The sequence below is a fragment of the Setaria viridis genome, chromosome 9 (assembly GCF_005286985.2).
Source record: "Setaria viridis chromosome 9, Setaria_viridis_v4.0, whole genome shotgun sequence".
NCBI classification, from domain to species: domain Eukaryota; kingdom Viridiplantae; phylum Streptophyta; class Magnoliopsida; order Poales; family Poaceae; genus Setaria; species Setaria viridis.
In genome coordinates, this window is record NC_048271.2 from 13,097,493 (window position 1) to 13,158,354 (window position 60,862).

The 60,862-nt window shown below is 48.0% G+C and overlaps 4 protein-coding genes across 4 annotated transcripts; 3 read left to right on the top strand and 1 right to left on the bottom strand.

Moving 5' to 3' along the window:
- The first annotated feature begins 1,167 nt into the window (after positions 1 to 1,167).
- Positions 1,168 to 2,795, top strand: LOC117836308 (lecithin-cholesterol acyltransferase-like 1). Its single transcript, XM_034715713.2, has 2 exons — positions 1,168 to 1,656; positions 1,838 to 2,795. Exons 1-2 carry the CDS (start codon positions 1,187 to 1,189, stop codon positions 2,718 to 2,720), a joined length of 1,353 nt encoding a protein of 450 aa, XP_034571604.1. The 5' UTR covers positions 1,168 to 1,186; the 3' UTR covers positions 2,721 to 2,795.
- Positions 2,796 to 32,630: 29,835 nt separating this feature from the next.
- Positions 32,631 to 38,883, top strand: LOC117836572 (geraniol 8-hydroxylase). The gene is made up of 2 exons (XM_034716028.2): positions 32,631 to 33,599; positions 38,162 to 38,883. Exons 1-2 carry the CDS (start codon positions 32,652 to 32,654, stop codon positions 38,765 to 38,767), a joined length of 1,554 nt encoding a protein of 517 aa, XP_034571919.1. The 5' UTR covers positions 32,631 to 32,651; the 3' UTR covers positions 38,768 to 38,883.
- A 3,638-nt stretch (positions 38,884 to 42,521) lies between these two features.
- LOC117836266 (geraniol 8-hydroxylase) lies at positions 42,522 to 46,374 on the top strand. The gene is made up of 2 exons (XM_034715653.2): positions 42,522 to 43,485; positions 45,613 to 46,374. Exons 1-2 carry the CDS (start codon positions 42,589 to 42,591, stop codon positions 46,216 to 46,218), a joined length of 1,503 nt encoding a protein of 500 aa, XP_034571544.1. The 5' UTR covers positions 42,522 to 42,588; the 3' UTR covers positions 46,219 to 46,374.
- Positions 46,375 to 48,415: 2,041 nt separating this feature from the next.
- LOC117836401 (uncharacterized) lies at positions 48,416 to 50,040 on the bottom strand. The gene has a single exon (XM_034715814.2). It carries the CDS (start codon positions 49,753 to 49,755, stop codon positions 48,556 to 48,558), a length of 1,200 nt encoding a protein of 399 aa, XP_034571705.1. The 5' UTR covers positions 49,756 to 50,040; the 3' UTR covers positions 48,416 to 48,555.
- Between the last annotated feature and the right edge of the window lie 10,822 nt (positions 50,041 to 60,862).

Sequence of the window (60,862 nt, forward strand, 5' to 3'; positions counted from 1 at the left end):
GTACGTAGCATGGCCATGCATTTTCGGATCCGATCACTCGAGGGGCCCAGAGATATCACTCTCAATCAGAGAGGGGCAAATCCCATCTTGATTGACCATGTCTCATAGCATGCTTCTTGACAAACCCGAAAGCTACCTTTATAACTACCCTGTTACGGCGTAGCGTTTGATAGCCCCTAAGTAGGTCGATCCACATCTAGAATACATGCGACAATCTCAGGTCTAAGGACAAAGCGTATATGTTGTTTAAAGAGAGAACTACTTCTCATGTTGGGTCAGTCCTAACACATGTCTCCACATGTGTCCACATTATTAGTTCAACATCTCCATGTCCATGACTTGTGAAACATAGTCATCAACTAATACATGTGCTAGTCTAATATTCATGTGTGTCCTCACATGAACTCCGACCAGGGACAACTTTAGAATAACCATACAAGTAAAGAGTTTCACATACAATTCACATAATTGCAAATCAATTCAAGTAGCCTTTAATGGATATTCAAAGAACACAATATACAAATCATGGATACAAATGGAATATCATCATCTCTATGATTGCCTCTAGGGCATACCTCCAACATGGAGGTGCAGCGGAATCTAAGGGGTGGCGGCGCAGTAGTACGAGGTGCGTGGCTTCACCTCTCTCTCTAGGCGAGGGCGGCCGGTGACGCGAGGGGGCTAGCGGAGCGCGTCGCGAGGGCAGCTAGCCGGGCGAGGGCCGGGACCAGGCTCGGTCAACGAGGAGGAAGGGTAGCTGATGGTGATGAGGAGGAATGGCGGCTTTCTCTCTTTGGTGCGGGGCTCAGGTGTTGTGCATCCGGGGGCTCTAGCACTCGGGTAGACGGCAGTGGGGTGCGGCCGGGGCTCTATTCGGCGGATTTCTTTTTTTTTAATTTTTTAATACATGTTTAGTACTTGTTATTTGATCCAGTACTAAAGAATCTCTTAGTACCGATATAGCAGTACCGGTTGCACAACGGGACCGGTTGGATTTCCGAGGGGGGGGGGGGGGTGGTGTTTGTCCGAGACCGGGAGCAGGCGGCGTCTGAAAAGCCCCTTCACGCGTTACAGAAGTGAAAGCGACTACTAAGCGGCAACAAAGCTAGTGGAGCCTTCACTTAGCTTTCCACAGGGATTAAATACTAACTCAAACGTACGCAAGTACGCTATATACACATACATAATGGGACGCACTATTTTCTCCTTTCTCCAATCTCCATCGTTACCCAACAGCAGAGCTTGTTTCTCAATGGACGGCCAAGCCCAACTGCTCCTTGTCCTCCTGGTCGCCTCGGCCACCTGGCCCTTCTCCGTCGGCTCACTGGCGCGTGTAGCTGACGACCTCCACCCAGTCGTCCTGCTGCCCGGATACGGCTGCAGCCATCTCGACGCGCGGCTCACCGACGAGTTCGAGCCCGCCTCCGCGGCGCCGAGCTGCGGCGGCGCGCTGAAGGGGAAGACGGGATGGTTCCGGCTGTGGAACAACCGCACGGCGCTGCAGGAGGATCCCGCGCTGGTGCCGTGCTACGCGGAGCTGCTGCGGCTGGTGTACGACCCCGTCGCCGGCGATTACCGCAACGTGCCCGGCGTTGAGACCCGCGTCGTGTCCTTCGGCACCACGCGCGGCTTCGGCTCCGACGATCCTGGTTCAAAGTAAGATATCCTTGCTATCCAAAGACTGCACTAATGACTTCACTTCTCCAAGAATGAAATAAAATTCAGGTGGGGGATTCTCTCCCCCTCCCGTTGACCTTAAAAAAAAATCCAAGAATGATATGTGCTCAAACCCATGAATTTATTTCTACTTTATTCTGAGCTGTCGCGCTTTTCACAGGACCGGCTGCATGGGGAAACTTGTTGAGACATTGGAAGGAGTCGGGTACAGGGAAGGCAAGAACCTCTTCGGCGCGCCCTACGACTTCCGATACGCGCCGGCGCCGCCCGGCCAGGCGTCCAGCGAGTTCTCCTGCTTCCTCTCAAGCCTTAGGGTGCTCGTGGAGAAAGCAAGCAAGAGGAACGGGAACATGCCGGTCATCCTCGTGACGCACAGCCTCGGAGGCCTCAACGCCAACGCCTTCCTCAGCCGGAGCCCCCTGGCGTGGCGCAGGAGGTACGTCAAGCACTTCGTCATGGTCTCCACCGGCGCCGGAGGCAGCGTGTTCGGGCTGCGGTTCAGCAGCTCGTCGTCGTCGTCACCGACAGACCCGCTGTCGTTCGCCAACACCACCAGGAGCTTCGCGACCGCGTTCTCCGTCCTGCCGTCGCCCAAGGTGTTCGGCCACGCGCCGGTGGTGGTCACGCGAGCCAAGAACTATTCCGCCTACAACATACCGGAGTATCTCAGGGCCAACGGTTTCTCTGACGGCGAGGTGGCGCGCTACGTGACGAGGGTGCTGCCGGTGTCGCTGAATTTCAGCGCGCCGGCGGTGCCCATGACCTGCATCAACGGAATCGGCGTGCCGACGCCGGAGAAGCTGGTGTACTGGGACGGCGACTTCGGCGCCAAGCCTGACCAAGTGGTTTACGGCGACGGCGATGGGGCCATCAACATAGCGAGCATGCTGGCGTTGGACGCGCTGATCGGGGCTGATCCGGAGCAGGATTACTTCAAGTCCCTTCTGATTCACAACACGAGTCACGTCGGCGTCATCTCGGATAGTTTTGCTCTCGAGCGTCTGGTCAATGAGGTTCTTGAAGCAAATCGTGCCATTGTTTAGAATCTGATTTGTGTAGCTCTGGCTTTGAGACCCTATATGATTTCTAGCTTAAAGAATAAAATAAAATGTTTTAAACATGCGTGTTTCATCCAAAATAATAGGAAAGTTACTCAACAAAATATCTTCGATGATGTTCGTGAAGCAAATCGTGCCATTTTTTAGCCTGCTGCTTGACTTTCTACATAAAACCAGCTGTACTGCCTTGTACGTTGTGGATGAAATTGTGGGTCCAGATTGCTCCTCCCTCCTCTCACGTTTCTTTTTTTAATAAAAGAAATAGTCCCGACCTCTACAACCGCATACAACCAAGTTCTTACGTCATCTAAAAAAGAAATAAGTACACATAGAGCATGAAAAATTTTAAAAACTTAGTCTATTATTGACTCTCCGTCTATTCTTGCAAATTTCATTCTTGCAAATTTCTACATGAGCATGAGCATTGATTTGCAACTCCCTGGGATTATCAAGATTACTTCAATGCTTTGAGTAGCCCACTACATGGCTAAGATACCACTTGCCCCGATCTAGAGCGAGCTAGCGCAATGTTCCTCGCTAGTGCGCATAGCGTCCTGGAGTGGACCAAGAAGCAGCTTGCGTTATCAAAGATCCGGTGATTCCTTTAATTCTTTCCATATGCTACGCATGATGTCAATGGCGACTCTCCATTAAAGGAACACCATTGTTCCTTATTTTTTGAATTATTTTAAACACATAAATGGTCTAAACACATACATGGTCATGCCTTAGACATTTTTACTGTACAAATTCTAGGATAACCGTAGAAAAATAATTGAAAGGATTATTCAGGGGAAAACACTACTACTGCAGACACTATAGTAAATGCCTAAAACTCATCAAGAAATGGCAAAAACTCATCAAACCCTATGCACAACCATTTTTTTGTTAGTCAAACATAGGACCTTTTACCTGACTAACCATGTTGAGCACACGAAGGTGCTTTTGTGACTTACAAAAAGGAACAACAGCTTCCATCGCCTCATGGACCACTTAACTCCATTACTCTGATTGTGGACACTTTAGTAGTGTCGACTCTGATGATTGTGTACATTTTAGTAGCATCAACATTATTCAAAGGTACAGATTCTAGGATGATGGAATAAAAATAAGTAAGGATTATTCAGGAGAAAACACTACTGCCGAGAGGAAGTTGCCACTACTAAAAAACTGACCTCTCATACCTAACCTTAGTACCGGTTGCGTTTGAAACCGGTATTAATGTTAGCATTAGTACCAGTTCCAAAGGATACTATCTGAGCGCGCCACGAGGACCCCTTTAGTACCGGTTGGGAGCAACAGCTGATACTAAAGGGTGAGCATTAGTACCGGTTGCGTTTGAAACCTGTATTAATGTTAGCATTAGTATCGGTTCCAAAGGATACTGTCTGAGCGCACCATGAGGACCCCTTTAGTACCGGTTGGGGGCAACAACTGGTACTAAAGGGTGAGCATTAGTACCGGTCGGTGACCGGTACTAATGCTCCACGCACCCTCTAGTACCGGTTCCTTGCATCAATCGGTACTAAAGGGGGCACCCTTCAGTACCGGTTGCTTCCATCAACCGGTACTAGTGTGGCACCTCCCCCTCTAGTACCGGGTCGAGGCACCAACCGGTACTAGAGGGAACCCCTTTAGTACCGGTTGGTGACCCTAACTGGTAGTAATTTTCTTCCTATAAATACCCTCCTCCTTCCTCCAGCCCGAGCCGGATCCTCCAGCTCAAGCTTCACCCTGTCCATGGCGCCATAGGGGAGGTTTCGCCGGATTTGTGACCATATCTTGAGGATTTCACTCATTCAAGTGTTCAAGGTGCTACATAAAATGTGTTGACGCAAAATCCTGATGGTGGTGGACCCTACATCACCACATGAGGACCTGGGAGATCTGCTTAACTCTAGTGCAGAATCCAAATCGGCGCGCATGGTGTGTGCGGGTGTGCCAGTCAGTTTGACCATTCAACTGACAAGGTGGAGATAATTCTCTCGAAGTTCGATGGAGTCGGTCCGATCAGGCCGATATGATCCTTGATGTGATAACCATCGGCTAGAGAGCCGATAGGAGACAGAGCACCATCGAGTTATTGCTCCACCATAGCCAGAGCCACAAGCCGATGAGATCTAAACTAACGTCATCACCAATATTTCTAGGTGAAACCACAGCAATGCGTCTGGTAGTTGCAGCCTAGAAACACTCAGCAGGATGTCAGTTTAAACCCCGCCAGCCGATGAATCTAATCACAACGGAACTCAATTCCGACGGCAGTCGAGGGGTAATCAAGATCAAGATGCAACGAGCTATTAAAAATAGATCTATCGTCTAGTCCGACAGAATTAATAACAATTAATATGCCGTAAATGGCAAGACGATAGAACAGATAAATATCAGCCGATGCAAGCTTAATCAAGGCAGGATAACTGGTGAATACCGTAGATCGAGACAGAAGCGATGCACCGTAAGTCAAAGATTCAAGATATTCGATAATTGGTAGATGAAACTAGACGAAACCATAGCGATGCGCCCGGTGGTTAAAGCCTAGAACACCAAGTGACGGAACTTGCAGCTCGCCGGAGATCAAGGACGATGCAGCCCAGCTTGCTAGAAGGAACTCGTAGAGAAGCTACATTACTCTGCTCGTAGGGCAATGGCGTGAAGCCGAAAGGTAAAGGCAAATATGTTGTATTATTAATTCTGTGATGATTCTTTACAATGACCACGTCCCTTATATTTATAGGGCAGACGTTACATAATTGGCATCTAACCACGCACGAGGCAATTCACATACACAATCTTTTCTAATAAAAAACTCTATCTCTAATTAACCTAACTCTATCTCTAAAATATTTTATTCTATGAAACAATCCCCCGTACATGCAAAGATCGGCTGCATGCATAATTATTCTAGTAGCCTCCAAGTATGGCATGCAAAGTGCACCAGAATCCATGTTGTATATTCTAATCATTTTTATCCATACGTGCTAAGCCTTGCCTCTCCTTGCCGATCAATCCAATGAATCCAATTTGGACTCCGTGCCCATGTGCATGCATGCTAGCTTCTTATTGTTGTACGTGACTCCAATTATCTCGTACTCCGAATTTATAGGATTGGTCAAAATCCGGTGTCAACACAGGCCCCCCAGTTTCGGAGTATGAATGCTTCATGTTCCGAAACTAATTATAGAAGTCCGATACTTGTCTTCAGAGCTAATGACGTCTGATTTCAATATCCAAAGCCACATCGACTCCTTTTGAAATATAAAGAACACCATCGGCATTGCCGGCAGTAGAAACAACAGATCAGTGTGTTAACACCAAAACTTGGTGCAGTAACCAGCAAGCTTTTGTTGTCAACACAGGCCCCCAGTTTCGAAGTATGAATATTTCATGCTTCAAAATTAATATTCGATATATTTTATAAGCAGTCGATACTATTTTGCTTGATCCAATCAGCCAAATTTTTTTATTGGCCAAGCAATCGGCTCATCAGCCGATGCTTATCGCCAAGCAATCAATCGGCCAAAGCAATCAGCCGATACTTTTTGCCCAGCAGTCAATCGGCCAATGCATTTTTTTAATTAGCCAATACAACTTTCAATCGGCCTATCCAATTTTCAATCGACCGATGCATTTTTTTTAATCAGCTGAATCGGTCGATCCAATTTTCCAATCGGCCGATGCTTTTTTTAGCCGATACTCTTTGTAGTCGGCGGCCGATACTTTTATATCAGCCGATTCTTTTTTCTGGAGCCATCACGTAATCAGCATGTAAATTACTATTTCCGTCGGTTGTCAGGCGAGACTTCTCCATCGGCTATCCAAGTCAACCTTTTTTTTTAAGCCGATTCACTCCATGGCTGTCATGAGAATACTTTGGCCACTAGTCTACACGTCGATAGTCCAGGCAATGAAGGATTATTTTGAGCCTTGATGAGGTATGTACCTTGCAAAAACTTCATCTTCACTGCCTAATCATTCATCATGCTAGGATCTTTGACTATTTCATTGGCTTCATGTAAGCTCGACATCTTATTTTGCTTTGTTGAGAGGAAGTCACCTCCATCAGCTCTTTATAAGCTGGAAGCGATTAGCATTTACTGATACCTCCATATCCTTTAATTAAATAATATGACCCAGCCGATTTGATCGCAAGCCATCGACTACCCTATTGGCTGAATAAACTAGTTCCATCATCGGACACCAAGTATTATCTTGTAACTGTCTATCGGCCGGCCGATGCACCACCAACCGGCCGATGCTGATGTATAGTTTTTGACCCCCTATCAGCTCAGCTCCAAATAATAATCAATTTGTGTAAAGCCTGTAGTGCGAGCTAGTGCTCTCAATAGCATCTCAACCGATGACGGAAGTTCCCAGCCGATTGGCTTACATAATTCTTTTTTTATGTAGCCGATGACGGAAGTACCCGGCCGATTGAAATTAATCATTAGTTCTTTGTACCATCGGCTGAGACCAGCGGCTGGCTGCTCCCTTTTTTTCTTCTTTTATTTATTCCTTCGATATTCCATCGACCGACTACTCCCTTTTTTAAAATTCATTTATTCCTTTGCCCATCGGCCGACTGCTTCTCTTCTTTTTTTTCATTTGTTCCTTTGTCCATCGGCTGCTGTTTTATGTGCATCGGCTGAAAAGAGGCAATGTAAATAAAGAAGCCAGCCGATTTTTTTAATCAGTCGATATTTTCTGTAATCAGCCGATACAACTCCCTTTTTTTATTCCAATTGGCCGATGCATTTTTCATCAGCCAATGCTTCCTCGTGTCCCGCTGGGCGTGCCAAAATGTGTTGATGCAAAATTCTGATAGTGGTGGACCCTGCATCAGCACATGAGGACCTGGGAGATCTGCTTAACTCCAGTGCAGAATCCAAATCGGCGCGCGTGATGTGCACGGGTGTGCCAGTCAGTTTGACCATTCAACTGACAAGGAGATGATAGTCGTTGTGAAGTCCGAGGCAACCGGCCGATCAGGCCGATATAATCCTGGCACAGTAGCGATAATGGTGCAACAAAAGAAATCATAATAAATATATTAGCTGTGAAGCCGATTCCAGTACCTTGTGAGTGATTCACCAGCCCGATTTAATATAATTTACAATAACCATCAGCCAGACGGCCGATAGGAAACAGGATGATGTTGAGTTATTGTCCCACCATAGCTAGAGCCACAAGCCGATGAGATCTAAACTAACGTCACCGCTAATATGTCTAGGTGAAACCACAACGATGCGCCCGGTAGTTGCAGTCTAGAAATATTTAGCAGGACGTTAATCTGAACCCCGCTAGCTGATGAATCCAATCACAACGGAACTTACTCCCAACAACACTCGAAGGATGACCAAGATCAAGATGCAATGAGCTATTAAAAATAGATCTATCGTCTATTCCGACAGAATTAATAACAATTAATATGCCGTAAATGGCAAGACGATAGAACAGATAAATATCAGCCGATGCAAGCTTAATCAAGGCAAGATAACTGGTGAATACCGTAGATCGAGATAGAAGCGATGCGCCGTAAGTCAAAGATTCAAGATATTCGATAATTGGTAGATGAAACTAGACGAAACCATAGCGATGCGCCCGGTGGTTAAAGTCTAGAACACCAAGTGACGGAACTTGCAGCTTGCCGGAGATCAAAGTCGATGCAGCCCAGCTTGCTAGAAGGAACTTGTCGAGAAGCTACATTACTCCTGCTCCTAGGGCAATGGCGTGAAGGCGAAAGGTAGATGCGTAAATATATTTGTTTATTGATCGTGTGATGATTCTTTACAATGACCACGTTCCTTTATATTTATAGGGCGGACGTTACATAATTGGCATCTAATCAAGCACGAGGCAAGTCACGTACACAATCTTTTCTAATAAAAAACTCTATCTCTAACTAACCTAACTCTATCTCTAAAATATTTTATTCTATGAAACAACCCCCGTACATGCAAAGATCGGCCGCATGCATAATTATTCTGGTAGCCTCCCACGTATGGCATGTGTAACGCCCGCAAAAATCACTAACTAAAATCACCCGTTAAAAACCGTCTCTAAAAATCTTTTCCCGCTGAGCTCCCGGAAATCGGAACCCCGGCGATTTCGCCGTCCCGGTACCCATACCGACCCCCACCTATCTTTTATCTATGCCCGCGAATCCCGCCGCGTGCCGGTGTCAGACGCCGAGCGCGTGCTCCGACCGCGTGCCGCGAGTGCCGCCGGTCTCCCCCTTTTTCTTTCTTTTTTTTTTTTTTCCCCTTTCTCCTTTTTCTTTTTCTTTTTTTTTCCTCCTTCTCCTTTCTTCTTCCTTCCTCCTTCTCTCTCCTTCTCCTTCTTCCTCCTGGTGCCGCACGCCCGGCCCCAACGCCTTCACTCCACCGCACCCCACCTCCACTGGCGCCATTCCGCCTGGCCCTCCCGGGGCTCGCGCCGCCCGACGCCTCCCCTCGGGCCGCGCGCCGCCGACCGGCCCCGCCGGCCACTCCGCCCGGTCCGGCCCCGCCGGCCACTCCGCCCCGCACGACCGCCGGACCCGGCCCCCGTCCCTTGCCGTGCCGCCGCCGCAACGCCACCTCCCAGCGACCACGCCACCGGATCGGCCTGCCCGGCCCCTACCTCCGTGCTCCGGCCCCGCCCGACGCCACCGCACTGTGCCGCCGGCGCCCCTTGGTCCGGACCCCCACCCGCCGCCGGCTATAAAAGGACCACCCACCGCCGGGCTCCAAGCGCCACACCCCCACTGCCCAGCTCGCCACCGCCGCCCGTGCACCGCCGCCCGAGCCGCCGCCCGTGCACCGCCGCCCGCCGCCGCCACCCGTGCGCCGCCCGTGCCAAGCAGCCGCCATCTCACCCACCGCCGGCCGCATCCCCTCCATTTTCCCCAAGGTGAGGGGCAAAACGGGCCCTCCCTCCTCTTCCTCCACCGCCCGCCGCCCCGGCTCGCCGCCGGCGACGCCCGCCCGGCCGGCCGCCGGCCCTCTCTCTCTCCCTCTCTCTTCCTCTGTTTTCTGGAAGAAGAAGGAGTTAAAACTCCAAGAATTCCGATCTAACCCCAAGTTTCCCCGAATTACACATAAGCCCCTCCACTTCCGAAAGAAATTACAAATAGGCCCCTGGCTTATTCAAAATCAGTCCTAAACCGCCGTTTAAGCCCCTAATCCTTGTTTAACCCGTCATTTCATGCGCCAAACTTCCTCCAATTAATCCCAAAATTCACCACGTCATCCTCCAGAATACTTTCGCCGATCCATATCCAAATTTCCCAAAAATAATCCCTCTACCTATTTTCCGTCCGCATTTCCTGTTCAGAGCTCCCGGTTAAAAACCGTTTTCTCTTTTATTTATTTGTGTGTCTGTTTGTGTGTGCCGTAGATCGCGGATTGCCCGAGGAGGAGCCCGAGGAAGAGTTTGACCGCGAGCCCGAGCCCGAGGACCAGTACCGCGAGCCGGAACTCCCGGAAGGCTTTGAAGACGGCAAGTCCAATCTCACCCTTTTGATGCATACTTAATACCTAGTTTTTCAAACACCACCTATTGGCCTGTTTTACAAAATGCATATTATTTTATCGCAAGACATGGTTGGATAGCCACCCCTTGATTGTTATGAACATTCCTTGTTGTCCTATGCTTATCTCTAAATATGACTCGCTCTGTTTAGTTGATAACCGCCGCTAGAACGCTTAGGAATCTGTTACTCAAATGCAGACATTATTACAATGGTGTATTCGGGAAAATTAAGGTGTGTGTGTGTCCGAGTAAGAATGATGGCTTTTTGGTTCGGGAAAAGAAATGTGTGGACGGGATGGATGGGTGTTCCTTGTGTGGGATGCCCGGTTGTTGTGCTCGTACCTTGGTGGTTGGGCAATGTTGGGAGATATCCATCCGGTCGTAATTAAGGACCGAGTTAATGTGTCATCTTGCCTAATTCCACTATCGTGCAACCACTCGACCGTTGTATGGGCAACGGCTTAGCATAAATCCCACTAGCTGGATGGTTAGTCCTCAGGAGTGCTGGTGAGCAACGGGAACCCACGGAAAAGGATTAAGATCTTGGTGACTTGAGTCCCGGTTACGGTCTCCTGAATGAGCCGTGGACCCCTTGGGTGTTCCGTGAGAACTAGCCAGTCTTAGCTAAGGTGGGTAATGGCTTTGTTAGGATCCGTACCGTCACTAAGGTGATTGTGCTACGGTACCCTACTTGTGGGAAAAGTGTACACCCTCTGCAGAGTGGAAACCTATCCGGGTAGCCGTGTCCACGGAACTGGACGAATTACGGCTTGGTCACATAACTAGTGTTTGGGCAAGAATGTCATGAGTTTGTGAGTGCGTGTGTGTGTGGGTGTGGATTTTCGGAAGAGTCCGGCAGCTGTGCCGTGCGCTATGACGGACGGGGAGTCCGATAGCGATAAAAGCTTGGATCCTTTGTGTAGGATCAATCCCACTCAGTATTTCGGGTATTAAAGGGAACTTTACAAAAACCTTTCCGAAATGATCCCCTGCATGTGTTAAAGATTAGCTTTTCCGCAAAATAAACCTTAGCCTACCCTTGATCATACTTGTGCATATACTTGCTTGTATCCCCTCCGTGGATGGGGTTGGACTTGTTGAGTACGTTAGTACTCACCCTTGCTTCATTGATACAGAAGAAGACCCTGAGTTCGTCGCAGAAGACCTCGAGTAGAGGTTGTGTCCGCACCCGACGCTGCCTGTGGTGTTGTCCTGCCCAAGATGCTGCTGCTGCCGTGTAGTCCCGAGTGCTGTCTTTTGGCAGTCGCTTGGTTAGCCGCCGTTATCTATTTACTGTTTATCGCTGCGTGGCTTTCACGCCCACTCCCTCGGGAGTTGTACGGTAACTGAATTATCTGTCGAATAAATGTGTTATCAGCCTCCTGGGACTGATATTTGTATCACATTTAGTCTCTACTTATGTGGGGACGCTTCAGGTGGTATCAGAGCCGTCGTTGGCTGTAGGACGCAACCTTAGGACCGGATTAGCCCTTTTTGACCAAAACAAAAGAATTGCAAAATTTCTTCCTACCTTTGCTCTATTGTAAAACTAATTTGTGCCCCGGATCTTTTCCAGATGGCCGAGGAAGGATGGGTCAACAGCCACTGCCTGGAGGAGCCTGGTTTTCCCAGATTGCTGTTCGCCTGCATGGACCGCCTCGGGATTTACGAGCGTCCGGAGTACACCAGCAGGGAGTACGAGGACCGCGGGACCCCTCGGTGTGAGATGATTATCTACATCGGGCGGAGTAGCCGCTATCCGGATATCCAGCCATGGAACGTGACCGCCACCGGCTTCCGACACAAGGATACCTATCAAGTGGCAGCCCGGAAGGCCCTCCGTTTCCTGTGCCAGATCTATGAGAGGCACATTGGCCGCACTCCGATGAGGTTCTACCCGCCTGTCAAGAAGAACCGCCCGGTTTGGCTGGCCCGGGTTCGGACCTTGGAAGGACGTGGACAGCGCGAGGATGACCCCACTGTGCTACACATGGCTGCCTACCTTCTCACCTTGGATGAGCTCTACGACGAGCAAGCTGCTAAGTTGAAGCAGCAACTCCGTAGGGCCGAGGACGCAGAAATTATGGTGAGGAGACTTCAGGTAAAGTTAGCCACTGCTGAAGCTCGAGCCGCGGCCGCTCAAAGCAACGAGGCCATTGCCGTTGAGGCTCTCAAGGAGGCTGAGGATCGGCACACCAAGGAACTGAAGGATGCCCACCTTACCATTCGTGCCAGAAGGAGGATGGTGGCCATCGAGGATGACGAGGCCCCGATCCTCGAAGGGATTCCCATTGCCCCAGGACCCAGTAAGCGGAAAAGCCCGGACGCCACCCCGGCACCACCACCTTCAGAAAGGAACTCCGAGGTGTCGGATGGAGTGGTTCCCGAGACCCCTCCCACGGGCGGGACTCTGAAGGATGAGGTGCTGGCCCTTCTCCTTCCAATGGAAGACCACTCATCCCAGGGAGAAGACTCGCCCTGCGAGTAGTGCGCCCAGCCAGTATTGCCCAAGGGATGAAGCCGTCATGGTCCGCAGTTTAGAGTTGTACCCTCCAGTTGTGTCATTGTAACCGGTCGTGTAGTGCGTGTTTTGGCCTTACCCCAGCAGTGTTGTACCCCCCCCCCGTGGCAAAATAAATAAAATCGTTTGTGTTTGTTGCTTGTTAGTCTGTGTGTTTGTCGACAGGAGGTGGATTCTGTCTCTTCGAAAATGCGAAATAACCACTTTAAAGATCACAAAAATCCAAATCATACTCTCATAAAAGTCTCACTCAATCTGCAGATGCCGCTCAAGCGTGCCACCAGGACTTCCCCAAGCCAGGCCCATGCTACCCCCAGTGCAGAGAGGCAGCCTGAAAGGCAGGAGCCGCCTCCGGCCGTACTCCCTGAGGAGCAGGAAGTAAGCCAGCCAGAAGGAAGGGGAGAAAGCCAAGTGGGAACCCAGCAGCCACCGCCCCCACCGGTCATCGATCTGGTTCAAGTAATGAACAACCAGACCCTTCTACTGGAAGCACTAGCCAACGCCATTACTCGCCAGAGGCCCCGCGGGCAGAACATGAATGAGAAGTTGACGGACTTCCTCCGGACCAAGCCACCCACTTTTGGCGGGTCTGTCAACCCTCTGGACGCAGATGATTGGCTGCGTGTCATCCAGAGGAAGCTGGAGCCATTTGGGTGTGAGAGCAGGGACAAAGTCCTCTTGGCTGCCCACCAGCTCACTGGAACTGCCCTAGCTTGGTGGGAGAACTACTGCTCTGCCGCCCAGGATGCCTCCACTATCACCTGGGATGAGTTCGTGACGGAATTCCGTCGCTACCACATTCCCGCCGCCACCATGAAGCGCAAGGCGGATGAGTTCCGTGAACTCCGCCAGGGCAACCGCTCGGTGGAGGAGTACACCTTCCAGTTCATGGAGCTGGCCCGTTATGCTCCGGAGGAGGTGGACAAGGATGAGAAGAAGCAGGACATGTTCAAGAAAGGCTTGAACGCGGAATTGAGGACCCTGCTCACCCCTCAGATCTACCCCGACTTCAACACCCTGATGAACATGGCCATCTTGACTGAGAGGGCCAAGGCAGAAGAGCGGAGGGACAACAAGCGTCGGTTCCTGGAAAGCAAGGCGCACCAGCAGGACCGATTCCAGAAGCCGAGGAGCTTCGGTCACCCCTTGCCCAGGTCCCAAGCTCCCATGCATTATCGGACCCAGTCCCAAGCATCTGGTCCGCATCAGACTGCCGCCCCATTCCGGAGCCAGAACTCCATCAAGGCCCCACAGAGCAGCGCCAGCCAGGTCACCGGTAATGGAAGGGCATGCTTCAACTGCAGAGAGCCAGGGCATTTCATCGCTAACTGCCCCTATGCCAACAGGCCAGCAGCATCAGCCTTATCCAACTCAGTAGCTGGGCCCAGGACCGCATTGTCAGGAGCCAACCGTGTGCCAGTCCGCAGCAGTGGCAACCCCAGCAACAACAACAGCCAGCAGATGAGGCCGCCTCAGCAAGTCATTTGGTCGAGCCCGCGTCAACCACATCGGCGCGCAGGAGGCTCGCGATGCTCAGGGCGTGGTACTCGGTGAGTTCCTAGTCAGCTCAGTCTTGGCAACAGTACTTTTTGATTCTGGAGCATCACATTCCTTCATATCCTCAAGTTTTGTGGAGAAACATCATATACCTACAGTACTACTAAAGTTACCCCTATTAACCCGGACTCCTGGGGCCGACATTCAGTGTCGACTAGGCTGTTCCCGGGTAAGGATCAATTTAAGTGGGGTAGAGTTTCTAGCGGATCTAGTAGTACTTAAGTCTAAGGGGATAGATGTGATCCTTGGAATGGATTGGTTAAGCCTACATGACGGTCATATAGGGTGTGCTGATAAGGTAGTACACTTGACCAATCAAGATGGTGTGCAAGTTACCTGTCACACTAAGGGAAGTGGTCCAGACCCCATGGTGTTCAGCATGGAGACCAAGGCCGTAGAAGAAGTCCCGGTAGTGAGTGAATACCCGGACGTCTTTCCCGAGGAACTACCTGGAATGCCCCCTGATAGAGACATAGAGTTCGTAATTGACCTTGTCCCCGGAACCTCCCCTATAGCCAAGAGACCCTATAGAATGGCAGCCCCAGAGTTAGCCGAACTGAAGAAACAGTTGGAAGAGTTACAACAGAGTGGTTTTATCAGGCCCAGCTCATCCCCGTGGGGAGCCCCCGTGCTTTTTGTCAAGAAGAAAGATGGGAGTATGAGGATGTGCGTGGATTACCGCGCATTAAATGAGGTCACCATTAAGAACAAGTACCCCCTCCCTAGAATAGATGACTTGTTTGACCAACTAAAGGGAGCCAAGTATTTCTCCAAGATAGATCTGAGATCGGGGTATCATCAGCTCAAGATCAAGGAGAGCGACATCCCGAAGACCGCCTTTGTCACCCGCTATGGTCAATTTGAGTTTACAGTGATGTCCTTTGGATTGACCAATGCACCTGCTTACTTCATGAACCTCATGAACAAGGTGTTTATGGATGAATTAGATAAGTTTGTCGTAGTCTTTATCGACGACATACTTATCTATTCCAAGAGTGTTCAAGAACATGAACACCACTTACGAGTGGTCTTGGAAAAATTGAGAGCCCACCGACTCTATGCTAAATTCAGCAAGTGCGAATTTTGGCTTGAGAAAGTGGCATTCCTAGGTCATATCTTGACCGCGGAAGGAGTAGCAGTTGATCCTGAGAAGGTGGAAGCCGTCTCCAACTGGCAGCAGCCCACTAATGTTAGTGAAATCAGGAGTTTCCTGGGTTTAGCTGGATATTATCGGAGGTTTATTGAGGGATTCTCCAAGATAGCCCGGCCCATGACAGAGTTGCTCAGAAAGGACAAGAAGTTCACCTGGACCGAGTCATGTGAGCGGAGTTTCCAGGAGCTGAAGAGAAGATTGACAACAGCCCCAGTGCTGACCTTGCCAGATATCCAGCGAGACTTCGTCATCTACTGCGATGCTTCTCGACAAGGATTAGGCTGTGTCCTCATGCAGAATGGGAAGGTTGTGGCATATGCTTCCCGACAGCTTAAGCCCCATGAGCAGAACTACCCAACCCATGACCTAGAATTTGCAGCCGTAGTGCATGCCCTCAAGATCTGGAGACATTATCTGATTGGGAATAAGTGTGAAATCTACACCGACCATAAAAGCCTAAAGTACATCTTTACCCAACCCGACCTGAACCTAAGGCAGAGGAGGTGGCTAGAGCTGGTAAAGGACTACAACCTGGAAATCCATTACCACCCCGGCAAAGCTAATGTGGTAGCTGATGCCCTAAGCAGAAAGTCCTATGGACAGCCCGGACCCGAGAATGCCCGACTACGAGAGGAAATGGCCCAGTTGAATGTGCATATCATCCCCCAGAATACTAGCCGTAGGCTAAGTGTCCAGCCCACGTTAGAGGATGGAATCCGAGAAGCCCAGAGTTTAGACCAAGATCTAGTAAAAATCCGCAAGCAGACCGGAGAAAATAAGGCCCCGGATTTCAGGGTGGATGACAAGGGAACCTTGTGGTATAAGAACAGAATTTGTGTCCCTAAGGACGGGGAATTCCGGCAGACCATCCTGGATGAGGCCCATAACTCAGCATACTCCATTCACCCCGGATCCACCAAGATGTATATGGACTTAAAACAGAAATACTGGTGGAACGGGATGAAGGCAGACATAGCCCAGTTTGTCGCCCGGTGTGATATCTGCCAAAGAGTCAAGGCCGAGCACCAGAAGCCGGCCGGCTTGCTACAACCCTTGCCTATCCCGGTTTGGAAGTGGGACGAGATTGGCATGGATTTTGTAGTAGGCTTGCCCAGAACCCAGAAAGGGAATGACTCCATATGGGTAATAGTGGACCGACTCACCAAGGTCGCTCATTATCTGCCCGTACGGACCACCTACGGTGGAGAAAAACTGGCTCGACTCTACGTCGACAACATAGTGAAGCTGCATGGTGTGCCCAGCCGGATCGTCTCAGATAGAGGAACTCAGTTCACCTCTAGGTTTTGGAGGAGTTTGCATAAAGCCATGGGCACCAAACTGGATTTTAGTTCCGCTTATCACCCCCAGACCGATGGTCAAACCGAACGGGTAAATCAGATCATGGAGGATATGTTAAGAGCGTGTGTCCTCACCTATGGAAAAGATTGGGAACAGAGTCTACCCTATGCAGAATTCTCATACAACAATAGTTACCAAGCCAGTCTAGGCATGTCACCATTTGAGGCCCTTTATGGTAGAAAGTGTCGGACCCCTTTGATGTGGTCAGAAGTCGGAGAGCGTTCCCTGGTCGGACCAGCTTTTATCAAAGAAGCAGAAGACCGTGTAGCAGAAATCCGAGAGAAGCTAAAGGCTGCACAGTCCAGACAGAAGAGCTACTCTGACAAGAGAAGACGGGAATTGTGCTTCAATGAGGGAGATTTTGTCTACCTTAAGGTGTCCCCGATTCGGGGTACGCGAAGGTTTCAGGTGCAAGGAAAGCTAGCCCCTCGGTATATTGGACCATACCAGGTGTTAAAGAGAGTGGGAGCCGTAGCATACCGTATCCAACTGCCCGAAGAAATGTCGGATATACACCCGGTATTCCATGTCTCCCAGCTAAGAAAATGCTTGAGAGTACCGGAGGAGCAAGTACCGGTGGAAACAATAGACCTACAAAAGGACCTTCGGTATCAAGAAGTACCTGTCAAGATTTTGGACACTGTCACCAGAAGGACAAGGAATACAGCAGTCCGGATCTGCAGAGTACAGTGGAGCAGGCATGGCGAAGAAGAGGCCACGTGGGAACGCGAGGACGCGTTAAAGAAGGAATTTCCCCATCTCTTCAGGACTCAGTCGAATCTCGAGGACGAGATTCAATTTAAGTGGGGTAGGTTTGTAACGCCCGCAAAAATCACTAACTAAAATCACCCGTTAAAAACCGTCTCTAAAAATCTTTTCCCGCTGAGCTCCCGGAAATCGGAACCCCGGCGATTTCGCCGTCCCGGTACCCATACCGACCCCCACCTATCTTTTATCTATGCCCGCGAATCCCGCCGCGTGCCGGTGTCAGACGCCGAGCGCGTGCTCCGACCGCGTGCCGCGAGTGCCGCCGGTCTCCCCCTTTTTCTTTCTTTTTTTTTTTCCCCTTTCTCCTTTTTCTTTTTCTTTTTTTTTCCTCCTTCTCCTTTCTTCTTCCTTCCTCCTTCTCTCTCCTTCTCCTTCTTCCTCCTGGTGCCGCACGCCCGGCCCCAACGCCTTCACTCCACCGCACCCCACCTCCACTGGCGCCATTCCGCCTGGCCCTCCCGGGGCTCGCGCCGCCCGACGCCTCCCCTCGGGCCGCGCGCCGCCGACCGGCCCCGCCGGCCACTCCGCCCGGTCCGGCCCCGCCGGCCACTCCGCCCCGCACGACCGCCGGACCCGGCCCCCGTCCCTTGCCGTGCCGCCGCCGCAACGCCACCTCCCAGCGACCACGCCACCGGATCGGCCTGCCCGGCCCCTACCTCCGTGCTCCGGCCCCGCCCGACGCCACCGCACTGTGCCGCCGGCGCCCCTTGGTCCGGACCCCCACCCGCCGCCGGCTATAAAAGGACCACCCACCGCCGGGCTCCAAGCGCCACACCCCCACTGCCCAGCTCGCCACCGCCGCCCGTGCACCGCCGCCCGAGCCGCCGCCCGTGCACCGCCGCCCGCCGCCGCCACCCGTGCGCCGCCCGTGCCAAGCAGCCGCCATCTCACCCACCGCCGGCCGCATCCCCTCCATTTTCCCCAAGGTGAGGGGCAAAACGGGCCCTCCCTCCTCTTCCTCCACCGCCCGCCGCCCCGGCTCGCCGCCGGCGACGCCCGCCCGGCCGGCCGCCGGCCCTCTCTCTCTCCCTCTCTCTTCCTCTGTTTTCTGGAAGAAGAAGGAGTTAAAACTCCAAGAATTCCGATCTAACCCCAAGTTTCCCCGAATTACACATAAGCCCCTCCACTTCCGAAAGAAATTACAAATAGGCCCCTGGCTTATTCAAAATCAGTCCTAAACCGCCGTTTAAGCCCCTAATCCTTGTTTAACCCGTCATTTCATGCGCCAAACTTCCTCCAATTAATCCCAAAATTCACCACGTCATCCTCCAGAATACTTTCGCCGATCCATATCCAAATTTCCCAAAAATAATCCCTCTACCTATTTTCCGTCCGCATTTCCTGTTCAGAGCTCCCGGTTAAAAACCGTTTTCTCTTTTATTTATTTGTGTGTCTGTTTGTGTGTGCCGTAGATCGCGGATTGCCCGAGGAGGAGCCCGAGGAAGAGTTTGACCGCGAGCCCGAGCCCGAGGACCAGTACCGCGAGCCGGAACTCCCGGAAGGCTTTGAAGACGGCAAGTCCAATCTCACCCTTTTGATGCATACTTAATACCTAGTTTTTCAAACACCACCTATTGGCCTGTTTTACAAAATGCATATTATTTTATCGCAAGACATGGTTGGATAGCCACCCCTTGATTGTTATGAACATTCCTTGTTGTCCTATGCTTATCTCTAAATATGACTCGCTCTGTTTAGTTGATAACCGCCGCTAGAACGCTTAGGAATCTGTTACTCAAATGCAGACATTATTACAATGGTGTATTCGGGAAAATTAAGGTGTGTGTGTGTCCGAGTAAGAATGATGGCTTTTTGGTTCGGGAAAAGAAATGTGTGGACGGGATGGATGGGTGTTCCTTGTGTGGGATGCCCGGTTGTTGTGCTCGTACCTTGGTGGTTGGGCAATGTTGGGAGATATCCATCCGGTCGTAATTAAGGACCGAGTTAATGTGTCATCTTGCCTAATTCCACTATCGTGCAACCACTCGACCGTTGTATGGGCAACGGCTTAGCATAAATCCCACTAGCTGGATGGTTAGTCCTCAGGAGTGCTGGTGAGCAACGGGAACCCACGGAAAAGGATTAAGATCTTGGTGACTTGAGTCCCGGTTACGGTCTCCTGAATGAGCCGTGGACCCCTTGGGTGTTCCGTGAGAACTAGCCAGTCTTAGCTAAGGTGGGTAATGGCTTTGTTAGGATCCGTACCGTCACTAAGGTGATTGTGCTACGGTACCCTACTTGTGGGAAAAGTGTACACCCTCTGCAGAGTGGAAACCTATCCGGGTAGCCGTGTCCACGGAACTGGACGAATTACGGCTTGGTCACATAACTAGTGTTTGGGCAAGAATGTCATGAGTTTGTGAGTGCGTGTGTGTGTGGGTGTGGATTTTCGGAAGAGTCCGGCAGCTGTGCCGTGCGCTATGACGGACGGGGAGTCCGATAGCGATAAAAGCTTGGATCCTTTGTGTAGGATCAATCCCACTCAGTATTTCGGGTATTAAAGGGAACTTTACAAAAACCTTTCCGAAATGATCCCCTGCATGTGTTAAAGATTAGCTTTTCCGCAAAATAAACCTTAGCCTACCCTTGATCATACTTGTGCATATACTTGCTTGTATCCCCTCCGTGGATGGGGTTGGACTTGTTGAGTACGTTAGTACTCACCCTTGCTTCATTGATACAGAAGAAGACCCTGAGTTCGTCGCAGAAGACCTCGAGTAGAGGTTGTGTCCGCACCCGACGCTGCCTGTGGTGTTGTCCTGCCCAAGATGCTGCTGCTGCCGTGTAGTCCCGAGTGCTGTCTTTTGGCAGTCGCTTGGTTAGCCGCCGTTATCTATTTACTGTTTATCGCTGCGTGGCTTTCACGCCCACTCCCTCGGGAGTTGTACGGTAACTGAATTATCTGTCGAATAAATGTGTTATCAGCCTCCTGGGACTGATATTTGTATCACATTTAGTCTCTACTTATGTGGGGACGCTTCAGCATGCAAAGTGCACCAGAATCCATGTTGTATATTCTAATCATTTTTATCCATACGTGCTGACCTTTCCTTTATATCAGCCTTGCCTCTCCTTGCCGATCAATCCAATGAATCCGATTTGGACTCCGTGCCCATGTGCATGCATGCTAGCTTCTTATTATTGTACGTGACTCCAATTATCTCGTACTCCGAATTTATAGGATTGGTCAAAATCCAGTGTCAACATAAACTTCATCCTCCCTTGATACATGGTTAGTATACTAAGTTTTATGTTTTAGAGCTAGAGTAATTTGTGATTTTTAGAATAATGTACAATGGGGAAAAATTTCATTTATATGAATGTGTTATTTAGGGGATTTTACTTATTCAAGTGTTCTAAACTTCGTCCTCCCTTGATACATGGTCAGTATACTAAGTTTTATGCTTAAGAGCTAGATTATTTTATAATTTTTAGAATAAGGTACAATGGAATTTTTTTTCATTTATATGTATGTGTTATTTAGAGCTCATATTTGTGATTTGTAGAATAAGCTACAAATTTTTGGATGTTATGATTCGTACTAGTCAAAGAAATTGATACGAGGTTAGAGCAATAATTTCATAGTTTAGTACTTTTTTCAAATAGAGGTACGTAATTACTCATTTTTAGAATAAACTACAATGGAGAAATTTTTCATTTATATGTTATGTTATCAAATTGTAGGAAATAATGTTCATTTCTTGCTAATTCAACAATTTTTCTATATTCTCTAGCTATTCAAAATTTTTACTACAATTTCCAAAGCTCAAACTTCACCCTATCCATAGCACCATAGGGGAAGTGCTACCGAATTTGTGACCATTTCTTGGGGATTGCAATCTTTCAAGTGTTCTAAAGGTTAGAAATTTCATCCTCCATTGATACATGGATAGTAAATCTTAAAAACCAATCCATGTGTATATACTAAGAAAAATTAGATTAAGTACTTCAATTAATTTTCTTATTATTCAAAAACCAATCCATGTGTAATATTTTGTAGATGGATCAGCATTGTATGTACAACGCTGACAAACGTTCCATGGAGTACATTAATGGCTTGCGTGGTTTTCTCGATCAGGTAGAATCCAACAAACCGCCATCTGATTTCATTTGTTGTCTGTGCAGAAATTGTAAAAATAAGAGGGATTACTCATCCATCAAGACTATTCACACCCACATATACAATTCTGGATTCATAGCAAACTATATTGTTTGGACCAAGCACGGGGAAAGAGGAGTTATGATGGATGATGATGATGAAGAAGAAGATGACAACATTCCTGACTGGATTCAAGGAGGTGCCTTTGCAGATGCTCTAATGGGCGAGGCTGAACAAGAGATGGGTGAGGCAGAAGGTCCTCTAGATGAGCTAGGTTAGGTGTTGCGATATGCAAAGGAAGACTGCGAGAATGTGAAGAAGTCAAGACTGTTTGAGCGTATGTTAGATGATCATAAGGAATTATTGTACCTAGATTACAAACAGGGATATAAAAAGTTGGTAATGGAAGGTAAGAAATAGAGTTTCTGACAAGGATTTTGATGAATTAACAAAAATCATAAAGGACATGCTTCCCGAGGGGGACAAATTGCTGTCCTCAGCGTACGAAGCAAAAAAGGTTGTCTGCCCTCTGGGTTTGGAGGTAAAAAAGATACATGCATGTCCTAATGACTGTATCCTCTATCGGGGCAAGGAATACGAGAAATTGGAGGTTTGTCCTGTGTGCAAAGCACTGCATTATAAGATCAGGCAAGATGACCCTGGTGATGTAGAGGGGGAGGCCATTAAGAAGAAAGTTCCTGTGAAGGTAATGTGGTATTTTCATGTAGTACCACGGTTGAAGCGCTTGTTCAGGAATAAGTCACATGCAAAGTTGATGCGTTGGCACAAAGAAGAACGTAAGCAAGATGAAATGATCAGACACCCCGCTGATGCGTCCCAGTGGAGAACAATTGATAGAGAATTTCCCGAGTTTGAAAAGGATTTAAGGAACATACGGTTTGGTTTAAGTACGGATGAATTCAATTCATTTGGAGAGTTCAGTAGTGGTCATAGCACTTGGCCTGTGACCTTATATATGTTTAACCTTCCGCCATGGTTGTGCATGAAGCGGAAGTTCATTATGATGCCGATAATTATCCAAGGCCCAAAACAACCTAGCAACGACATTGATATTTACCTAAGACCGTTAGTTGATAAACTTCTACTATTATGGAAGGAAGAAGGTGTATGTGTGTGGGACGAGGACAAAAAGGAGACATTTAATCTACGAGTATTGTTGTTTGTAACCATCAATGATTGGTTGGCACTTGGTAATCTGTCCGGACAATCAAACAAGGGAAGTGTGCCTGCGAGCCCCTTGTAGTGTACGCTATTGTAGATATACCCGTTGCTCCAACCTGCAACTGGGAAGTGGACCACACTTATTAGAATTGTAATATAAGGAAGCTGCCTCATTCAAAAATCATAAACTGCATTATTTCTCAGTGGTAGTGCTGACTCTTCCATCTCTTCAGAAACAAGAGGTCGTCGTAGGTTGGATCCCTACTGTGGACACTATTACCTTTTCATTTTTCTTCCTTTTTTTTATATCTCAAACTAAGTTGTGGCACCCTACTAGATTTTATTATCTCAGCCGCAAGTTGTATTATCAGACAACGCATTTGTATATATACTACCAATATATATATTATTAGTGTTCCTCAATTATGCAGCATATGTAAATTCTGAATGGTAAATATGCTGAATCAAATTGAAAGTAGATTAAACCAAAGCAGCATAATCAGATTGCATGTCAGAACCATTGTATTCATCACTACAAAGTTCATAATCATCGTCCTTACTTATCCTAATTTGCCAGATAGTACATCACAGCAACAGTGATTGCTTGACCTTCTTCACCACATTGGTGGCCTATTTCAGGTGTCCCTTAACCTTCTGCAGCTCAGCGGCAGTCGCTTCAAGCTTCATGTTAGCCTTTGCGCATTCTTTCTTCCACGACCCTGCTTCCTCTTCAGCTTTTGCCTTCCTCTTCATCAGCTTCATCAGAATACCTTTAGTCCTAGCATCCTATTCAAGATCAACCCACATAGACACCGCGCATTTTAGCCCTTCACGCTGCAGACACCGATTACGTTCATCCAATTCTCCATTTACAACACTAACATCAAGAGTACAAGCAAGATTTATTACAATTGAAATAAGTTATCGTTTACCTCGCTGCAGGATGCATACCGGTGCGTAGGGTTGTCAAATCTCCAATTATACCTCACAAGGAGAGCATCCCCGTGCTCGCACTTGTTCACAGGATCCACAACGATAAGATTATCGTTAGGAGGCCCCTATCTGCCGCTACCAATGACTTCAAGCACCTCTAGAAGCTAGTAAAATACAAGAACCTATCTGTTGGCGCTAGAAATCGGTCAACCGAATCCCAGCGTCTGACACACGACCCGGGAGAATCTGCTTAACTCCTGTTCGGGTGATTGGCCTGGTGCGGTTCGCGCGGCGTGCCAGCCAATCTGACCTGCTGATTGGCAAGGAAGAATACGTGTCAGGTCCAGAAATCACGATCGGCTAAATTTCCGATCTCGAGAGAGCTTATCAGCGAATCGGCCGATTTGCCGTAATAAAGGAATCGGCTATAAGACAGCCGATCACTGTAGCCTTGTAGACAGAAAACTACTAGAGTAATAGACGCAGAGCTACGATAACAACACTAGGAATAGATCTAATCGGCAATATAAAATAGATGAATTTAATAACAGAATGTAAAGAGAGCCGAAACCGCCGATTCCTAGCTGGATAATTGGTGATAAAACTAGAAAAACAGGTAAAACCTATGATTCTAGTAAATATCGATAACTAATGAATAAATCTAAACGAAACAACAGCGATACGCCCGAAGTTAAAGCTTAGAATGTATTCGGTAAACGGAACTTACAAGATTGGCCAGAGATCAAGTTGATGCAGCCTTGCCAACTCGCACGAACTCGTGAAAAGAGAAAGTATTTGGCGAAGTCGCCTGCTTGAAAGTAAGTACGAGGAAAAAGTAGTTGGTTGTATTGATTTGTTGATGTTTACAGATTTACAAAGGTAGCTATTTATAGCCCCGTACAAATGACTCCTTAACTGACTAGAATTCTATCCCTAATTCAAATAGAAAAGGAATATTTACAAGCACGATTCGTGCTAGGTTGGTTACTATACGCTTCATGGGCTGATCTCCCCCTTATCCTTCTACTCCTTTCTAGGCCCATATAGGCCCAATTAAACCAACCTCCTAATCGGCCGATTCCTTATCGGCAAAAGGCAACCGATTGGGACCCCGGCGCGTACGACCCGAAGCAAGGGAGAAGTCACCAACCGATCTTGTACTGTAGCACCATTCGGCCGATTCCCAACTGTACTTTCCCAATTCCCTCTCTTCTTGGCGCCGATTTTACTAGTGACGAAATCTGGCGTCAACACTATCAATCCATAATACGATCCAAATTAAAAACTAACTGCATCACGAATCTAGTATGTTCATCCTAGATCACCAAATCTAGAAATCCCCTTCCCTAGAACGATAGGGGAAAGTAGCGGCTCAAACTAGAGGACTGACCTCATCATGGCTCCTCATCCTCTCATAGCTGGGAGGTGGCACAATCATCCTCCCATCGCTGCTAGGATGTGCCATTCCCGCCACAGGCCGTTGCAGATCTGCGCAGTGAAAGTCGTCTTTGCGAAGCTAGCGAAGCGTCGTGCCGGCCATTCGATCGGTAAAGACTCACCTGAAACTTACATGTGGGATCCGATCGCGGTAAAGACTTCCCATTCGATCAGTAACAGGTTCGACCCACGGGAGGAGCACATCTTCCTTTTATTTTACCACCCTATTTATCAACTTAAACTTATACGTGGGATCCTAGTTGGTTTATGACGTTTTCGTGAAACTTATGTCTTCACAAAACCACCCTGTAACAGCTAGTGACGAGTTCTTTTTGCTACAGTGGGAACTTTTATGACGTTCCGTAACTTTGTCACTAAATCTGCTCGAATTTGAAACTTTGTGATGTTTCCGGCTAAAAACGTCTGTGACGAGAATAAATGTGTCATAAAATTTTCATCATATATCAACACATTTCTCTTTAGTGAATGTACCCCTCGTGGGATGTAATATTTTCTTTCTTTTATTTGTTTTGCGAGGCTGCAATATTTTCTTTTCTTTGTGATACATTGAATTAAAAAGGACAGGGTAGCATATAGTATTAAGAAAAGTACAAAAAAAATTCAGAATTGATCGCGAGAATTCGAGAACTTGTCCACGTGCAAAACTCGAAGGCGACATATATATGTCACCGAGAACAGGACACTGGACAGATTAATGGAATGGAATGGAACTGGGCAAATGGCTACCAGTGCCCTCAGCCTTACGTACATATGGGCACTGCTCATCACACAGTGACGATAGCTATGGCTACGCTGCTTCCGTCGTCATTCCGTGGCTGGCATATCCTCTGACCGTTTCCCTCGTTGCCTTCTGACCGGACATCCCACACCCGCGTGCGCCTCGCCCGGCTGCTCCTCATCGATACCGGCGGCTGCCTCTCACCTTGGCGACCTGCCGCGCGCACCACTAATCTTCGAGTCCGCACATGTCCTTCGTATACAAGCCCACATTTCCAAAATCTATGGTCCGCACATGTCCCTCGGACTAGTCTATTATTATTACATATACTAAACGCCCAAGCTTTCGAGCTTCCTCCTGAATCATGGCCCCATGTGGGATCCATCTACTGAGTGGGAGATGGGACCCACACACCATTTGAGTGGGACCCACCTACGATTCAGATGGAACCTGCGCATATTATTTGGTGGGACCCACAGTTCTATTGAATGGGTGCCGTGATCTTTTAAGAAATATTCAATTGCGATTTTTTTCCATTATTTACAGTTAAAAGTATAAAATACATATAATTATTTTCTATATATAAAAATAATAACTAAACTTTGTATACTACGTTCGCATGTGGTAGCCCTACTATGTTTTGACTTTGCTTTTACTCCAGGAACTCGCAAAATTTGATTGAATTATTCATTCATAGCTAATTTTATATTTTACCCCTACAATAAATAATCAGTATAAGATAATCAGCTATATCTACTAACACCAAAAAGTTAGTGAATTCCTAAGAAAAAATTATTTGTACCTCTATACTAAAGTGCTTGGGATCGGTATGCTCTCAGACTCTGAGCTACTATACCGATTTATTCTAGCTTTTTGTTTTGAGCGAGACAACATTTTTTATTATTAATTTAGGTCAATCTCTTTGGTATAGACACGCATAGCGTGCTAATCTGGCTAGTTACATATACTGAAGGGCCTAGATTTTGAGGCTCCTCGTGAATTGTGGCCCCACGTTTGGACCCACACAAGGATCCATGTGGAACCCACGTACAATTTAGGTGGGACCCACACACTACCACGCACATTTAGATGGACCCACGCACATTGTTTGGTAGGATCTATTGAGTAGTCCCATGGTCATTTTAAAAAATATCAATAACAGTTTTTCCATTATTTGCACTTATTTTTTTTATCGAAATCAACAGGAAGCTCCTACCTATTTTATTATAATTTTTTTTATTCCAAACCCATTTAATTCGCTTCCACGGGGAATCGAGTCGAACCCAAGTCTACGGGATGCTACTCAGGTGCTCTAACCACTAGGCTAGAGGCACTTTCACTTATTTGCAGTTATATTGTATGGAAAGTATAAAAATATATTTAACTATTTTCTATACATAAAAACAATAACTAAACTTTGTATACTACGTTCACATGTGGTAGCCGTACTACTTTTTGACTTTACTTTCACTTCATAAACTCACAAAAATATGATTGAATTATTCATTCATTGTAATTTTAACTTTTACCCCTACCAAAATCCATAATCAATGTAAGCCAATCCATCAGCTATATCTACTAACACCCAAAAGTTAGTGAATTACTATGAGAAAAAGTTGTTTGTACCTCTGTACTAAAATACTTGGGATCGGCACGCTCCTAGACTCTGAGCTATTATACCAATTTACTGTACATATACTAAAGGGCCCATATTTCGAGGCTCCTTGTGAATCGTGGCTCCTCGTGGGACCCACATAAGGATCCATGTGGGACCCACGTACTGTCCAGGTGGGACTGTCAGGGATAGATCCCTAGTACCCGCAAGGAAGGAAGAAGGCGGATTCCTACTAGAATTTCCCTGTAATCCTACTAGGACTCATACCATGTAATCCTACTAGGACTCCTTATAACCGACTAGTAATCCCACCACCTAGAGTATATAAAGGAGGGCAGGGGTACCTAGATCGGTAGCTCAAACCAACAGAGGTGAAGACCTCATAGAACCACAACAGAGGACCAAATTCTCAACACCAAACAACACCCAAGCGTAGGGCATAATATACAACACCCCAAACAGGACGTAGGGTATTACGCTACTCTAGCGGCCCGAACTTGTATAAATCTATATCTTGTGTCCCCACTTTTACCTTCGAGTTTCAGGTTCGACGATTTCCCACCAACCAATCTAGTACCTCAGGATACCCCTCAGTGGGTTGCCGAGTCTAAACACTGATATCTAACGCACCAGGTAGGGATGATTGTCAAGATTATCGGATGAGCTTGAAGGGCCTCATCATCAAGATCAATCTACTAGACAAGACGCAAGTCACCGAGTCGGAATTTCGAGCAGACATATCTACGCCGAGACAGAATCGATGCGCTCCGTGTTCCAATCGAAGATTGAGTCGGTTTCAGCTGCAAGCTACTGCATGCGGCTCGTCGATCAAGGCAGAGGCAAATTTGATTTGAGTTAGGAGATCAGGCAGACTGAGGGATCCACGCCATAATTTTTAACATGACAAAGATTTGTTACAGTCACGCGCAGATTGAGGCAAATAATCAGCTCCGACTACTCTCCATGAAAAGCAATTTTGAGGGATTTGTGCTACCCACATGGAAGGCTACCAGAAGACCTCAAAATCATAGCCTAACGAACATAGAAGATGTACGCGAGCACTGCTACCCCGACGTCCGGCCGCATCAAGTCACCGACGACAATATCAACTACTCGTCTCGACTAGAAAACTAGTCGAGGACGGTCTACTTCAACTACTCGTCTCGACTAGAAAACTAGTTGAGGGCGGGTTCCACATGATCAACAACTAGTCAAAATCGACTCTGACTAGTTGGCCTCATCAACAATCGACACAATTTCGTCGACAATTGTCCACGAATCAAGCTAAGTCACCTTTTTTAATTATTTCATATAATTATTTTGGCTTATTTTTCACATGATGGGCAATGCGCCGAGTACCTATTTGTGTATGCCTCTCGACAATAATTACCCTCCAGAGCTACACTTTATCAATTATTCTTGGGGCATGTCAACCGACAGCTATGGGTTTGGTACACCGAATTACAGAGGCTATCATTGCGGGTTTGGTGTACTAAGTTCCAAAAGCTCTGCCACGAAGTTTGGTGCACTAAGTGCTGGAGGCTCGTAGCAGCTGCACCCTAAGGAGGCACAAATCTTATGCGCGGTAACACACGCTCTTCTCGCCAAAAAGGCAGAAAAGTTTTAATGACTACTTTACGCGCAATCGCGCAGTCTTTTTGTCGCAATGCCGACTACTTATTTTAAATGTCTCTTAGCGGTCACCAATATCCTCGAGCAGAACGCGCCTTAATTCGTGAAAGCCTCGGATCTTCTATCATGCCTAAACGCTAGGACGCGAGATAAAGATCTCTCCGTAGCAGCAGTGCCATTACGCATACACGAGACAAAGATCTCACACGCAGTGGCAATGGCTAAACAGGAACTAGGAGCCTAAATATAACAGGCTAACTACTCGGGAAAAATATGGCCGAAACAAGAACATGACACACAACATTTACATTAGATTGATCACTGAATAAATTTTAGTAGTTTCAATATTCTACAAATATGCTACATAACGTATGCATCTCTTTTTTGCAGGTCAAGCTTTGGCGACGACTCTCCAGGACGCTCAGCGTACCTATAATGGCTCCGCTAGCTCCTAATCTCGAAGGCTAAGCGCTAATTACTACTCGGAATATCTCCAATGGCTCAGCTATCTTCCAAGCTTGGGGGCTAAGCGCTAAATAGCTACTCGACGTGGCTTCTACGGCTCACCTTGCGCATAAACAGGGGGGCTGGACACCGCAATACAACTCGGATGATGACTTGTGTGAAGACTAAAGACCCTCAGATTGATTATTTAATCATTCCAAGGCTCGGGGGCTGATAAGCTACACCCAACAGTTGATTTTTTTCAAGATGAAAGACGAAGATTTAAGATTTTATTGACCCTCAGCCTAATTCTTCGATTCAACCTAAGGCTCGAGGGCTACTCCATATGGAGTGCGACTTTCGTCGCCCTCCATATCACATTCCAAAGATAAAGATTACAAAATCAAGACGATCAAGGGCTTGAGCACACCATAGCCTCAAGGCAGCTTTGAGGAACTTTGAAGATTCAGCCAGACAAAGTACTCGAGAAGCACTAAACTACTCGTCGAGGACCTGAAAAGTACTCGAAGACTGCTGCATTCGACTATAAAGCGCTCAGGGGCTTTTCGGGGATAGATCCCCAGTACTTGCAAGGAAGGAAGAAGGCAGACTCCTATTAGAATTCCTCTGTAATCCTACTAGGTCCCATACCATGTAATCCTACTATAACTCCTCCTTGTAACCGACTAGTAATCCTGCCCCCTGGAGTATATAAAGGAGGGCAGTGGTACCTAGATTGGCAGCTCAGACCAACAGAGGTGAAGACCTCATAGAACCACAACAGAGGACCAAATCCTCAACACCAAACAACACCCAAGCGCAGAGTGCAATATACAATACCCCAAACAGGACATTGGGTATTACGCTACTCTGGTTGCCTGAACCTGTATAAATTTGTGTCTTGTGTCCCCACTTTTACCTTCGAGTTCTAGGGATAACCCTCAGTAGGTTGCAAGGTATAAAACACTGATAGGGACCCACACACATTCAGGTGGGACCCATGTACGATTCAGGTGGGACCCACGTACATTGTTTGGTGGGACCCACGATTCTATTGAGTGGGTCGCTGATCTTTTTAAAAAATATCAATGACGGTTTTTCCATTATTTGTAGTTATATTTTTTTTACCGAAGTCAGCAAGGAAGCCCCTACCTATTTTTTATAAATTTTTTTATTCCAGACCACTCCCACGGGGAGTCGAACCCGCATCTATGGGGTGCTACTCAGGTGCTCTAACTACTAGGCTAGAGGCACTTTCACTTATTTGCAATTATATTGTATGGAAAGTATAAAAATATATTTAATTATTTCCTATATATAAAAACAATAACTAAACTTTGTATACTACGTTCACATGCAGTTGCTCTACTACTTTTTTACTTTACTTTCACTTCATAAACTCACAAAATATGATTGAATTATTCATTCATTCTAATTTTATCTTTTACCCCTACCAAAACTCATAATCAATGTAAGCCAATCTATCAGCTATATCTACTAACACCCAAATGTTAGTGAAGTCCTAAGAGAAAAACTTGTGTGTACCTCTATACTAAAGTACTTGGGATTGGCGCACTCTCAGACTTTGAGCTATTATACCGATTTACTTTAGCTTTTGGATTTGATTTAATACATCGATGTTATGTTATTTTGAGTATAATATGAGCCAGCATTTTTTCATTACTACTTCAGGTCAATCTCTTTGGTACAGGCGCGCATAGCGCGCCAATCTGGCTAGTTACTGGAAGACACACAAGGGTTCTTGGATTCCTGAACAGCACGATGCTGTTTTGAGGCATGTGGTGGCACAGTACAGGCACGGTGTTCTTTGAGAAAGTTTGGGTGCATGGATTTTACGATGCCAAATTTAGAGTAGCCCAGTGCATGGATTTTATCGAGCTAGTAAATAACCTTTATTCAATGAGAAAATATTTGGATCAATTCAGTTTCTTATGAAACAAATGTGTAGAGGCATCCACCCTAGCTTCAATATATTAGACTAGATATACGAGCTACTTCCTCAGACAAAAAAATGTAAGTTCATCTTAGTTTGTCATAATAAGGCAAACTTTATTAACTTTGATCATCGATATTTTTATATATATTGACCATAGATGATTGATATTACTAGATTTGTTTAAAAAATACTTTTATAATATTCTAACTCTGCTCTTTTGAGAAAATATAATTTAGATATTGTTACTCATATTAGATTAGTATAACTTAATGAACTGAGCGTATCTTAACTGGTAAGGTTCCTTGCGGTGGAACATGCCCACCAGAGTTTGAATCCTCGACTCGATACTGGTGCTCACATTTTCATGGATTTATTCTAGGATTTAACCGAGCTATTCTTTCATTGGTAGGCAACGTGCTTGTCAGATAGGCGCCAGTGGTGACTTTGTCAATCTCGAGGATTTATCGTCTCAGTCTTTCGAAGGTGATCATAGGGGTAGGGTTGCGCGCGTGTGTTCGTAGAAGCGAGTGTGCGTGCGTGCATGTGAGCGTCTACGTCTGTACTGTGTGATTCGAAAAAAAAGATAGTATAACTTAGGACAAACACAAACGACCTCGTATTTCTAATCAAAGAATCTACTCTATTTCAATTAATTAATTGAATTATCTAGAATAATTTTCGTATATGAATGCATTTTCTTTAGAAAAGAGTAAACAAATGAAAAAAAATCGTTCCACAACACAAATAAGCTTGCCTCGCTATACTCTACTTCAACTATTTCTCTTTTTTAATGAAATGACGTGACTCGTGAAAAAAAAACCAGCAACATTTGTAGTTCCGACAAGACATGCGGGCCTAATAAAATTTAACAAAAATAATTACAATATTGACAGATACGGCATACGGTTACGGATGATAAGAACCACGCACGGAGGAAGAATCGACAAACACTGACTTCGACAGCTCTATTAGTCTATTGGATCAATAAAGGCCCGCCCCAGAGAGTCACGCATGCACAGAACGAATAGCCCTGTTCGTTCACAGTTTTGTAGACAGAGTAGAATGGCTGAGCTGCTCCCATGGCTGCTGCCATGGCTTCTGGCCACCCTCCTTGCCGTCTACTTCCTCGACCTCCGAGCACATGCACGCCGCGGCCTCCCACCGGGACCTCGCCCTCTGCCCCTCATCGGCAACCTCCACCTCCTCGGTGACCAGCCGCACCGCTCCCTCGCGGGCCTCGCCAAGATCCACGGCCCGCTCATGTCCCTCCGCCTCGGAGCCGTCACCACGGTGGTCGCGTCCTCGCCGGAGGTCGCGCGCGAGTTCCTGCAGACGCACGACGCCATCTTCGCGACGCGGTCCGTGCCGGACGCCATCGACGCCCACGCCAGGAGCTCCGTGGTGTGGCTGCCCAACTCATCACCGAGCTGGCGCGCGCTCCGGAAGATCATGGCCAGGGAGCTCTTCGTGCCGCACAGGCTGGACGCGCTCCGGCACCTCCGGCGCGAGAAGGTGCGGCAGCTCGTGGACCACGTGGGCCGGCTCGCCGGCGAGGACGCGGCGGTGGACGTCGGCCGCGCGGCGTTCGCGACGGTGCTCAACCTCCTATCGGGCAACATCTTCTCGCGCGACCTGACGAACCTGGACGACCATGGCGAGTCCAAGGAGTTCCAGGAATTGGTGACGGAGCTCATGGAGGCCGCGGGCAGGCCGAACTTGTCGGACTTCTACCCGGCGTTCGCGGCGGCCGACCTGCAAGGCTGCCGCCGGAAAGCGGCCAAGTTGATTGCACGGCTGCACCGGGTGTTCGACGAGGAGATCGACGGGAGGCTGCATGACCGCAGGAGCGGACAGCCTCGAAAGAACGACTTCCTTGACCTGTTGCTGGACAGCGAGACGACGACGGGCGATAAAGGCTCGGCGGGGCTCGACCGTGACACGCTACGGTCAATGCTAACTGTAAGTACTGGTTTTTATCACCGCCCGATCATATATGGCATGCATGTTTTGGAAGACTCAAACCTTGTTATTTTTAGCCAATGGTTAGTCTGACAGGATGCAAATTTTGTTGTACAGAAAATGATACCATTGAATTCATGTTTGAATGCTTTATTACGGTTATGATATATTGTGATTTTGTTGGTACAAACATTCTAATATTTGACAAATGAAGGGGTCAAAGTCTAGTTTTAAAGACAGTTTCAAGTAAAAATCATGCCTTACTAATCTTTAACGGATGTTAGTTAGTAGTCCTTGGTGTTACAAATGAAGTGCTACAATTCTAACCATAAGTGTACTATAACCATTGGTGTTACTCCTTGGTATATGTTCAAGAGATGGTAGAAAATCGCTAATTTATATGTTTTGCATACCGTGACTGCGTATATAATGGACCGTGTTGGTCAGCTGGTGCACATGTTAGGACGCCTCCTGGTCTGTGATGTTCTAACTTCTAACAGCTCGTGACTTTGCGGTTTTAAGATTTTTCTATAATGCAACTTTCACTTCTATAGAATTATGACTTATATATTCACACAACTTGCATGAACAACTCCTTCAAAGAACATCTCAATACAATTTATCAAGACAATATTTTAGGAGAAACATTGTCAATAGAAGTTCTCTTGAGAGAACGTTTTGCAAGAACTTCTCAAGGAAACATTTGTTAGATAACTTTTATGGGGATTTCTTAAAACAAGTTGGGACAACTTCATCAATCAAGTTTTCTCGGAAATTTCTTCAACCGAGTCTTCTTGTAATCTTAAAAATAACTTCTATTAACAAGTTGTGGTGAACTTTACAAAATTCTTTAAATACTTTTTTCTAAAAATCAGGGAGGAATGGATAAGGTGCTATATTGTATATAATTGTTTATAGCAGGCAGAAGCAAATGTAGGATAAAGTGTAGGAAAATAGAAGATATGAATGAAGGAGAAGGAAAAGGAGAAAACAACAGAAAAGAAAAGAACAGAGGGGGTAGGTGCGTCGCACGCTACTAGGAACCAAACGAGCGCTTGTCCTCATATTAGAATATCTGGTGTATATAAATGCACAGTGCCCAATGTGTGTTATACTTTTGTACGGTTAGCCAGCTCCACCAAAAAAGTTTCTAGGTTCTCTAGAGAATCAAAGAATTTTCCTTCAAAAGATTTCAATGATCAAGCATGTGATAGTAACCACGGCAAAGGATCTCGATTGAGTGTGACACTTCTGTAATTTAGTTTGTGTCCTGCGTTCAATCATCGTTGTAGGACTATTTTTGGGCTACTGTCATGAAATTTGGTGAAAATGATCCATCACACCATCGAGCGTGACACTTTTAACACGTTATGCTACACATTCCAAGGGCCACATAAGTCCAACTTCAGGTATTACTATCATGCTGGAATTTTTGGTATGTTCCAAGCACTACGGGAAACCTTAAATTTGCCGAGTGTTTTCTTTTTGCCGAGTGTTTTTTTTCGGACACTCGGCAAACAAGCTCTTCGCCGAGTGCCAAGCCACAAACACTCGGCGAAAAAAAAACACTCGGCAAATCGGGACTTTGCCGAGTGTCAAATAAAAAACACTCGGCAAAGCCCCCTCTTTGCCGAGTGTCAAAAAAAACACTCGGCAAAGAGGGGAGTTTGCCGAGTGTTTTTTTTGACACTCGGCAAAAAAATAATTTTTTTTCCTCTTTTCACCACGAAATTTTTTCTACTCCCCACATACAACATGTGGTACTCCATGTTAAAATTTGGTATATTTTTGGATTTATTTGCTATATTTATTTAATTAATTGCATTTCAAGGAAATTTTTGGTATAAGTCAAATTTGAACTGCAAGTGATTCAAATTATGGAACAAAATGAGTAGAAAAATGATATTCATGTTATTTGGCCCAATTTGAGACCTGACCCATGAAATGAAAAGAAATTTCGAACATCTTGTTCAAGAAACACGACCATGAACGTGTGGCAGTAGTATTTTTAAATTGTAAAAAAAACAAGCAAAGTCTGAAAATCATGAGATTTGTCATGATGTGATGATATAATACGTGGAGGCTATGGAAAAAAATTGAGAAGGTTTTGCACATTTCATCATGTATAATGATTAGAAACTGAAGCATCTCAGAAGAAGAATAGTAATTTTGAGAAGATTCGATAAGATTTAGAGTCGAAGTGACGGTCGAGTTGGGTTTGACTACAAAACTTTTTGTATAGGCAATAGAGAACATATATTGATTCGTGTGAAAATTTGATATTTTTTTGAGACGGATAGATATTTTTTAAATTCTTTTCTAAAAAAAATTTGCCGAGTGTCCTATGGTGGACACTCGGCAAATAAACCGTTTACCGAGTGTCCACGTAGGACACTCGGCAAACAGGCGGCCCACAAAATAAATTACCCCCGGCCGGCCCCCTCCCCCAACTCCCTATCTCTTCTCCTCCTGCCGCCTCCTGCCGCTCCCTGCCCCCTCCCGGCCCACGCCTCCTGCCGCCGCCGCCGCCGCCGCCGCCGCCGCCGCATGCCATCTCCCTCCCCCGGCCCCCTCCCCTCCCTCTCCTCCGGCGGACGCCATCTCCCTCCCCCGGCCCCCTCCCCTCCCGCCGCCCGGCGCCCCCCGGCCCGCCGCCCGGCGCCCTCCGCCCTCCGCCCGACGCCCCGCCGCCCGCCGCCCGCCGCCCGGCCCCGCCGCCCAGCGCCCGACCCCGCCCGCCGCCGCCCCCTTCTTCCCCTTCCCCGGCTCCCTCCCCTCCGGCCGGATCCGCGCCCCCTTCTTCCCCTCCGGCGCGGATCCGGCGGCCCCCACCTCTCTCCCCTCCGGATCTGGCGCGTGGTGGCGGGCGGTAGCGGCGGGCGGCAGCGGGCGTGGCGGCGGCAGCGGGCGGCAGCGGCGGGCGTCAGCAGCGTGGCGGCAGCGGGCGTGGCGGCGGCAGCGGGCGGCAGCGGCGTGGCGGCATCGGCGTGGCGGCGGCGGGCGTCAGCGGCGTGGCGGCAGCGGGCGTGGCGGCGGCAGCGGGCGGCAGCGGCGTGGCAGCATCGGCGTGGCGGCGGCGGGCGGTAGCGGCGGGCGGCAGCGGCGTGGCGGCGGCGGGCGGCAGCGGCGTGGCGGCGGCGGGCGGCAGCGGCGGGCGGCAGCGGCGTGGCGGCGGGCGTGGCGGCAGCGGCGGGCGGCAGCGGGCGTGGCGGCAGCGGGCGGCGTGGTGGCCGTGGCCGTGGATGGCCTGGGCGTGGCGGCGGCGGCGGCGGCAGCGGCGGCCAGGGGTATGTTTTTTTTTATTTTTTTCTGGAAAATAGTTTGCCGTGTGTTTTTTTCCACTCGGCACACTCTTTGCGGAGTGCCCGAGCAAAGACACTCGGGAAACTTAGCTTTGCCGAGTGAAATTTTGCCGTGTGCTCTTCGCCGAGTGTTACACTCGGCGAAGACGTTGCCGAGTGTTTTTAGGGTTTCGCCGAGTGCCCCAGGCACTCGGCGATTTATAGCTTTCCCGTAGTGAAGATAAGGTTATGAAAGAAACCTCGAGGTAATGACTACTGGATTATGTGGGGGATCTGTCTGGGGCGATTCCACCTAAAAATTAAACATTGTCATGGGTCAACAGATCAATTGCTGAAATAATTAATGGTTCGAAACTTCGAATATGTTATCCTACATGTATATAGAACTCCTAGGTTCTTTTCATTTCACACTAAAATGTGTCTTCTCACACCTTTTGGGAGTTTGATCATTATCAAACTCCCAAAGGTTGGTATTAAAATATACTAGTAGCTACTGTATTCAGTTAGAGCTCATTTATGTTTTATTTGATGAGTTCCTTACATCCTAATCTATATTATTTTTTTAGATTTTTGGCGGTGTTTGATATTTTTCATAAGCTAAGTTATCTGAATTGTTCCTTAAGCTCAAAATTTAATTTGAACAGTTAACGAAACAACAAACTGATCGACAAGTCTAAAATCCTGAACATTTTGAATGTGTACGATATTATGGATGAGAATCCACGACGAGTTTAGGGAACATCGATGAAATCACTCTTCTGAATATAAAACCAAGCTAGATCTCATCTTTTGACACTTCAAGTCTGTTGCACTGTGAATCGTTTCATATATGTACTTTTCAATCATATAAAAACGTTGTTCATCCAGTATATCTAACAGATGTGATTCTTTTCTTGCTAATATATAATTATATTTCTGCTTTGTTGATTCATGGGAGAATTATCGGATTTTCTCCCTTCTTTGACTGAGTAAAATAGTCGGTTTCTTTGCACTATAAGATTTTCATGTATATATGCAAGCCTATGACAACATCAGGGTTTTCTTTGTGTGTTCCCCAGGAAATTTGGCACCATAAGAGTGGTATATCCTACAGAAATTTGGCAGATACATATAACTGTATATATGATGACAGTTTACCATCTCTACATGAATTTTTATGATTTCATGTATTTCATAGTACTTGTTTTGTTTAAAGTACATAGTACCTCTTTATTTCCTGGTTGAGATTGTTGATTTCATAATAATATTATCATGTTTTAGGATTTATTTGCTGCCGGAAGTGACACAAGCTCTAACACAGTGGAATGGGCAATGACAGAGTTGCTTAAAAATCCAGTATCAATGTATAAAGTTTGCGATGAGCTTGCAAGAGTTATTGGCATAAGGAGAAATATTGAAGAATCGGAAATTGGCCAGTTGCCATATCTTCAGGCTGTGGTAAAAGAAACTTTTCGACTACATCCTCCTGCTCCGTTATTGTTACCACGTCAAGCTGAGGTGGCAACAAAAGTGATAGGTTACACAATACCTAAAGGTGCTCGTCTACTGATAAATATATGGGCAATGGGTCGAGATCCAAATGTATGGTCTGAACCAGAGAAGTTTATGCCCGAGAGATTTTTAGAAAAGACAATTGATTTCAAAGGTGGAGACTTCGAACTCATCCCATTTGGTGCAGGACGTCGGATTTGCCCTGGCATGCCATTGGCTATTAGGATGATGCATATGGTTCTTGGATCACTGTTAAATCAATTCGAATGGAAGCTTCCAGTTGAGGTCGAAATAAACGGAGTTGACATGGCAGAAAAATTTGGGGTGACTCTAATAAAGGCCGTGCCACTCTGTGCTATAGCTACACCAATTTGAATTAACGAATGGTCTATCGAACTGTATTTTGATCTTCCTTATTGTTTAATAATGTATTAAACTACTAAGCACCATTGTTGTGTTAATAATAAGTACACACAATTAGTTGTCGGTCATGGCCTTGTTGGACATTCCGGAAGTGACAGTATGGACATATACTTCCGGCATTCAATTCCCGACGGAACACTTTCCAACAGTGAACTTCATTTTTGGACATCTGTTGGGTTCAAAGAAAACAGAATTTTTATTTTCAAACAACACAGTTAGAGATATCAATCACCGAAAAAGCAGCCTTTGGCTTACAGTAGAGAACTGGCTTTCCGGGACTAAAACTCGGTCACTGGTGGGGGGCTCACCAACCGGAACCTTTTATCCCGGTTGCAAAGGCTAATGGGAAAAAAAGACTCTGAGAGGCCTTTTATCCCGGTTTGAAACACCAACCGGAATAAAAGACCTCCCCTTTTATCCCGGTTGGTAACACCAACCGAGATAAAAGGGTCAAGAGCCTTTTATCCCAGTTTGAAACACCAACCGGGATAAAAGACCCCCTTTTATCCCGGTTGGTGTTTCAAACCGGGATAAAAGGGCCCCCAACGAGGTGCTTGGAAGGTGACTGGAAGGGGATTAACTCGTGGGGGACCCTTTTATCCCGGTTGGAAACACCAACCGGGATAAAAGACGATCCCCCACGAGTTAATACAAAAGGATAGTAACCCCTACATAGTCAGATGTGGTGTGTAGGTGGGATGGCAAGGAAGTTATGTGCGAGGTTGGAGGTTGTGGGTTCGAATCCCACGAACCGCGCACGCGCATATTTTGCGTGAAAAATCGCGTGACTTGTGACCTGGGATAAAAGACCCCCCCTTTTGTCCCGGTTGGTTTATCCCGGATGCATTTTCGGGATATTTGCACCCTATCAACCGGGATTAAAGCCCAGTTCTCTACTAGTGTTAGTTTTCTCAGAATAAATTAATCCAGCAATGCCGTCCATTATTCAGCAAACGGAGTATTTTTCTAGAAAGTAGAAACTGCACTATATATAACGATGTGGTTCGGTTATTTAAATGTAAACATTATATTTATGTCTAATTTTGGTAAGAAGATGTTGATCTCAGAATCACAATCGTACAGGTCGATGATACATACTATCAACTATCCGCGTAAGCAAGCATAAATTAAACTCTTGTTGTTTTACATGGCAAATCTCTGACCTAGAGAAGGAACATGACTTAGAGCAACTCCAACACACTATCCAGTTTTAACTCTCCATTTAACTCTCTATTCAAGTTGGCAAAAATATTTCTCTCCATATTAAGTTGCTCATTCTAACAAACTATCCATTTCGCACTCTCCAAATCACAATAGCTAGTTTCCTAAAGCAACTCCAAGAGAGTTGCTATCCAACTTTCCAAGCTAAATTTTAGCAAGCCAACAAGAAATTCATGGTCCAAAAGACTTGTTATCTGACTTGCTATCCTATCTCGCTGGCCAAAACTCCCTTCCCGTTGCCCAAACTTGGCAAGCCTATGTCCCTAGCCAATTTGACTTGCCAAGTGTGGGTCCCACACGCCTATCCCCTGCGCTCGCTCTCCCAGCCACACCATCGCTCCTCCGCCAAGCAGCCGCTTCTCCCCCGTGCGTACCTGCCCCACATCGTGTCGGCGTTGTCGCCGGCTCTCCCGTCCACATCGGCGCAAGCGGGCCCATGGGATGCCGCTCTGGGGGGCTCGACTTCCCAAACCTAAAGAAGCGTGGCGACGGCACGCGCAGCTAGATCCGCGTCGAGGCCGCCACGGCCTCCGTGCAGACGTTGGAGATCGACAAGGCCACCATGATGCGGTGTTGTGAGCTTCCCGCGCGGGACCTCCGCCTACTCGACCTGCCCCGTTCTTCCTCGAGGTCGCTGCCTCCGGCTGCAGCCTTGAGATTGGAGGGGAAAGTAGAGGGAATGGGGACAGGGATGGGCCACGGAGGCAGAGGAGGTTGTCATTAGGGTGAGCTCAAGCTCCAACGTGGGGTGAGCGCAAGCTCCGACGCCAGCAGCTCCATGGCCTAGGTGCAAGAGGGGGATGGGGAGAGGCGTCGATAGTGCGACGGTGGAGGCAGAGGAGTTCAGTGGTGGGAAGAAGGGGAAAAGGAAGGAGGGAGGAAGGGGATGACGCATGAGACCCACGCGTCAGTGTGTGGAGAGGGAGAGTTGAAGGAGGGCATGCTAGAGAGGCAACTAGCCGTTGGCATTTGGAGATTGAGAAATGAATAGTCTGTTGGAATGAGCAACTCAATATAGAGATGAATCTTTTTGCCAATTTGGATAGAGAGTAAAAAATGGGTAGTATGTTGGAGATGCTCTAAAAATCTACACTCTCCATCCACTTTAACAGCCTTTCCATTTCGTACTACAACAGACTCTTCATTTTGCAGTCCCCATTTTGCACATTTGGCAAGACAAACTTACTTGCCAAGTTTTGAGAGTGTGGGGGAGTATTTAGCAAGTCTGATGGGATGGCTATCCGAATAGTAATTCTGTTAGATCTTGATTTTCCAACAGACTTGCTAAATTTTAGCTTGGAGAGGAAGATGGCAAGGCCGTTGGAGTTGCTCTTGCTCCCCAGACATGGGATTGAGACGTTGCCGAGCAGCTGCCAGCTGGCGACTCTGTACATTCAGGGTGGTATTCGAGCCTGAACGTGTTCGTAGGAATCTGGAGGAAAAAAAAAGCACATATCTCATCGAAAGACTAGCCACAACGGCTTAAATTAAATCGGCGCCGCAAGCTGTGGCGAGAATACTGTGTATTTTTTAACCGGCAACGCCGTGGCTGCACAGCAACCAAGCAGCATCCGGTATACTGTGACGTCGGCTGCACAGCAACCAAGCAGCATCCGGTATACTGTGACGCCGCCCCAGGTGCAGCGTGGCAACAGGCCCAGCCACACTCCCCGCATCCGTCGGCCCCGCCAGACGCCTACGCCGCTCTTCCCCGCGCGAGCGATTCCACGCTGGTCCCCGCCGTGCCCGCAGGATTGGCCTCCCGCGCGGCTGCATTTCGCGGCGCCGCACCGTCCTCGCCCGTTCCCACGCGCGGCCGCCGAGGTCCGGCGCCCAACGCGCTGCGCCACTGCGTGCGCGTGGCCCTCCACGCTGGCGCGCCGCCGCGTTTGCACGCCTGCGCTCCGGCATGGCGGCATCATGGATGTACGCTGCATGCTGCAGCCCGCGGGCGTGCCTGTACAGCGTACACGGGGGCAAACGAAGGTTTCGAGAGTCAGTCAGAACTCAGATCCCTGTCCTCATGCGACGATCCGTCCAGCTCCATCCGGCGATGAAAATGTGACCCAAAATGAAGGTGAAATGAAATATGCCATACGCAACAAGAGGTTCATGTTCACAGTTTCAGTTCAGGAAATCAATTGCAAGAAAAGCACAAAGTCAATCTTTTCCGTATCTTTTTTGGGCACATTGCTTTTGTATGAGGTTTTTTCCTTTCCTGTAAAAAGGACTAACACGGCAGGTCAGTTTCTGGTTCAACGAAGTGCTCGTAGCCGGTGGGTGATTTAGCAGCCATTTTTCCATGCCCCAGCAGCCGCCAAGGTGGCCCGTCCTACATCACCACTTGCGTAGTTGCGTGTTTCTCCCTCCACACCGTGTGGACTCTCGCGAGTCAAAGCCAAGAAACGGGCGCACCCAAAAAAGGAAATTTGCCAACGAATACTCCTACCCATATAAGATGACGGATTGACTGTGCCCCACGCACATCACTATCCCAGTCCCCTTTCGTCTCGTTAGCTCGCTCGTCACGTCTCGACGCCGTTGCGTTAGCAATGGCGCCCGTGCTGTTCCCGTGGCTGGCATGGCTGCTCGCCTCCCTCGTCGCCGCCTACCTCCTCGGCCTCCTCGGGCACGGCCGCCGCCGGCGTGGCCTGCCGCCGGGACCCCGCCCGCTGCCGGTCATCGGCAGCCTCCACCTGCTCGGCAACCAGCCGCACCGCTCCCTGGCGCGCCTCTCCAGGACCCACGGCCCGCTCATGTCCCTCCGAATGGGCTCCGTCACCACGGTGGTTGCCTCCTCCCCGGCTGCCGCCCGGGAGTTCCTGCAGAGGCACGACGCCGCCTTCAGCAACAGGTCCGTGCCGGACGCCCCGGGGGACCACGCCAGGAACTCCTCCGTCTGGCTCCCGAACGCGCCCCGCTGGCGCGCGCTCCGCAAGATCATGGGCACCGAGCTCTTCGCGCCGCACCGGCTCGACGCGCTCCAGCACCTCCGCCGCGAGAAGGCGCAGGAGCTCGTCGACCACGTCGGCCGGCTTGCTCGGAGCGGGGAGGCCGTCAACGTCGGCCGCGTGGCGTTCACCACGAGCCTGAACCTCGTGTCCCGCACCATCTTCTCGCGCGACCTGACGAGCCTCGACGACGACGGCGGGTCCAAGGAGTTCCAGGAGGTGGTGACGGACATCATGGAGGCCGCGGGCTACCCCAACATCTCCGACTACTACCCGGCGCTCGCGGCCGCCGACCTGCAGGGGTGGCGGCGGCACCTGGCGCGGCTGTTCGCGCGGCTGCACCGGATCTTCGACGAGGAGATCGACGGGAGGCTGCGCGCCCGCGAGGCCGGCGGCGAGCCCAGGAAGAACGACTTCCTCGACCTGCTGCTCGACGCCGCCGAGGACGGCGACAACACGGCGGGGCTGGACCGCGACACGCTCCGGTCACTGTTCACGGTAAGCCGCAGACTACAAGATCTCTGTAGTTCCGTAGTATTCATTTCACTGCATGGGGAGCAAGCGTCCACGCTTTTTCTGAATTTCTGTTGTCCAAAGTGTCTGAAAGCATTCAGTGATGACTTGAAACTTCTTGCTGCAAAGATTCTCCATATTCTTTGCATGGGGAGCAAGGGTGCATGTGTTTGTCAGCTGTGCTATCTGAATATCTGTCTGAGAGGTGTCTGAAAGCAGTAGTGAGCACTTTTGAAAACTGCTGCATATAGGGATATTTTCAGAACAATGCTCTATCGTGACGCAACCCACATCCTACAAAATGTATGATGTTTCATTTCAGTCAGATTCTCGAGAGACCTGTCAATCAAAAATGGCAATACAAAGTGTCTTTCTTCTCCTATTATCTATATGGGCTGACCTACATGCGAGGGACCAATAGATTGGCTTCTTGGACTTAAATATCCTTATCACCAACAAGCCGGGTGGACCAGGCGATTGAGTGGTTAGGTGCTGGAACAAACTGACCAGTTTGTCATTTCCTTCCGTGCAGCGTTTTTTTATGCTTAGTCGCTGGCACGTGGCACCTGGCTTCCCTGCATGCCACTGTATATATATTAATATAAGGATGGAGTGCATGATTGCTAAAAAAGATTTGGCTAAATGTTTGACACTTTGACCCCGCACCATTCTGCCTTACTTTTTGCTCCATATGTTATCATACAAGAATTGAAAGGGAAGCCATTGTTTTAAGAACTAAAATTTCACTTATAAACAAAACCAGATTAATTGATTCAGTCCTTCCTAGTTTAAAAATAAGTCTGCACTATTATATTTTTGTCTTTATTATATTTACTAATTTAAATAATTACAGACGATAACATCCCAATCTAGTGGGTTTTCTAAAGAGTGTTCCTCTTAAAAATAGGTCTCAGGCAGTGTTGCATGAGAATTCCTTTCTTTTATCATTTTTAGGACCACTATTCCAATTTACCCTCATACAAGTCTTCTATCTATTATTAGTCCCTCTATTCAAAAAGATAAAGTACATGGCCGGTCCTCAAACTTGTTTATCTATGTCACTTAGGTCTCCGTACTCTCAAAATGCATATCTAGCTCACTAAACTTGGGCTTGGGTGTCATTTAGGTCCCTCTACTCTCAAAATGCAGATCTCACTCCCAAACTTGCCTTTGGGTGTCATATAGGTCCCTAAACTCTTGAAATGCAGTGTCATCCCACTAATAGAACATAATAAGATCAAATTTTATGCTATCAAGAAAGCTATTACTTTCATTGGCATATTTTTTAACTTATTTTATTACCCCTTCAGCTTCTCCCAATATTCATTTAGTAATTTATCTTATAAATCTCTGATTTTAGTTTAGTAAGTGCAACTAAGAGTTATTCAAATTTCAACAATTTTCCAAGAATAATAGAGCACACTTGTCATGGGCACCTAGCAAGTTAAGATATTGCATCCAAATTGAAAGATCATCGATCTTTCTGGCTTCAACACATCAATATTCTCTTGAGCTGAAATTCACTTTATTTGACTATAATTAAATTATATCTACGTAAAAAAAGTTTTTATTAGATCTGCATTCTAATAGTATAGGGACCTAAATGACACCCGCACCCAAGTTTAGAGATCCAGATATGTATTTTGAGAGTATGTGAACCTAAATGACACAGCTGCACAAGTTTAAGGACCGGCCATGCATTTTACTCATTCAAAATACGTTTTGGACATGGCATGGTGTCTAATGTGTGTTTTTCACCAATATTTTCTTTTAAAATTAGTATTAATTCCAATAAATTTTCATAAAAAATGTAATTCCAATAAATTTATGACATAATAGAAGCACTTTACAAAGACAAGTAGGCACACATTATTTTAATGTACCTAAAATAAAAATTTCAAAACTAAAGGGATTATGTGCCTAGAAATAATTGTGTGATTATCATAAAAGCTATGTATCCCCTGCAGATAGTTTTGCTTACTTAGAAATGTATTTATTCACATTCCTCAGCTAGATTCAAACGGAAAGTAAATATTTTTTTCTTAAGCTTTGTGTAGTGTAGATGTGTATATAAAATACAATTATATTATTAATATTTGTATACCTTTTTAGGATTTGTTTTCTGCTGGGAGTGACACAAGCTCTAGTACAGTGGAATGGGCAATGACAGAGTTGCTTCAAAGCCCAACTTCGATGGCTAAAGCTTGCGATGAACTTGCTACAGTTATTGGCTCAAGAAAAAGCATTGAAGAATCTGATATTGGCCAGCTGCCCTATCTTCAAGCCGTGGTGAAGGAAACTTTTAGACTACATCCTCCTGCCCCGTTGTTGCTACCACGACATACTCAGGCTGATATAAAAATAATGGGGTACACAATTCCTCAAGGCTCTCGTGTGTTCATAAATGTATGGGCAATGGGCCGAGACAAAGAGACATGGCCTGAACCTGAGAAGTTTATGCCCGAGAGATTCTTGGGAAAGACAGTTGATCTCAGAGGTGGGGACTTCGATCTCATCCCATTCGGTGGAGGACGTCGGATCTGCCCAGGAATGCCATTGGCAATAAGGATGGTGCATCTACTTCTTGCATCACTGTTAAATCAGTTCACATGGAGGCTTCCTGCTGAGGTTGAAAGAAATGGAGTTGACATGGCTGAAAAGTTTGGCCTGACACTAACCAAGGCTGTGCCTCTTTGTGCTATAGCCACACCAATTTGAGTCAGCAAGTCACTCTCTGTATCTTGAACAACCGTTTGGTTGTTCTTCCATTGATCGAAGTATCTTTAAGGGATTTATACCATCATCCAACTTATGTAACTTTATGAAATTGGAGGGATCATCCATCTTAATTCCTTAAATATGTGTTGTGCATAATGTGCATGTGTACTTCGTGTGATCTCTAATAAGGATTATTTGCGTGCTACGAGTAGAGATGCAAGTTTCGCTTTCTGCTGTAAGAAAAGAAAAAAAATTGATATGCGCAAACATTAAGCTAAGATCGATTTAGCACAAACTCGATTTAATTTATTGATACGTGTGTTCGCACTTCAGACTGCCCACGCCCAGCATGAAAATGATGGAGCGTTTTCCACCTCTCTTGGACTAGAGCATGATTAGCAGAAGGGCCACCCGGCATGAGACCATTGACGTATTTTGCTAAGTACGTTTTGGTTGAAGCGTGGTGCAAGTGGCAGCTGGGCCAACTCGGGCCAGTAAATAAAATGAGAGACTTGGCCCAAGAGATGGGCAGGCACCAATCATCTTGACAGGCATATGCTTATGCTGATGGGTATGGCTCTGTTTATTACTTTGCGCATCATGGATTCACAGGTTTGGGGATCAGTATCTGCTTGCAGATATACTCCAATATTTCTGGATTGTTGCCTTCAGTTTAAAGCAGCTTGTTTGACATAGTAAAAGTCTGAACATATGTATCGAGAGTTGAAGACAGAGTATATACTACTAGTTCAGACTGATTATCGACATTGTACAAGTCTGATCCTTTCTGTTGATATAAGACCAGATACAGACTTCGTCGGAACTTAATTCGAACAATTTCTGTCCTATGTTAAACAACTGTTGGATGAACAAACGATAATCATTGGTACAGTGGTATGGTGACAATTTGGGGCGCATTAGCGCAGGGCACCTCGATCGATGGCGAACTTGATCCTCTGTTCCTCTCCCTGCCGTGTTCTCTCCAGGAACTACTGCATGGAGTTGGACTTGCAGTCTATGGTGCCTTCTGAAAGTAGGAGCGTGGGACTTGCTAAAAAAAAGAAGTAGCAGCGTGGGAAGCAGCTACTCTGCTCCGGTTTTTTTGAAAGAACATACTCTGCTCCGGTTGTGCCCTCTCCTAAATCCTGTGTTACTTCGTTTGATCGAAGGTGAGAAGCACTGCAGTCCAAACTAAGGGCATGTTTGGCTTTAGGGTGTTAAAGTTTAACACTCGTTATATTAAATGTTTGGATACTAATTAGAAGTATTAAACATAGGTTAATTACAAAACTAATTGCACAGACAGAATGTAATTCGCGAGACGAATCTATTAAGCCTAATTAGTCCATAATTTAACAGTGTGGTGCTACAGTAACCATTTGCTAATGATGGATTAATTAGACTTAATAGATTCATCTCGCGAATTAGCACAAGGTTCTGCAATTAGTTTTATAATTAACTCATGTTTAGTTCTTCTAATTAGCATCCGAACATCCGATGTGACACTGTTAAAATTTAGCACCTCGTATCAAACACCTTGAGTAATATTGCCAACGAATCTGATAACGAGTGACGAAGACTGATCGGGCTGGACAAGCATGTACTCCGCCACTCGCTTCTCGTTCAACACAAGAAGACTGAAATTAACATCATCACAAGATTCAAGATTGTAATCTCCAGCAGCCCAGACCTGATGGGAAGATTCAGCGCCTGGGGACTGCTGCGCGATATCTTCGCCCGCCTCCAGGCCGACGTCCACAAAATGTTGTAGACGAATAAAAAAAAATAGTATAGCCATATAGTAGTGAATGATGCACTGTCCAAATCAATATTCTCTTAGACACTGGGTTCAATTACATTGATTTCTATGTGCCACGTGGAAGAGTTGCCACGAGTACATAAGCAAGGTATCAAAATGTTAGACTAAAAAAAAAGGAATCTACCCATACAGAGAAATGAAGCACTGCCCAAATCAATATTTTCCAAAGCTTGGGAGCTATCCGCCCTAAACAGTAACCACCAACCACGAAAGCTATCACAATCCTAAATGGCAAATCTTCTATATGATCTAATTACAAAGCAAGGTAACAGATTTTTTCCAAGAACCATTCTGACATCAATGGCAATTTCTAGGAAATAAAGCAAGGTATCAAACAGATGCTAGACTAACTGGAAGGTCGTAATTGCAAAGGGAAAGTTAGAAAGCAATCCTCAACGAAACATTGTAATTAGAAATTGTAATCGTCAACAAAAAATGTACTGTAACTAGAAAGCATAACGACAAAATGACCACAGTTCGACGGCCCACAAAGCCTAATAATGATTCGACGATAGTGACTAGTAGTTGGGGAAGAACCAGCCACGGCGCGCCCACCCGGCCGAAGACGATCCCCGCGGGCCGTCGTCGGGGCAGATGGTCTCCTCGCGGCGCGCCCACTGGCTCTCCATGTCAACCACCCTGACGACCCCGTCCGGGTGGCCCTGCCGGTCGACGAGGTAGATACAGTTGGCGCGGCACGCGGGGAACTCCGCCGGCGAGAGCGCGAACGCGCGGTTCCGGCCCAGGAACAGCGCGTTCCAGCCGAGGTCCGCCACCCGCACCAGCCGCACCGCGCCGTCCCCGAGCCACTCGACCCTGTGCACCTCCACCGCGCGCGCGTCCCCGGCATAGCTGATACCCTCGTCGTCGACGGCGAGGCCCGCCATGTCGTCGTCCGAGTTGTAGACCACGTCGTCGTGCACCGAGACGAGGAGCAGCTGGCCGCCGCAGTCCACCAGGTGCGTCTCGACGACGCGCCTCCCGCAGGGAGGGAGGAGCTTCTCGTCGTCCGAGCCGTCGCCGTCGTCCGCGCCGTCGGCGCGCTCGAGCGGGATGACGGCGGTCGCGTCCCCACCGACGACCTCGCAGACGCAGATCTGGGACCGGAACGCGACGTAGAACCGCCCGTTGTAGTGCTCGACGCCGGCGTAGCCCTGCGCGCGGAAGTCGAGCCGCGCCCACGCCCCGGTGGTGGAGCTGTAGTAGGCGAGGCAGGTCGTCGGGAACCCGACCGCCACCGCCGCCCACTCTGCAGCGGCGGCCGGGTCGGCGGACAGCACGACGGTGGTCACGTCGAGCCACCTCTTGAAGAACGCGATGGGCGGGAGGCGGACGCGCCGGCCGGTGACGGGGTTGACGAGGACGATGGCCTTGGGGCTGGCGGTCGGGTCCGAGAGCGCGAGGTACCCGCGGGAGGAGGAGAGGTACTCGAGCCCCGCGGGCACGTTGGCGGCGAAGGGCAGGAGGCCGGCGCCGGGGGTGGGGGAGAGCCAGAAGGAGGAGACGGCGCCGCCGCCCCGGCCGGCGCGGTCGGTGCGCGAGCCGACGAGCCAGGGGCCCGGGCGCCAGGCGGCCGCGGCGGCGGCCCAGGCCGCGCAGACGGCGCGGAAGCGGGAGCGGTCGGCGTCGGAGGGGAGGAGCGCGAAGACGGCGAGCAGCAGGTCCGCCGGCAGCGAGGACCACCCCGTGCCGCCCCTGCCGCCGCCGCCGCACGCCATGGCCGGCTGAGGCGCCGAGGATAGCGGGTCGAGTGGTTGCGAACTGATTGACTCCTACGCCGTCCGCGCTTTTGGGTCCCTTTCGGCATCACGGCATCACGGGATCGCGTTGCTTGCCTTGCCTGCCCCCGAAGCAAAGGACGAACGGGAGGAAACGCGGGCAGGCGCCCAGTCAACATGTGCGGCGCGGGTGATGCGCGTGCATGGCCCTTTGGTGCGATGCGAATAGGCAGGTCCTCGCCTCGTCTCGGGAGGGCATAATTTCGCAGGACCTGCGCGCTCGCGCGTGTGATTTTTTCCCGTGATTTCCATGTTACTTTTGACGTGTTTTTTTATAAGGACACGGCGATATTTTTTTTATAAGGACGACACCATCTGTTGATCAGGAGCCGAGACCGTGGCAGGGGCAGTACGTGGATCGGTGGACACGGCACGATCGGGTTGTTGGTGGATGCTGAATTGGCGATGCGCGTTGTTGGTGGCACTGGTGCACGAGCCGTTCTGGTTGGTGTGTTGACCGGCGACGCCGCCACGCAGGCGACCTTGGCAGCACCGAGCAGGGCCGAGTTTCCAAAGTTGAGAAGGCCGAGCAAAAAAGCCCATAACCCCGGCCCCGGCCAGCCGCGGGTCCGAAGCTTTCCACTGGATGGAATGGAACGGCGGTGTCGCATTCGCTTCTCTCGGATATCCGTTAAAAAGGTCGAATGTAAGGGACTGTTTGGTAGGACTTATATCGAAACAGCTTTACCTGTCTTCAAGTTTATTTTAACTTCAACTTACAAAATAATTTTACGCAACAATGCATCGATTTGCGAAAAATAGGTATAGCCGAAGCTAAAATAAATCCAGCCAACAAGGTCTAACTTAGCCGGTTCAGCAGGGGAACTATCTCCGCAAGTCCAGCTTCTACCTTTCTCATGCCCATCTTTCGGTGGAAAAGACACCAAGGGATACCATTTGCTTCTAAGACAGGTCGCTTAGTCGCTTTACGCGGCATGTAAACTGCCCGTTGGCTTTCACACGTATGCTGGTGGCAACGTGTTGCGAGCATAGAATGAAAAGTCAGACCAGTCAGGCTACCGATTCGTTGGTTCACCGGTCGAACCGCTGGTTCATCACTTATTAATATAATACTTATTTTCCATGATTTATATGAGTAATATGCAAGTTTTTTTTACCAAAACATAGCACACATGACATAATAGATGGGATTACATTAAAAAAATATAATAGTCGATTCCAAAATCAATGTGCAAACGTCAAACTATCTTTTTTTAAAAAAACGGTTCATTTGTTCACCGATGATCAGACCGGTTCGGTTCATAGTTTTCCTGTTCAACCGGTGAACCGGTTTGTTTTTTTTTTTCTATGGCTGCGAGGGGAAGTGGAGTAGTTGTTATGAACAAACTTGGTTGAAATGCAAGATAGTATCTAGTAAGCGTGATATGAGATTGAAATGCGTTCCAAATGTGATTTCCGTGAGATATTCGTGCAAAAAGCAAAAAAAAACATCAACAACTTTTGTGTGTGGCTGGATAAATGTTATTATTATTTTTTACCAATTTAATGATTTGAACATAGCATAAGCACGTTTTATTTTATTCATCCAAAGAAGAAGATCATCAACTTAGCCATTCAAAAAAAAATCTAAATGGGGAAAACAACTTTGTTGGAGTGTTCTTGATACTCTCCATAAAATACCATTATAGATGTGTCCTTACGAATTATCATTTCCTTATAACTCAACAAAATCAAACGTCTGAGCTCAGCTCCTTATAACTCAACAAAATCAAACGTCTGAGCTCAGCTAGAAAAAAAAGATAGATTTTACAAATCTATCACCATTCCAAATCTAGTGCAACTGTAAACATCGGTGGATAAACTATCATATGTTCAATTTATCCCCTCTCAAGAATTGCATAACCTGCTCTTTCATTTCAGATATCAGAAGCACTGAAGCACAGCATACATATAGGTGGGAGGGGCATGTACTTCCTACACTCCGCTCAAACAAAAAGAGTTCCCAAATTATTCTAGGTCGAGTTTGCTCAAAGTGAAAAGAGGAATGGATCTAAATACTGAACTTGCCTTTCAACTCAACAGCAACAGAGACCCATGTGATTATGCAGCTCCAAATGATCTATTTGGCATGCATCACGAGTGCAAGAATCAAAGCGTCCTAAGATCGTTGATGACTTTTCCACAAATACTGAACAAACACTTAACAAACACTTGAACCCTTCAATAGAAGTTGGACCAAACAACATGTCACATGCCATACAAGCTAATGTAGGATCATATATGTTGATAGAATATGCATAAGAACAATTACACACACTGAGGACATAACTTAATTCAGAATTATACTAGCATTAATGCCATCATTATTCTATGTTAAAAAATATATTCGGTTTGTCATTAACAGTGTAAGAAATAGAAATATTATTACTTAAGGCACATATATCCTTACGGATAGTTCAGTTGTTGATTTTTATAATTGATACCACTGACAAATTAGATACTAGTGATTGAACAAGAGGCGGCAGGGGTGACAAGAAGTCATGGGAGATATTTTTACAACGGTTATGCATGTCGCGGTTATTCATCACCACAGTGGATACATACGAGGCATCTGTAAAAGTTTATGGAACGACTTGACCAAGAGGAGCTGGGACCTTTTATTAAGTCCAACTTTACATATGACATAGAGTCCTAGTAGGACTATATTATTTACTAGTTCTAACTAGATACAACTCTTGTTCTAACAACCCCCATCACAACTTACACGAGTTGAGATTGTGTCTGAAGTTTTGTAACTTGCGAACAATCTGAGCTTTAGTGAAGCCATCTGCAACCTAATCATGTGTAGAAATAATTATGATATCCAAAAGCTTTTGTGCAACAATCTCTCAAACAAAATGATAATCCACTTCGATGTGCTTTGTTTGAGCATGAAAAAAATATATTTGTAGATAAATAAGTGGCACCAACGTTGTCACACCAAAGAATAGGAGCTCGTGACTGTGGAACCCCTCGTTCTTTTAGAAGAGATTGAACCCAAATGATGTCAGCGGTAGCACTGGCTAATGCTTTATAGCATCCTTGTCACCAAGTTACAAGTCAATATCAACTTGATCTTCGCATTCGGTTCAGAACTTGTGCTATATCATTAAAGATCAATGTGCGCATCAATAGCTGCGGCATAGGTGGATGTCAGATAAGTGGCAACATCGCTTCTGGTGCTAGCAACTTGCAAAATTGTAGACAATATACGATGGTAGGGACAACATCAGCGCCACAAATCTAAATTTGAAATGGTGCTGGCAACGATTGGCTTCCCCCGTTGTTGATGTGAGTTGAACTCAATGTCGCATGGAAGACCTAACTCGGTTCCATGATAGTTGTTGTTTTCTTTTCCAAATCTCCATGACAATAGCGACGGAGACACGAAAGCTAGGAGGAGCCATACCCCTTCCTCCTAAATGGCCCAAATAATCTTTAAAAACTTGCTAGGAATTACTTAAACACTACTCCCTCAGTGCCAAATTATAAGTCATTTTAGCTTTCTTAGATTCATATATTTTGCTATGCACCTGAATATACATTATATGCATCTAGATATAATGTATATCTAAAATGTATATCTAGGTGCATAACAAAATATATGAATCTAAGAATGCCAAAACGAACTATAATTTGGAATAGAGGGAGTAATTATTTGTTTCATTTCGTGATATTGTTTCTAGTAATTAGTCCTTCTAATCATTTAGATCAAATTTAATTTAATTTCTACACTTCAAATATTGTGTTTCTATTCTCCTTAGTACATACACAAGTCAAAATTTACAAATAAGATATTATGCTAAAACCGCAAAAGTGCCCCTTCTGACCATATGATGCATAGGTGAAATATGTTACCTGTATATACATATTATCATCACTACGGGAAACAAGAAAATTGCCGAGTGTATTTTTTTTGCCGAGTGTTTTTTTTCGAGCACTCGGCAAACAAGCTCTTCGCCGAGTGCCAAGCCAAAAACACTCGGCAAAAAAAAACACTCGGCAAATCGGGGCTTTGCCGAGTGTCAAATAAAAAACACTTGGCAAAGAGGGAGGTTTGCCGAGTGTCAAAAAAAACACTCGGCAAACAGGTTTGCCTAGTGTTTTTTTTGACACTCGGCAAAAAAATAATTTTTTTTCCTCTTTTCACCATGAAATTTTTTCTACTCCCCACATACACCATGTGGTACTCCATGTTAAAATTTGGTATATTTTTGGATTTATTTGTTATATTTATTTAATTAATTGCATTTCAAAGGAATTTTTGGTATAAGTCAAATTTGAACTGCAAGTGATTCAAATTATGGAACAAAATGAGTAGAAAAATGATATTCATGTTTTTCGGCCCAATTTGAGACCTGACCCATGAAATGACAAGAAATTTCGAACATCTTGTTCAGGAAACACGACCACGAACGTGTGGCAGTGGTATTTTTAAATTATAAAAAAAATAAGCAAAGTCTGAAAATCATGAGATTTATCATGATGTGATGATATCATAGGTGGAGGCTGTGGAAAAAAATTGAGAATGTTTTGCACATTTCATCACGTACGATGTTTACAAACCGAAGTATTTCTGAAGAAAAATAGTAACGTTGAGAAGGATTGCATAAGATTTGGAGTCAAAATGACGGTCGAGTTTTGATTTGACTACAAAACTTTTTTACAGTGAATAGAGAATATATATTATTTCATGTAAATTTTTGACAGTTTTTTGAAACTGTTGGATATTTTTTAATTTTTTTTTTAAAATAACTTTGCCGAGTGTCCTAGGGTAGACACTCGGCGACTTAAAGTACCCGGCCGCCCAAAGACTTCAGTGCCCGGCCCCCTCTCTCCCTCCCGTCACTCCCACCCATCACTACTCCCTCCTCTCTCCCTCCCGCCGCCACCCGCCGCCCGGAGCCCCCCGCCGCCGCCCGCCGCCCGGCGCGCCGCCCGGCGCCCCCCGCCGCCGCCCGACGCCCCCGGATCCGCCGCCGCCCGCCCGGCGCCCGGCCCCCGGCCCCCGGATCCGCCGCCGCCCGCCGCCCCCGGATCCGCCACCGCCCGCCCGGTGCTCGGCCCCCGGCCCCCGGATCCGCCGCCGCCCGGCGCCCCCGGATCTGCCGCCGCCCGCACGGCCCCTGGCCTCCGGATCCGCCGCCGCCCGCCCGGCGCCCGGCCCCCGTGTAACGACCGACCCCTAATCTTTCCCAGTTAGGTTTGATCTCAGCCCTGAAACCTCCGTCAGTTGTTCTGTTGATCGCGCTTAAGTGCTCAGTTTTCCGCCAGTTCTGACCCCTGAGATCCGACCCCTACCGCTTCGTTCCTTTTTCCGACCCCGGCGAGTTCAGCCATCCGTCGGATCCTGTTAATCTTCCTCACCCGTCCGATCTTTTCCCCGGTGGACCCGCGAGATCTTTTTCCAGATCCCCCGCATCAGCCGCACTCGAGTTGCATGGCCGCCTCAGAACCTTCCTGCCGCGTGGCTCGCCTTCTCCGACGCCACCGCTCAGTTTTGTCTCTGGCAAGCGACCGAGTGGGTTCCCGCGCCCTCTTCCCCAATAGCAGCGGAAGCCCTCTGCACCCCTTTCTGCAGAGCCTCGCTCCCCGCGCCCATCATCACGATACCAGATCTCGGCCCCGGAGACCGATGTCGCCCGTCTTTTCCGTCCTTTCCAGCAACAGTTGCGCCGCCCGGTCGTCGCTACACGACGATTCCCCCACCGCCAACCCCGACCGTGACCGCGACAGTTCCTTTCCCCGCCCTGTCAGACGCCGCCCAACAATCTGTTGTTCCGCACCCTCCCCCACGCCGCGTCCGCTTGTTCTCCCACCTGTGCGCCCTCGATCCTAGTGCCGTTTAACCGGTCGCTTCTATCACCTCTTCCACACGGCGACACCCGCTTTCCGCCAAATCTCAACTACCGGTCTACCCGCGCCTACGCCGCCCTGACGGAGTAGCGCAATGATCGCTGGCGTCACCCCCAGAGTTCTGCTGCACCGCCCGGTTTGCTCAATCGCCGCCACGGCAGAGCACTCCATTGCTTCTCCCCGGCCTTCGCGCCGCTTCCCTTCTCTCTCTCCGCGACGCTTCCGTTCCTCCGCTTCCGCAGCTATAAAAGGAATGCCCCGTCGCCGGAGTTCCCTCCGCTTCTGTTGCCCTTAGTTTCCGCAAGCTCCCTGCTCAAGCTCTTAGCGCCCTCCGCCCAACCTTGAGAAGTTCTTCTCCCAGTTCCTCCTCAGTTCATCCCAGTCACCCCGCAGCTTGCTCTCTTGTGCTGCGCAAAGAGCTCTCTTGCGATCTGCAAGAAGCACCGCCGCCGGAGCACCGCCAGCCTTAGTCCCTGCTCAAAGCCTTAGTTCCGTGCCCAAGTCTGCCTCTTCCCGACCCCAAGCTTTCCTTTCAGGAAGAAGGTGAGTGCCGACCCTAAGTCCGCCTCGACCGACCCCTCCTACCCGCCCGACCCCAGTTCCGTCTCGTCCGACCCTGTCTGTTTGCCGACCTTGTCCGCCTCGCCCGAGGGTCTGGCTGTGATCTTTTCTTAAACTTGAGGGTGTAAGTGTAAAACGTGGGAACCCTTCAGCGCTTACGTCTGAGGATCCCAGTTATCACGCCCTCTAGTTCAAGTATCAGACCACTCGTTTCTTTCCTACCCTTACCTGTTGATCATCATCCGCTCTCTCCAACCGCCTCCCACTCCTGTTCTTTGTCGCAAGTTTCTGGGCTCAAGAGAGCCAGTGTTGCTGTCAATTCAAAACGTTAAGCTAACCTTTGCATTGCATTCGTGTAGAGCTGCATCTCGCTGACGGCTTCTACGAGCTGCACCCGGCGCCCGAAGAAGAAGCTGTAGCCGAGTTTCCGCCCGCTGAAGTTGAAGCCGCCCCCGAAGTCGAGCAGTTTCCGCCCTCTTTGTTTGCAGGCAAGCCCCGGTTGCATGACAATCCTACGTGTTTTGCTAGACTTGCACATACCTTCCGAGTAGCATGTTTGTGCATTTACGTTTAGGAGTTGTGTGAAACCCTAGATGCATGACTTAGTAACCCTTGATATGAGCACTAGCTGTTGGACCGAGTAGCTGCATCGCTTAAATAGGAAACGGTAAAAGCCGAGTGATCTCCTATCACTCGCGAGTTGTAGGAGTTGCATGTGTTACTCTCCTGTTACAACTATAAGGACGATGGACGGGGCAGGGTTGGTAACTCTTTGGTGGTTGGATGGTTGCCCCGTCTGTCTATGAAAACTTGCTAAGGCCCGACAGTGGTAGTGTTCGTGATCAAGTGTTTGAAAGTACTAGCCTCATACTTAGTATGGGATGAGGAAGCCTAGTACCTGATTGAACCTAGACGTGAGCGGTCGCCCCATTGTTCTTGGAACGAAGTTTCCCCTGCTGGTTGTCGCACGTGGTGGCAAAGCGTGGTCACAGGACGGCAGAGGCCGGGTCTGTGGAACCTTGCACCAAAGGAAATGGGCCCGACACGGGTTAGGGGATTGATGGGGAAGGCCGACACAGGAAGCGACCTCCGGGTGCGCGGATGTCGTGGGGCTAGGTTCACCATGCATGGTTAAAGAACTCGAATCGATTCGTCTGCCTCTCACAGTTTGAGACTTCTTGATCGCTATGTCACCCTGAGTAAATGAGGAATCTGATGATGGCAAAATGTTGTTGTTTTATATACACACTTGTTTGGCTCGATGTTTGCTTAGAATAGGTTGCATAACCTAGACTGGTGAGTAAATCTAGAACTGGAGCTAAAACTTGAAAATAGGTTACTTAGTGCTTTTAGCAAAACAAACCCCTCAGCCAAGAAGCCTTGCATGTCTAGTTGGGAGAATAGTTGGCTCCTCCCCGGTTAAGTCTTGTTGAGCTTAGTAGCTCAGCCTTGTTGTGGCTCCTGTTTTTCAGGTGAAGTTGCAGTTTCCGACCCCTCCCTTGTTGGTGCTTGGCCGCCCCAGCTTCCGCCAGGCTGGACGGTCGAGTGGGACCCCTCCTTGGACGGCGAGGAGAGGACTCAGTGATGTTCTGGCTGGCCTCGCCCGGACGTCCGACCCCGACGAAGTCTTCCGCTAGTGTTTTCTCTGTTGTCTTTTGTTAAAACTCTGATGTTAAAATTTTATGACCGAACTCTTGAGTAAGACTGTTTAACTCCAATGGACTTGTTGTATTCTCTGTAACCGCTCACCTTCGTGTGGGTTTGCTGAACTCGATCCTGTTGAAAGTGGTTAAATCGGATGAAGTCCGACGGCGCTTCGTGTTAGCTCGAGTTAATCAGGAGTGTCGCGTGTCAGGCGGCTGAACTCTGATTAATCAAGCTAATCCGAGGTGGTTCCGCCACACCCCGGCCCCCGGATCCGCCGCCCGCCCGGCCCCTCCACCAGGGCCTGAAGAGGAGAGGCGTGAACTCGAAGTCGTCGTCCTCGTAGTAGTCGTCGTCGGGGGAGCTCGGGCAGCGGTGCTCGTAGGCGGCGGATCCGGTGCCGGCAGCGGCGGGGTTCATGGCGTGGCGGCGGGAGGCAGTGGCGGTGGCTGGCGGCGGTGTGGATGGTGACGGCGGCGGCGGCGGCGGAGCAGGTGGCGGAGCATGACTTTTTTTTATTTTTTTCAATAATTGGTTGCCGAGTGTTTTTTGGCACTCGGCATTGCCGAGTGCCCGACACAAAACACTCGGTGAATCAGTGTTTGCCGTCAGGATTTTTGCCGTGTGTCGTTTGCCGAGTGTTACACTCGGCAAACGCTTTGCAGAGTATTTTTGGGGCTTCGCCGAGTGCCCCTGGCACTCGGCATCTTCCCTGTTTCCCGTAGTGCATGTTATGTATTGTTCTACCATAACTATTGCAATCTATTGAATTGGTTTAGCTTAGCACCACCATCGTATATGAAAAATCCTCAAGTCTAATTCCTAGCTCTGTCCCAGCATGACACAATTATTTTTAAAAAAAATATAGTTTTGAGCCAAATCAGCTGTAATTTTAGTGTGCTAGGCAGAGGCAGGTCCAGCGTTGAGGCTAGAGCCCCCCTGACCCTATGGATCCCATGGAGCCCCCAAGCTTTCCCTAATTTTTAGATATGGATGAAGAGGAAGAGGAAGAAAAGGAGGATGGAGGAAGGAGATGAAGAAAAGCACCCTGTCCAACAGTTGATCCGCTCCTGGTGCTAGCCACTCATCCGAACACAATTTTAATGTCACCGTTGGTGAAGAATTAGGGGCTGAAATTTAAAGCTTTAGATCTAAAATCTGTGATCCAGAGAGACCCTTACGGATTACATAATGGCCGGCAAAATTAGCTCCTGAACATCATTCAACCGTGGCTTTTGCCACAAGCCATAAAAAAGAGTGGCTTTGCCGGAACACACCCTTCAACCACGGCAATATACTGCTGGACACTATATTCCATATTTTAATCAGTTTAATCGTAAAGGGGCCAAAAATGACTGTCTTACCCTGTCTGACCTTCACGTTGAATACTGACCGTTCCCAACCTTATCTTTTTCTCTCGCTAACTCGCTCCCTCGCTCCCTCCCCCGTTAGAGCAAGTACATTACTACACCTCAGCAGTCTCATAGGTCATCTCATGCAATGCCACATAGAATTTTTGCTGATGTGGAGGAGAGAGAAAGAGGTTGTTGTTTCGTGAAATAACCGCCTCATAGGCTGAATTTTAGGACTACGAGGCAACTACTTCACCATTGTACAACCACGAGTTGTGGTTGCATGCAACTCATAATATTTGTTTTTTATACACAAATTAAGGAAGTAGAATTACTATGTTGTGCATGTGTCAATGTATGAGATATTAGATAACACTAATGTACTTAGAGCAACTCCAAGAGGCTGCTAATCTTACCCTAATACTTTTTTTAGGAGAAAGGAGAAAAAATGAACTCCAACAGTCCACCCAAACCTTCTCCAATTTTTTAGCAACGCTAAAAAACAACCTACCACCGCGTATATTTTAGCGTTGGCATTCCTCCCCAATCCTGATTCCCGCACGCTCGCGCGTCCCTTCCGATGGGCCCAATACGATGACGTGGTCTGTTTTAAAATATTGGGGGCTATTTATTAGCGATCTGCTATGGATTGATATGTTTTTGGGGGAATTTTTTTTTTGGAAGAACCCCCAATACATAGGTTTGGGAAGAATTTTTTGGAGTACTCTTGGAGTTGCTCTTAGCCCCTTACTTCTAGCGTCACCGTCATCCCCTTCCCGTGTACCCTCGCCGTTGCCGGCCATTACAGGCGCGCAGGCCCCCTCGCTAGGGGTCCGTTCTGGTGCGCAGGGCCGCCTGCCGGAGGCCCATTCCGGCGCGCAGGCCACCACGCGCGCGGCCCCTCCCTGCAGGTCACGAATTGCTATGACACCCCGCGCGCGGCCCCTCCTAAAGTTTCTGCATCGCGGATAGAAGATGGAGGCCCCTCCTTCTGAACAGCAGGAAGCAATCGACGCACTTTTATCATCTAATCTTTATACGGTCCTCGACGAGGAGGGTGCGGCCAAGGGTGCCGCCGACGAGGTCTCACACACACCGCTACCGCCAAGCTGGGCTCCCTCGATGCCTGGATCTCCGCACCTTCTAGCCGCAATCGCCGGCATCACGGGTGTGCGGCACCAAGAGAGGCCCGCCCGTGATGGCACCTAGGGTTGGGCTCCGCGACAGCTGCCACCTCGCCTCCTGCGAGACCGGCGTGCCCAAGCAAGGGCGAGTGGAGAGCTGGCCGCGGTAGGTGCAGCCCCCCCGTGTGTCCCTGAGGTGGTGGAGGCCTCGGCATTGGCCGGAGGTGAGACGTGTTGGCTGCGTGTCCTCCCGTGTTTTCAACGGTGGCGGCGTGGTGTCATGGCCGGGTGGCCTGCGCAAGGCATGTCAGCGACGTCATGGAGGCGCAGCAAGGACGCTTGTTGCAGAGGCATCCTGGTGGCACCGAGGTGGTGCTGCGGGCGTCAGCGGGCCACCTTTCTTCTCGGCTGAGGAGTTGCGGAGGTAGTGACGGGAGAGGGAGGTGGCTGGGCGCTGGTGAGGGATCGCGCGCCGTGCAGGAGGCTGCATGCAGCGACGCACGTGCGTAT

Bases quoted from the DNA above. Each gene is read 5' to 3' on its own strand.
- LOC117836308 (XM_034715713.2), top strand. From the start codon at position 1,187: ATGGGACGCACTATTTTCTCCTTTCTCCAATCTCCATCGTTACCCAAC. The intron at 1,657-1,837 runs GTAAGATATCCT...CGCTTTTCACAG, and splicing joins TCCGACGATCCTGGTTCAAA to GACCGGCTGCATGGGGAAAC.
- LOC117836572 (XM_034716028.2), top strand. From the start codon at position 32,652: ATGCACAGAACGAATAGCCCTGTTCGTTCACAGTTTTGTAGACAGAGT. The intron at 33,600-38,161 runs GTAAGTACTGGT...ATCATGTTTTAG, and splicing joins CGCTACGGTCAATGCTAACT to GATTTATTTGCTGCCGGAAG.
- LOC117836266 (XM_034715653.2), top strand. From the start codon at position 42,589: ATGGCGCCCGTGCTGTTCCCGTGGCTGGCATGGCTGCTCGCCTCCCTC. The intron at 43,486-45,612 runs GTAAGCCGCAGA...ATACCTTTTTAG, and splicing joins CGCTCCGGTCACTGTTCACG to GATTTGTTTTCTGCTGGGAG.
- LOC117836401 (XM_034715814.2), bottom strand. From the start codon at position 49,755: ATGGCGTGCGGCGGCGGCGGCAGGGGCGGCACGGGGTGGTCCTCGCTG.